Raw genomic sequence first — 72089 nt, forward strand, 5'->3', positions numbered from 1 at the left:
ATTAGCAGTTTCTCATCTGCACAAACAGAAACCTGTGTCCTCAGAAAAGTCTGGACAGCACACCAGGCCCAATAAGGTTGTTCCTCTGGGCTGGAGATAAAACACATATGGAGTAAGGCTGTGTCTGGGCTTAGCCATTTGTAGTGGCTTTTGAGAATTCTACTGAGACTAAGCAACTACAAGTTTCTGCTTGGTTTTATTTTGATTTAACAGTTCACCATATGCTATTGCCTCAAATCAGCCAGGCCCCATAGGTGATAACATAGTTTTTATCCATTCCACAAGGGTAGTATTGGCCCATGATGGAGGCAGCAGCTGGTTCTCTATGAGTGGCAGTGCCTTTGGGGAGATGTGGGTGACTTCTTTCAAAAATGATCACTTCTATATTGGAGAAAACCCCTTCCATCAGTCTTGCTACAGGTTTATGAAGCTACGCCTTTCCAGTCATGTGATTTTGATAGTTACCAAAGATGAAACAATTCTTTAAGCAAAGCCCAGTATCTAAGACACTAATACTCCTTGGAAATATAAGTGTGGGGCAAGGTAAAGCGATTGTCTTTCAGGCTAAGTTGATGGCCTAGAAATCTTTTATTGTGTATGATTTTTTGTGTAATTTTGTGATTTTATTGTATAAGATCCATTTCTTAAATTTACCTGACAAAATTCACTGGAGACTTTTAAAAAACAGATTTCTAGTCCCCTATCTTGGTGATTGGTCTATAAGTCTGCAGAGAAGTGGGGTATTGCCCCCTTTTCGATTTCCCCAGAAGACCGATCTGATTATATGGGAGTGAATCCTTTGTGCTGCCAGGGCTATGCTCTAACAAGCAAGGGAGCCTCAGATTTTGTTATTGGAAAACATATCTGGGATTCCTTGATTTCCACCTGGGGATTCAAGTGCATTGAAAGTTTTCTTTCTGACACTCAAAGACAGCAATTTCTTGATACTTGAATTTCCTTGATTTCCTAGATCAAGGGAAAGTCTTCCTATTGAGGAAAGGGGTCATTCAAGCCCTTGCTGGATCCAATGTGTATAAGTAAATGAAACAAACCCAAACCTCTTGTTAATCAGATACATCACCAGCATGGCATTTTAAATTTGAATATGTGAACTGCAGACACACACAAATCAACCCATGTTTTTCAGCTTTCCAGCTCTAACAGGACTTGATCTATCTCTTGTTAACTCTGCCCAATTAGGAAATGAAGAATGGGGTGAAGAGATTACCCCAACACTTGGGAAAGAAAATCCTCCAGCAGGAATCTACAAGTGTTGCCTTTTCCCAATTTCCATTTCTCAAACAGAAACTCCTAAAAACTGGCTGCAAATTAAGGATTACAATAAGGGGTAATTTATTAAATAAATTTTAGTGTATTCATTCAATATTATGATGCAATCCTTATAATGATAATACTTATAAATAATTGGTAATGGCACAGGAAAAGACAATATAATATTCGGTAAGAGAGCAAAATGTAGGGCTACAGAACCACGTGTTGCATAATTTCAACAGTTACACATAAACACATAATCATATATGTAGACACATGATAAAGGTATAGGTATAAAAATATAATTTTACTTTTCTACAAAGAGATGGGTTACAAATGACTTCTATTTTATTCCTTAGATCTTTTCTTCTCTTGGGCTCTTTTTTTTCCCTATAAATTTTTATTTCTTTTTTAATTTTTTTTTTCAACGTTTATTTATTTTTGGGACAGAGAGAGACAGAGCATGAACAGGGGAGGGGCAGAGAGAGAGAGGGAGACACAGAATCGGAAACAGGCTCCAGGCTCTGAGCCATCAGCCCAGAGCCCAACGCGGGGCTCGAACCCACGGACCACGAGATCGTGACCTGGCTGAAGTCGGACACTCAACCGACTGCGCCACCCAGGCGCCCCTAAATTTTTATTTCTAAAGGAAAACATAGTACTTTTGCACAGCTATAATACTGAATAGAATGTCTGATTATACCTTATAATCCCAGTCATAAATGTAACTTTTAGGAGTCAGCATTTATGATATTCAGAATTACAGCCTATATTAGGTAATAAGAACTCCTAAGTTGATGATGCTATGTAAGTGACCAGTTTTCCTAATACATACATTATTTCATATATATATATATGAACACATACATGTATACATTTCTTACATATGTATGTATACATAAAGATGTATATATTTGCTTCAGCTCCTTTCACCTATGTTTTTAAACACATCTATGGCATTTTAAAAATTATTTTTAAATTTACATCCAAGTTAGCATATAGTGCAACGATGATTTCAACAGATTCCTTAATGCCCCTTACCCATTTAGCCTATCCCCCCTCCCACAACCCCTCCAGTAACCCTCTGTTTGTTCTCTACATTTAAGAGTCTCTTATGTTTTTGTTCCCTGTTTTTATATTATTTTTGCTCCCCTTCCTTTATGTTCATGTTTTGTATCTTAAATTCCTCATATGAGTGAAGTCATTAGTAACTATTAATAACACTGCTCCCAGGGAACTTCAAGAAAAGTTTTATAACCAATGACACAAGGACCCCTAAGAAAGTTCAGGAACACCCCGCACCATGCGGTCGATCCAGATCAGAACCCCAAAGGCAGGACAGGCAAAGAAGCTAAAAAGATGACTGAATAACCAGTTAAAAAAATTGTGGTGGCATTTTTTACAGTAGTTTTCAATATAGAGAATACCTTTGGGATAAAATGTATTGTTGAGTCCAGAGAAGAGACGGAGACAGAGACCAGCAGGTAAAAGTTACTGCAGGGTTCATATTTGGGCCCGGCCCAGTCTACGGAAGAACTTTCTATCAAAGCTTCTGAGGAGGGCAGCTCCCCAGTCAGAGCTCAGGCTGACGCTGCAGGATCATTTGCCCAGGATGCCAGTAAGCTGGTGGCTGCCTGCAGCAGACAAATGCGGCGTTGGGTAGCATGTAAGCTCTGGGACCCTGTGCTTTCAGATTCACAAAGTTGAGATTTTATTTGATCAAGCAAACAGGACAGACATGACTACTCACATCATCCAGATGAGCAATCTGAAGCTCAGAGACATTTACTGAAGGCCCAAAGTCACACAGCTGGAGTGGCAGAACCACGTACCGTCAGTGCTGGGAGCACCGGCTCATGCACTCAAATACCAAGGCCGATGTACACAGCCAGGATGCCAATAACTCAAAGATCCAGGGAGACAGACCCTTGAGGGGTAAACAGGAAGGAAAAATGGCGACTTCCCCTCAACCTTTGGCGTCTGTGACTGGATTACACTCCACAGGGAGCTTTCTCTTGTGTCATCTGACACACAGTTTGCCAGGAAAAAAGAGGCGCGGTTGAAGCCACAGTCCAATCCGAAGTTCTGTTTTCTGAGAGGCACTCTGAACTCCCCCAGAGGGCTCAGGGAGACTCCTCCAGGAGGCAGCCCAACTTGTCTTCACTTGGTCTGAGGCTGGGGGTGGGAGCTGCTGAAACAAGAAGGGGCAGACCATGTGTTTCCAGTTGGATGAAGAAAAGCTTGATGCCCCGAGTGAGAACATGAGCCTGCCATAAGGGAAGTAGGAACCTACTGCCTCTGTTTCCAGAAAAAAAGGCTGCTCACAGCTATGAGGCTCCTTAGAAAATTTATGAAGCATTCCTGACCAAAAACAACAACAACAACAACAACAAATAAAAAAAAACAAAAAACAAAAAAACAAGCCCAGGAGCAGAGGAGAAGACTAGAGAGGAGGGGTAGTCGTCTCCATTCTTGGGTTTCTGGCAGTTTGGCCCCAGACTGTAGTTGTTGTTATTGTTTTTTTTTTTGCTGCTGCTCTGCCAACAAGAGGAATCAGGGCACACAGGTGGTGGAGAGAGAGGAAAACAAAACCAGATAAAATAAATCCGGGAGCACTAGATAGATTTCTTTTTCTTCAGAGAACTTCCATGGCTTTAACACTGTATTAGCTGTGGACTCAGCCTGGGTGGCTCAGTCTGTTAAGAGTCTGACTCTTGGTTTCAGCTCAGGTCACGATGTCACAGTTGCGGAGATCGAGCCCCTTATCAGACTCTGCACTGAGCCTGCTTGGGATTCTCTCCCTCCTTGTCTTTCTGCCCCTGCCCTGCTCACTCTCTCTGTATCTCTCTCTCAAAAGAAATAAATAAACATTAAAAAAAATAGTGTACTGAGAATTCTGATTTTCCATGATTGGTGATTTCATTCAAGTGAAGTCTAAGAAGAAATAAAAATCATTCGATTAACATTTATTGAGCATGTAGCATGTGACAGGTACTCTCTAGAACATTTTCCACATGTTGGTTCACATCAGCCTCTTGAAGATCATATGAGATGGCTTTTATTATCATTATGCTTATTTTACAGATGAGGAAACAGACACAAAGAAGGTTCCTCAGCCAGTCCCAGGTTTTAGACTAAATTTACTATTGATTAAATAGTAGAGCGGAGATTCAAACTCGAGCAGTCTCACTCAGAGCCCAAGTTTCACTGGACTGCAGTATTGTGCTAATAGCCCAGATGAGGGAATTAAATGCTCAAGAAAGGTTATGTAACTTGCCCAAAGTTACACATGAATGAAATTGAGCTTAAAATTCTTATATTCTAGGACGAGGTCGGACAATTGTCCCCTGGCCTAAAAAGAATATCCTGGACCAGTGCTCACAAATCACAACCATTAGCATTTCGTGAAGCTTCTTGAACAAAATGGCTTAGGAAAAATTGATGTAGATGATGAACCAAACATTTACTGGACATCTACAGTGAGTCAGGCCCTCACTGCATCAGCCATTGTCCTAAATTATGGATCGCTCTCAATCAACTTGGGAAACGGTATGTTTATGTCCTTACTCATGCAAAGGAAGCACCATATTTGAGGTCACAGAGCCAGTTAACAGTAGAGAAAGATGAATCAGCTCTCCTGAATCAGCCCAGGTCCCTCCACTTCACATTTCAATTTACCTCTTGCAATGGAAAAGAGAGTTCTTGAAACAACACAATTTCTAAAGCATTTAAACGTGAGTCTTAACACTTTGACCTTAACAGAGGCTGATAAAATTTTTTGAAATGTCCTAGCCTTTAAAAATTAATTAAATGGAGCTCATAAATGGGATAAGCCTGACTCTACAATAATGAGATGCTTTACTCTCCCTCATATAATTTTACTGATGCTTGGCCATCACTTTTCATGAAAACAATGTCCTTCTTCTCAAGGAAGCAAGTTGGTTTCTCTAAGGTATGGTTTCCATGTTACCTTCTCATAGACACTGAGGAACCCAAAATCCAGAGACTAAGTAAAATTGGTGGAGGCAAGCCTTTTCAAAAGGAATAGAAAGATTCATTTTTTTAATCAAAATGAGCCTCTGGAGATAGATAGATAGATTAGATAGATAATAGGAAGGAAGGAAGGAAGGAAGGAAGGAAGGAAGGAAGGAAGGAAGGAAGGAAGGAAGGAAGGAAGAAAAAAGAAAGAAAGATATGGATCACACAAGTAGCTGTTGCTATGGTAGGAATGAACTCAGCCAGTCCTTGGCACTTAAGGAATTACCAATGTCACAGGGATAATTTCAGTAAAGTTCTGAAGTCAGTCAGCAGCACAAGCGATTCTGTGATGTCAAGACAGTGTAAAACAGCAGTCTGTTTTCAGAAGAATTGGACTTGACCGGAAGCCACCTACTCATGCTAGAATGGCAAGAGATTCACTGGGACACCTGGATATTCAGAGATGCCGAGCCTTGGCGTGACCTCGCCATACAGCCTGAGATAGAAAATAAGACCTTGTGGGATTCTGTTAAAAGTTCATCAGTGAGAGAAAGTCCCTGCTTTACCTAAATAGCCCTGATACTTTTTGTTGACTATTACTATTAACAGAAGCTCCTCAATTCAATCAAAAGGCATGCTTTTACAAAGACAGTTTAGCTCATTTCTTAGGTTTTTCCACCAGTCACATTTATAACCTCCAGTGGGAATGGAGCATTAAAGGTCATTACGGTGAGGCACCAGCCAAATCACTGACGATCAGGCACACATTCTCTATGTTCCTTATACACCACTTTGCACCCTCTCAGTCTCCCACATCGAGACCCAATCCTCATCTTCAGTTCTCTCCTGAGATGCTTAAATAAAGGAGAACTTTGAGAAAGCAAGATGAGAGAAGAAAATCAGCAATGAAGGGGCAGCCTTCATTTCTCATTCACTTACTAATTCATTGCAGATTGAATAAATGAACCTCTCACTTGTAAGATTCCAGGACACTTGTTAATTTAAGGGACTAATAGTCTATGGGGGTGGGGCAAAATATTTTGAAGGGTTTCTTTATTAACTTTCTAACATAAAAAGTTCTCTTGGCTGTAGAATTAGCATGTGCATCTTACAGACTTTTATGAGAATTGAGACATTAGGATATTTCAAGAAAGGGTGGAAAAGCACAAATGATTCCATTAGTAGTAGGCTCAGTATATAACTGGCTGAGCAGTTGTAGCTAGAGCTCAGGTTATTCGCCAATTCTCTTGACAGAACTTATTTAAGGATTACCGCAGCCTGATTCACATATTTCCCTTGATCATTTGAACGAATCATGTATACCTCATTCAGGAAGCTTCAGAGAGATGGTCAGATGATACAAGGAATCAAGAGTGGCAGCTCATCTCTGTGCCACCATGAAGAGTTGATGAGTTTAAAATGAACCACTGTGGGGTCACTAAATTTGGGGATTGCTTTGCTCATGACAATACTGGTTGAGTCTCTGATCTACGCCTTAATTTTTTCCAGAAAGCACTTGTAGGAAAACACTTGTGATTTGTATTTGATGTCCAAGATGGACTTTATAGGTAAACCACATGTTTATTCAGCACACAAGACTCAATCAAGCAACAGAAAATCCCCCATATCAAAAGCCTCTGTATGGTCACCACTGATTCAAAATATTGCAGTGAGGACAGAAGCCAGAGGAGACTGCACTTTTGTAAACAAGTTAAACAAGCTGAAGTCATGAATGCACATGAACATATGTAAACACACACACACACACACACACACACACACACACACACACACACACACACAGTTGCCCTCAGTGGTATTGGGGCTTCACCTGCCTTGCAAGGTACAAATACAGGCAGAGTACAGCAGGCTAGAGCAGCCTTTCTACCGCCTTACAGGCAACCCCAAATCCAGCACCCCTAATTCGTCCCCTATCACAACACATATTGCCATTGGCCACACAATTGCCATACATGGAAATATGTGCATTACCTGCCTTGACTCTTCCTTTTCCCACCTTCCTTCCTAGATCCCCCGTGGTTACTGGTTATAAATCCTAAAATCTGTATCAAATTTTTCCACTTTATCCTACATCCATGCATCTTTATAAGTAACCTGCTACTTCTGGCCACCACAACTTCCTACCTAAATTAGCCTTCTGACTATTCGCCTTGCCTCTATTCTAAGAGATGTGTATGTCTAGTTTGCTCCACAAGACTTTTTCTGAATTCTGAGGATGCACAGGAACACAAAGAGACAAACCTGCAGTCTTGCTGTAGTTAGAAAACGATCCACCACAGGTGCCTGGATGGGTCAGTCGGTTAAGCTTCTGACTTAGACTCATGTCATGATCTCGTGGTCAGTGAGTTAGAGCCCCATGTCGGGCTCTGTGCTGATAGCTCAGAGCCTGGATTCTGTGGCTCCCTCTCTCTCTGTTCCTTTCCTGCTCATGCTCTTTCTCTCTCTCTCTCTCAAAAATAAAACAACACTAAAATAGAAAAAAAAAAAAAAAAAAAAGAAAAGGAAAGGAAAGAAAGGAAAAAAGCAACCCACCAGGAGGAGGAGGCAGAGGCCCAGAGCAGGGAACTCATGAAGGCCTTAGGAGGCATGGTGAATTGATACTGAGAATCTAAATCATATTTCACCTGGGAGCACATTCCAATATTGGTAAAAGCTAGAGTCTGAGGACCAGTCTGGACCGTTGGCAGAAAGCTACAATTCCATAGTTGGCAGATAGACTAGCAGCCATTTCTGCTTTTTTACGCTGCTGGAGTGACAAGGTTGGGGGTTTGGTGGACACCAAACCATAACCATTTTCTACCAAAAAAGGAAAGAAAAAAAGGAAGAAAAGGAGGGAAGGAAGGAGGAAAGGAGGGAAGGAAGGAGGGAAGGAAGGAAGGAAGGAAGGGAGGAAGGAAGGAAGGGAGGAAGGAAGGAAGGGAGGAAGGAAGGAAGGAAAGGAAAGAAGACAAGAGTATCGCTTAGAGTAGAAGATCAAAGTTATGGGGCGCCTGGATGGCTCAATGCGTTGGGCGTCTGACTTCGGCTCAGGTCATGATCTCACAGTTTGTGGGTTTGAGCCCTGCACTGGGCTCTGTGCTGACAGCTCAGAACCTGGAGCCTGCTTCAGATTCTGTGTCTCCCTCTCTCTCTGCCCCTCCCCCACTCACACTCTCTCAAAAATAAATGTAAAAAAAATTTTTTTAAAAGATCAAAGCTAAGATGAACATCTGTGAAAAAAAAATAAAATTTAATTTTTAACTGTTTTCTGGGGGTGAAGAAACCAGAGACACCAGGATTTCAGTAGAAAGCCATGGAGAATCACACCATGGCAGCAGGGGCTAGCCAAAAGAGACTGAATCTTACCAACGCTAAAACCCAGACAAAACCCAGATCAGTCCCTGACAAGACTAACGTGGTCTGCTCCCCATCCTATGATCCTAACAGAAGAAAAGGGAAACTTCTCTTTTGGAAACAATCATTTGTATTCTCTGAATTATGTTCTATGCTGTTTAGCATATAATAGAAGATTGCTAAACATGTGAAGATGGCCAATACAAAGACCTATGATGAAGCCATATAATTAAAATAATATGACATTAACATAAGGAAAAACCAACTAATGGATCAGAATGGAGACACCAGAAAGACACTGATAAATATAAGTCAACACATTTATGGCAAAGGTCACTCAATAAAGAAAAAGGGAAACTGATCTTACCAATGAGTAATCCTGTGTCAACTGCATGGCCACAGAGAAAAGTCATGGGTATATGTATCTTTACTTTTATGTTATATCACACACAAAAATCTATTCAAGATGCATTATACATCGAAATGTGGAAGATAAAGTATTAAACAGTTTATAAGAAAATATAGGAAAACATTTTTGGTGACTTTGATGTAGTCTGGTTTTCTTAAACCAGTCCCTCAAGAGTTCTGAGCAGCAGTAACTATACAGGAATAAATTACAGTCAAGAGGCTCTATACATTAAAAGGCATCCCTAGGATCATGAAAAGTCAAATCACATATAGGAAAATATATGTATATATGACAAATGACTCAGCCAGATTTGATATACAACAACAAATATAACAAAAAACAAAAACTTCCAAAAATCAGTAAGAAAAAGACAGGAAACAGAATAAAATACAAAAGATTTGAATAAATAATTTGCAAAAAAGAGATACGGACATCCAAATGAACAACAAACTTTAGTAGTAATCATGGAAACACTAAAATCAGTATGTAATCATATTCCATAATCAAAAGATAGATAAAATGAAAAAATGGAAAATATCAAGTGTTGGTATATGTGTAGTAACCAAAACTCTGCTGAAGAGAGTATAAATTGGTAGAATTACTTTGTAAAAATATTTAGTAGTATCTACTAAAGCTGGGCACAACTGCCCTCAGCATTGGAGATGGGTCCTCATGTTGACCAAATGACAAAGAAGAGAAGATTTATGGAAGGATAACTCATACTAATCTCAAATTATATAACTTCAAATAATTCACAAACAAATACAATATGAAAGAAACTCAAAAACATAATATTGAAAAAAGATGGGTATAAAAAAAGGACGTAGAATTAGATTCCATTTATACAAACTTTATATGAGGTTTAAAGCAAGTAAAATTAACTTATGCTATTTAAAGTCAAAACAGGTTATCCTAAGGGAAGGAAATGACTACGGTGGGGCGGCTACGAGTCAAGCCTATGGGGAGCTGCTAATGTTCTTTTCTTGACTAGAATGCTGGCTACACAGGTGTGTTCATTTATGAAAATCCTACAAGCAGCACAGTAACAATATGGACACTTTTCAGTGTATACTTAAAAAAATTCTTTGGTGGAAAGAAGAGATGGATAGGAGTCGTTGGAGAAAAAAGTAATTTTTACAAAGTCTGGTAAGAGTTAACTTTCTTCTTTGGGAGCAGCTCTGGGAAAGCTGGTAAGGTTAAAAATCAAGAGATAAGAGTACCTGACTTAGGTACTCTTACATTTATATGTATTTAACAGGTTGGCTGTAGATAATAATGATGTCATTCCGTTTCGAATACCATCATATTTCCCAGGGTAACAGTAGTGCACTAAGAGAAAATGGTAACGGACTTGTCATAATGGATCCCAACAGTGCATTGTTCAGGACACATGCCAAGAAAATGACAAATCATCCATTCCCATCTTGTATAAAAGGAGCAACATAACAAATATCACAACTCCCTCACAACATGCTAGTGAAATTCTACCGTGAATTGATGAGAGAGCAAATGTTTAAGATTTAAGGCAAGTCTGTTTGGGAAGTCAGATTCTTTGGTCTAGTCAGAGACGTGATGCTTAAAAGGAAAAAGGAAATCAAACATGGCGTTTAAAGACTGAGTCCCAAATGGCATGGACATAGAGGAGACTAAAAAGGAAGAATGACTCATCACATCCTGTTAAATGCACTAAGAACCACAAGGTGGACTTAGGTCTCATAAAAGGGAGGGAAAAATGGCTCTAGATATCCTTTCCTCTCCAACAGTCCCCAGCTTGGCAAATCCCTAATCTTGTTTAAAGGCTAACTCAAATATCAATTCCTTATACCATCACTCCTTCCCTCTCCCACAGACGATAGTTGATTTCTCACCCATTTTTGTTCTCCCAGGACTTTGCACAATCTTCATTATACTTATTATGCACTTATCACTCTACAAATTGCATTTTTGGTGTCTGCATAGCTGTCTACTTCCTCTACTATGTAATTATGTAACCTCGGGGGCAAAGGCTACATCTTAACAATAACACAATCATTTAAGATGTTTTAATAGTTTTATTACAAAAGGAATACATACACATGGGGAAAAAAATCAAAACAGCACAAATATAAAAGGAATGGATAAACAATTCCTCCCCATGATCTAGGCCTGTAGTCAGAAAACTTTTCTTGCAAAGGGCCAGATCGGAAGTATTTTAGGTGTTGCAGTGACATACAGTCACTGTCCTAGCTACTCAAATCTGCCGGTGCATCAAAAAACAGCTAAAGATGATATGCAAAAACAAATGAATGTGGTGGTGTTCCAATCAAACTTTACTTTGGAAAACAGGCAGCAAACCAAATTTGTTTATATATTTGTTTATAGGCTGCCCGCCCCTATAGTACGCAATGGTCTCATGTCCCAAATTAACAACTGTTAAAAGTTTCTTATAAAATGTATTGTTAGTTGAGTGTACCCTTTATGCAGCCCTGCTAAACAAAATGCACCTTTTAAAGACAGCAAAAATGCACAGTGATTGACCTGTGCTAGTTTCTTCAAAGAGGGAAAAAAAATCCTAAGTCACTTTGTTTTTCGCCATAAAGAAGAACAAGCATATGTGGTTAGGTAAGCTACCAACTACCTTTGTTGAGCATCTACAGAGTCAAAAAAGAAAACAAATACATCCAAGACTGTGGGGCCCCCACATCTCCTCAAATGTATAGTTTTCACCAGGAATGAAATTACTAATTCTAGTTGTATGCCCAGATGTGCCTATAAAATTAACCCTCTGGACATCTAAATTACAACATAAGCTCGAACACAGTCTAGGCTTTCGTGGGCTGCCAGAATCTAACCACTAGGGTGAATACTGTTTCAAAAGTAAAACCCATTCCAAGACAAAGGAAAAAAAAATCGAAATACCTTTCTCTTTGTAAAGTCAGAAGTCACATGCACACACCTTCAAAAGGGGACTGTGGTGGCTACTGGTTACCCTGAGCCCCACAATCTGGCATATGTGTCGGGACTTTTAGTAGTAAGACATGGTACCTATGAAAAGAAAACTAGAACTTATACCAACACTTAAAAAAAAAAAACAAACTCACGAGTAGGAAAAGTTCTAGTCAGTGTAAGATCAAGTTCTACTCTGGAACTTGTCAAAACACTGATGAATTACAAGTTCTACCTTGTCACTGGATTTGCTCAGTTTCTCACTCTGCCTCTGATTCTCTCTTTGGTTCTCTTGGTCTCCATGCTTCTGACATAGCCTCTTTGCCCCGCTCCCTCTCCCTCCCTCCTGCTTCTCCCTCTCTCACTTTGGTTCTATCATAGTCTTTTGGTCTTTCTCTTTCTCTACCTCAGCCCCTCTCTACCTTCTCTTTCTCTGGTTGCCTTTGATTTAAACAATTCAATCAGCCACGTTCTTTTCCACAGCCACGTGACACCTTCTAATGACTCACGTTCATGGGTAAGGAGTTTCAGGTAGAATACGAATGCCTGACTCACAATGTATACATATGGCTAACGGTATGCAGTGTGTGTGTATGTATATGAATATGTACATGTAGGTAAACACGTAGATGAATGTCAAGATCAAGCGAATGTCTGAGATTTAAATTGAGATACATTTTTTCTTTGTTGAGATTACAGGTCACCAGAATGTCTAGTGTATTGTATACAGTCTTGGTGCAAGTAACTCTGTCTCTTTTCTAATTAAAGAAACTGATGAGGAAAGGCCCAGAATGTCTGCTATCACACAATCAAGAAGAAAAAACACAAAGTGACCTTACCACCTCTTTCATCAAAACTATCTACGAACACTAGTTATTGGAGAGAGATTTTTCTGGGGTCAAATTTAGGTTCCTTGAATGAAGCATAATGAAGCTTATAAGGTTCATAATCTTTTTTGTTAAGTTTAAAATATTTTGGGGGGTGCCTGGATGACTCAGTTGGTTAAACGTCTGACTCCTGATTTTGGCCTAGGTCATGATCTCACAGTTTGTGAGTCTGAGTCCCCTGTTAGCTCCACACTGATAGCACAGAGCCTTCTAAGAATTCTCTCTCCCGCTCTCTCTGCCCCTACCCCACTCATGCTTTCTCTCTCTGTCTCAAAATAAATAAACTTAAAAAAATTAATTAAAAAATAAAATATTTTAAGTAACAGAAATAGCATATATTCATAGAAGAATCACCAAAAACCCCACAATTTAAATGATAGTTAAAAAGCCATAATCAATAACATTTTAGTCCTATTTTTCCAAATTTTTCTACATTTCTTTTACAAAAATAGAATTCTATTCAACAAAGTATACTGAGCCTCTATTACGTACCAGATGCCCTCTTATATATTTAAGATATATACACAACAGACAAAGATTTCTACCTTCATGGAACTTAAAATCCTACTATTTTAAAATTTTATGTTTTTAACTTTTGCTTTGCTGTGTAAATTTGCTAAGACATTAAATACAGGTCTACAATACATTTAATGGCTGTATAATATTTTATTACATTCATGCACAAGGTCATGGGTATTCTTGCTTTTGAGGACCAAGAAAAGTCCAAAAAAAAAAAAAAAAAAAACCAAAATCCAAAATCACCCAGCAAGAATTTAGCAAGTATTCGCTCTCAGTGAATAGGTATAAATGCTGTGAGGGCTATATAGAAAAAAAGAACAAAAACACTTTTTAAAGATAAGAAAGGGTCGGGGCGCCTGGGTGGCGCAGTCAGTTAAGCGTCCGACTTCAGCCAGGTCACGATCTCGCGGTCCGTGAGTTCGAGCCCTGCGTCGGGCTATGGGCTGATGGCTCAGAGCCTGGAGCCTGTTTCCGATTCTGTGTCTCCCTCTCTCTCTGCCCCTCCCCCGTTCATGCTCTGTCTCTCTTTGTCCCAAAAATAAATAAACGTTGAAAAAAAAATTTAAAAAAAAAAAAAAAAGATAAGAAAGGGGAGACACATGGGTGGCTCAGTCAACTAAGTGGATGACACTTGATTTGGGGTTAGGTTATGATCTCATGGTTGTGAGCTCGAGCCCCATGTCAAGCTCCACACTAGGTATGGAGCCTGCTTAAGATCCTCCCTCTCTTTCTCTCTCTCTTTCTTTCTCTCTCTCCCTCCCTCCCTCCCTCTGTCTCTCCCTTGCTGGCATGCATGTGGGCACTCTTTCTCTCTTAAAAAAAAAAAAAAGAGAGATGACCTCAGTGCTCTAAGACCTGAAAATGGACAAAGGAGACAGCATAATTACAGATGAGAGATAATATATATTACATATCTGCTAAGTGGACATTGTGGATGTTAGATATACTATGATGAGTGTTATTAACTGAATGACAGTAACAACAATAAATAATAATAATAATAATAATAATAGATCTAATGTTTATTACTATGTACCAGGTACTGTGTTAAGGGCTATATGTTCACCAACCCAATTACAACTGTAACAACCCTTTAAGAGGGGTTAAGAAGAACCCTTTAAGAAGAATATTTTCACATATGAGGAAATAGAGGCAGAGAGTAAGTTATTTTCATGAAGTCACAGAGCTAATAAATGATAAAGCAGTATTTCAAACCCAAGAAGCCTTTTCCAAAGTCTTTGCTACTGATCAATATGATATAATTAAAAGAGTACACCGTATTTTATCCTTAGAACACAAATCATGTTTATGTGGATAACCAAGAAAGATGGTACCAAGATGGTCCCACTACAAAATGGGAATGTAATTACAAAATTACAAAACTACAAAATGAACTATTTGTTTCAACAGTAGAAAAACTGCTTCCCAGGGAAAAATAGTCTTTCCTCTTTCTGACACCTTTTGTGTACATTATCATCTGTCCACCAGCCTGTTTCAGAGGGTCTTACCCCACTGTATTCAGATTCCTTTGAGAAGTTATTGAAAGCTGTGGACCTCAACTCTTTCCAGAAAAAAAAAAAGTACACACAATGTGTAGGCAAGCTCAGAAAGTTCATGGAAGCCTATAGAAGAATCCTCTAGGGAAATGTTTGTCAAACTTTAGTGTGAATAAGAATCATTTGGAGGTTATTAAAACATAAATATCCTTGCTCACTCCCCTACACCCATCAACAGAATGAACACTAATTCTACAGGCAAAATTTACTTAAAACACTTATTTAAATGTGGGGCCTGAGGACCATCCCTGAATGTAGTTTTGGTTGCCAGTTGGAGAACCCAAGCCTGCCCAGTTTAATATCCCTCCACCTACCCAGCAACATGAAGGGCAGGACGAGTACAGAGTAGAGCAGCGTTTCCAAACCAGAGTGACAAAAGTGACTTGATTCTAATCTAGAGAGTGTGGGAAGTGAAGAGTTAAACAGAAGACCTTTGACTTTTCAAACAGGCAAGCCCTGGGTCAGATGACCCATGAGTTTGGGTTCCCGTGTCCTCTCATCCTAATTAGGGAAGATGCCTAGAACCATCAAGCCTTCAGCTATTGGGAAGCCTTCAGGTATTGGGCACAGCATGACTAGCCAATTACCTGATAACACGTCTCAGTAGCCTCATGTTGAAGTGAGTGTCCATGTTGTCCATGATGTCTCTCTAGGGTCAGCAGCCAGCAGGAAGAATCAAACGTCATCTTCCACGTATTCATTCTTCCTGGAGAGCAAGCTGGAGATGGTATGTTGGTGACGCTACATGTGGCATGCATAGGAATGGGTGGACATCATGAAAAGAAGAAAAAGAGGTCAACAACCTGAGAACAGAGTAATGTGGAAAGGAACACAATTACATTTTTCTCTTCATGCCAAGGGTCCTCCCTACCATCACTTGAACTGACTCATGAATTCCCTTTCTAAGAAACTTCAAAATGAACCCATACAAAAGGGCAGTGTGACAGAGGAAAGAACTCTGGAGTCAAAGTCAGAACAAAACTCGAATCCCTGGTTTACCACCTTTCAGCTAGGTAATTTGTGGCAGCTTTCTCTTGAAGACCCAGCAGGGACTGGACTTGGGTCCTCTCAACTCTGACCTTGAAATTCAGCATTTGTTGGTAGCTGAAACCCTATGACTCCTGAGAAGTATACTTTGTAGAAATATGGAAGAAGGATGCTTACCAAAGAAGGAACTCAACCAGGAAGACTGGTGAAGACTGAACCAAACCAGTCTGTGCCAAGGTGGACCCCAGTGCTGACTTGACCTTTCACCAACTTTCTCCCTCATTGTAACACTAAAAAATCACACCCAAAGGTGGAGATTTAACAAGATTTAACAAGATTTAATAAGACATGCAGTGCATGATGAAGCATGTCCTGCCCACTGCACCTGTATGCCGACCTCCTGTATCTCTCCCCACTCTACATGCTTGGATGTCACTTCTTTCCCACCAGCCTCTAGCAACTTTCCTTAGCCTCTGCTCTGAGAGCCAGCCTGAAGGATCCTCTCCTTTGTTCTGTCACCCTTGTGCTTGAGCACAGTTCCCAATAAAAGCCTTGCCTGGAACTCCCATTTGTTCTGTACTACACTACAAGGAGTTCGGTAGTTCTGTAGTAACTCCCAAGGAACTCAGTTAGTAACACTCTGAGCCTCACTTTCCACAATGGTAGAATGGGGATAATGCCTATTTCACAGGGTTGTTGTAAGGATTAAATTAAATAACAGTGATGTTCTGCAATGTGCTCAAAAGACATGGTGACTTTTACTACCATTGTTAAAAGTCAGCTTCTGTTATGTCATGTAAACAGCGTATCTGGGTAGAACAGAGTTGCTCTCATGTTCAACAACCTCCCCTCGGCCTTGTCTCCAACAGCCAGCCTCAATCAGATACAAGAAGAGCAACAGAAGCCATTGATGTCTGATGTACAATTGTCAGCATAAAAAATAACACTTGTATCATTAGGCATTTGCACCTGACTTGAAGTAAATCTTATTGGCACCTTTTATGGTCAATTTCTAAAGGCTAATGATGACCCCTCAAACACCCTCAACCACCTAACTTGCTCTAAAGCCCAGCACATATCACTTTTATCGGTTCTCCTGGACTCCAGGAACCCTGTGCCCACTGGTGGTCCCCAATGGGCAGGAATGCAGGCTTCAGACAAAACATAACTCACTCCTTAACCTATGGCAAAAAAGCCTGAGCAAGCCCAGGTATCCACGGAATTCTGTGTCCTACATTCTAGCCCCCCTTCTTCCAACACCTGGCATGTAAATCTCTCTGCTCAACCAGCCATCCCTCAGCTTCATTTCCCACAACATGTAGGCAATAATACCTGTCCTTCTCATCTCTGAGGACTATGATGATAATAAACTGAAGTATATGACAAAATTCTTCCAAAGCGAAGCATTTTGAACAGTAAAAGGCACGTTACTGATATAAGGTAGTATAAACATATTCAGTAGATCTCAGCAGAAACAGAGACATGACAGCTTTGATGTACATGTAAAAGTACAGGTAGGATTTCCTACAAGAGTATTCAGGTCCTTTTATTCCTACCCGGATTTTAGAGTAAGCCCTATTCTTTCAGTATAACCTCACGTAGTAAGATTTCACCTTTGTTTCTTGCCAAGCTTCAACTATTGCATCTGTAGGGGCCAACAGCCAGCTGCTCCCAAATGTGCTACATTGACATATTGATTATTTTAAATAAAAGTTATCTGAGAGACAACCAGGGTTAAAAGAGCACTCTGACTGCCACCACCCCCGCCCCAACACCTGCATTAGTCTCCAGAAAGCAAGAAATCTCCAACGTGAATGGGAGGTAAAGAGAATCTCTATCACCAGAGATAGGAAATTTGAGCCAAGGAGGTTTGAAACACAACCCTTGTTACTTTTTTACTATTTTACCATCCCAGCCCAAATTCTGTTTAGAATTCTTTACTAACTGCAGCTCCCATAGTTACATTTTCTTTTCCTGTCACTTCCTCACAGATTTATTGTCACTTTGTCGAGAAAGTATAAAAACTGCCCCGGTCATTTCTTGAAGTCTCAATATCATTACTGTGCCTCTGTGTGCACTGTGTTATTTTTTTTATCCTGTTAATCTGCCTCATGTCAGTTTAATTCCTAAACCAATTGGAAGCACGTTGGAGGAAAGAAGGAAACTTCTTCCTCTCCTACACACGCACCTGATCTGAGTGGAGTGTGCACTCTGCAGTGGCCATCATCTTCCAAGGAATCTGGTCCCTCCTCACTGGCCACAGCTCTTCCAGGCCATCACCTCTGGCCATCGTAGGGATGACATGTGGCCAGTTTGCCTTTGGAGACACACGTGCATTCTTCATACTTTTGAGAGGTATGGGACAATAGTCAACATACACAGAGAGGAAAGTCATGGAATTTGCATATACATTTAAAGACATAAAGCAAAGTGGCAGTTGGGTAGCCTGGCTCAGGATGTCTCTGACAGAGTTTACTAAATATGACAGTCTCTGTTTTGAAAACTGTGTTTGAGGAAAAAGTCAGGATAAAAAAAAAAAGCAATGATAATTCAAGATGAGATGTAAATGTGCAAATAAGGGCAATCGTATCTCTAAGGGATGGCATGGGTTTGTTTCTGTTTTTATTTTTGTTTTGGGGGAGACCGATTTTCAATTTCTCATTAGGCATGCAATATACCCATATTCATTCAAAACTGGTATTGTAGATTAAGGAATTTTAATCTGTCCTCTCCACATTTGCTCTTCAGTTCTTTTGCCTATCCCGAGCTATGGCTCTCTCACAACTCCCGTTTTAAAGTTCTCACTACTACTCATGATCCAATTTAAGTATCACCCTTGTCACAAGCCATCATAACCACTCCAGCCAGAAGGCCCCCGTCTCACCTTTACTTCCCTAGCAGTCCTGCCATCAGATGACCTGCTTCTTCTACAGTCTCGTATAAAGGCTCATGACTTTCTACACCATCTGACACACACTTCTTTATCAGTATCCTGAACATACCAGGTGCTCAGCAAATACCTGTAGAATGAAAAGTTAGTAAGACTATTTGCATAATGTTGTTAGTGTTGTCCCTGGCCCATAGTATTCCTTACATATTAGCCATTACTGATACAAATAAGAAAACATTCTAAATACTTTTGTGCCTAATTCTATGGTTTTGTGTCCAATTCTATTCTATTCTATTCATATATTTTTTTTTAAGATAAAGATGTGAATCATCCCCAGGGTCAATTTTTAAAAAAGCTTTTATTTAAATTCCAGTTAGTTAACAGACAGTGTAATGTTAGTTTCAGGTATACAATACAGTATTCATCACTTCCATACAACACCTGGTGCTCATCCTTAATCCCCATCACCCATTTAACACATCCTCCAACCCACCTCCCCTATAGTCAATATTTAATGATATAGAAGGTACAAGCAAATTCCAAAAAGAAGCTTAATTCCTATTCTCAGATTACGCGTTTTGTAGCTAAAGATTGCATGCCTGCCAACACAAAAGTGATATAAAACAAACTAGTATGTCTTTATGTCTTACTAGGAAAAGCAGTACCTGATTTAAATAGTGGGTTTCAAATTTCAGGAATTTCTGTACACATATGTGTATGTGAATAAAAGGGAGATGGGTATTTCCTATCATGTGAAATAGAAGGTTTGCTCACTGTCAAGGACACAGATCAATGTATCATCCTTGTTTCCCCAAAACTTTACTCACAAGTACAAAGAGCTCAATACCCTCAAATGGAAGACACTAAAACATTGCCTCTTACCTGGGTGGAGCTCCAGAGAAAAAGCTGACTATGTGTCATCAGAAAGCAGAAAGCACAGTCTAGATTCCTAGAGAGGAGATTCAAACCGGTCCATCTGCCTCCACATCTTATACTTTCTTCCTCTACAGCGTCTTGCTTTCCATGTCACAATGCACTAGCCTTCATACTTAGAGCCAGAGCCCTGATCAGAAAAGAAAAACTACAACTTTGTTAAAGAAAGTCAATTCTACTAAAATTTAAAATGTCAACTGAAAAAAAAAATCTTATACAAATGATCACCAAACCTGGTTTTCACAGCCAATGTCCAGCTAAAATCAGATTTCTTGTTGATTCAGAAATGAATGAACTAAGACTAGAACTCAAAATTTTCCTATGAACTTGTGCTCAGTCAATCACTCAAGTGTTGACTTTTAAGGCTCTCTGAAGATGAAGAGAAGGGACACCTGGGTGGTTTAATCTGTTGCGTGTTCGCCTCTTGGTTTCGGCTCAGGTCACAATCTCAGGGTTTGTTGGTTTGAGCCCCATGTCAGCCTGTTTGGGATTCTCTTATTTCCCTTTATCTCTGCCTCACCCCTCCTTGCTTGGTTTGTCTCTCAAAATAAATCAAAAAATAAACTTTAAAGATGAAGAGGACAGTATGAGAACAATGTAATCACTATTGGAACTAAGGAATGAAATTTGCCAGGTATGTATTAAAAGCATTCCTTTTTCTCAAGATGGAGCATCCATAACCAGGATGTGCCTCTTCCTGAACTCCTCTGAAGTTAACTCATGACGCATAATTTTACAAACAGATCTTAACAGCCTCGGATTTCTATGGCCTACATTAAAATCCACAAGGCAGGCATTAATTTAGGAGTCAGATCAAAAAAGTTTCCAAATTGTGCTCTGTCCCTGACACTCACGTAAGAGCCTGAACATGTGACTTATTCTTTCTGAACCATGGTTTCCTAGTTGGTGTAACATAAGTGATCATTTAAGCCTCACAAAATTTGTGAATTTTTTTTAAATGATGAATATAATGCATTTTCAAAAAAAATACTGTCCTGGTTTAATTGCCAAGGCTGTGTTGATACATGTCAGGTCTAAAAACAGCTGAAGGAGAAGACATACATGTCAAAAAACCATATGGTCATGCAATTTGATAAATGCAACATTAATATCATCATAATGGCATAAGTTATGTATGCAGAGGACTGTCTGCGCAATGTTGCCAGTGAGAAAGAGATGGGGGTAAGAAACTGAAACATACAATTATATTCAGCATAAAAATGTGAGGAAAAGATATTAATGCTTACCACATACTTACCAAGAATTTCATCGGGATTAATGAACTAGTGCTAGTTAGCATTTTGAAACTCGGTGGAACAAAGAATAATACACACAACACACCCCACCAGGCAGTGAACAGAATCATATAAAGTTAGATCATGTATAAAATAAGTTGTGTAGAAGCAACACGTTCCTGCTCCTGACAAATGATCTGTTCGGCATCTTGCATGCTACAGTATTCCCTCATTTGGTCCAAAACTTGCCATGGTTCTCATCAAAAAAGTCTTGCCTGTATGCCAAGGCTGCAAATGTCAATACCTGAATTTAAATAATGGCTCAAAATCTTGAAAATTCCTCTGAACTCACTCTCTCAGTCCCCCTCTCTCTATCTCATACGTGCGTGTGCACACAGACACACACATATACATAATAAAGAAAGGACTGATCACGTGCAAGGCAAAAGGTACATCCTCAAATGGCTGTCCCAAGAGCATCAGCAAAATGCACAGAAAGTAGACAGGAAGAAGAGGAAAAGGAGGTAAGAAAACCATTCAGAATTTTTGGAAAGTTATGTGGGCAGTCTATAATCACCATACCTTTGATTCAGGTGTTAGTATAACCATTAGTCTTTCTACGGCTTTTAGCTAAAGATCGAAGAGACAGATCCAGAGGATGTGTGACACCTATGACCCACTTCTTTCTGGGGGGAGGAAATCAAAGTGGCAAATCATGACCTTCTGATTTTGTTTTCATATTTGGGGTTGATGAACTGTTGTTCCCTTTAATGATCTGAGAGAAACAAAAGTGTTGGAAGTAGCAGGGACACACATGTTTAGGACTTGACAACAACAATGCCCTTTCATGTGCGTCAAGATGTGTCATTCTGTCGATTAATCCTGATTGGCACTGACCTTGCTTTACAGATGAGAAATCGAAAGTCAGATTGTGTCAATTTGCCCAAGGTACGTGACAAATAAATAGGGTTAGAATTCAAATCTCCCGTTTTTCATTTCACCAAGTTGCCTCCATTTGAGAGGTTACTTCTGATTCTACGCACTCCAATTCACAAAAATAATAAGTTTATCTCCCCCAAGATGCTGAAACAGATATATCTGGCTAGATGAAACGGATTATTACCTCTGCTCCTGAGGACAGAGAGATAGAGAGTGAGAGAGGGAGCGCGAAGGTATGGGGTGTGTGGGGGGTTAAGATTAAGAAATGACAGACTTCAATCAAGAGAAAGCTCACGAGTTAGCAGACTTTGAGTGCTCAAACATTGACAGCCACCATACCTATTACTTACTACAATAAGTAACTTTAGTAGACTTCCTTCCTGCACATAACCCATCCAAGATTTGAAAAACATTGTCCCTATATGACTTGTAATCATCAGCATCTGGCCATGCTTGCAACACACACACACACACACACACACACACACACACACACACACACACACAGGCAATACATCTTAGTAAGTCCTTAAATACACAAGTATCTGGTTTGCCAAAGATGCTTTTTCCCCCTCTCTCATTCTGTTTGAAATCTTTCAGGACAAGGTAAGGGATAATTTGCAGCTTGGATAACAATATGTATTTTTAGACCAAAGTTCTTTACTTCGTACTGGATGTGTTTGAAACTTCCCTTTACAGCCAGAAATTCTAAGTTAACTACTTGAAGAAGGAAGAAAGTTTTAACAATTTCAAATTTAAGCAGAATGAATAATTTTAGTGGTAATGATACTAAGGATGTGCGATTGTTAAAGAAGGCAGGGAGAGCAAAGGTCTCCAGGAGCTCCATGGAAATTATCTCTGCTGCAACTGTTGAAGTAAACGTGTATATGAACAACATATGAACCGGAACCTGTGTCCTCAAGGCTACACACTAGGGTATTCTGGATGCTCTCAGGACAGAACTATGAAATACAAAATGTTGTTACTGTGATCTGCATCAATACATTTTTAAAAAATGTTTAACGTTTATTTTTTGAAAGAGAAGAGGGTGTGAGCCAGGGAGGGGCAGAGAGAGAGAGAATCCCAAGCAGGCTCCATGCTGCCAGCACAGAACCCAATGTGGGGCTTGAACTCACGAACCATGAGATGATATTCTGAGTGGAAATCAAGAGTGGGACGCTTAACCAACTGAGCCACCCAGAGGCCCCTGCATCAGTACATTCTAAACCCATGTCCCATAGAATTCCTAATGAACAGATTTTATCTTACAATACTCGAAACTTCCATTTCAGAAGCTCACAATGTGCCTAACTAAAGTACCACGTCTCTGGGAAGGTTTCTGGCAATTATTCTACAAATGAAAACACAGTAGTAGGTGCTAACCAGGATAATCTGTGCATATTCAAAGAGCAATCTCTCTGTTTCTTGATTAAATCCACCACTCACTTATGTTTATTTTTGGTGTGCCCTTGTTCCTAATGTTCTCAATGTCTGCTTGATGGCAGCCTAGAAAACTTTCACACACTTTGTTAATGGTCTTCAATCGTAAACACCAAAGCTGTTGTTTTCTCTGCCCACGAGTTTCCAGGTTCACTTTAAATTGACTCTCTGACAGTGAGGAGCGGCAGATTTCTTCCCCAAATTCTAAAACGTCCTCTGACATGGCCAAAAGTCACTGGCTTTCATCCCAAGCCCACCACACATACTGTCCCCAGTGTCAGCCTCCTGTGATCTATGGATCCCTTCACCTCATAAAGAAGGGTCAATCCTTTATGTATGCTCTTTGCCAAAGGAGGGCACACAGTGGGGGAGGACAGGGGGCTGCTGTCACTGGTGTACTGATGTTTCTAGGACTGGATCACACTGGAAAACAATCAACCATTCTCCAGCTGCAAAAGCCCCAGCTCTAAACATACACATACACACACACACGCTCTTAGAAGGTCGTGCAGACTCTCTCTGTAACTTACATCTATCTCCTGAATGCCCAGAGGGAGGGACTGCACCAAAGGACAATGCCTGTCACTGCAGTTCTCCACTTTCAATTCCCTTACTAATAATTCATCTTGGACTTACTGGAGCCATGAGTAAGTTTGCAGCAAGTACAAGGGAAATCCTTCCTGAGAATGTCAGATTGCCCTAAAAGTTAACCCTCTCACCCCCACATCCCAGGTACTTAATAACAAATCCACTCTTTGTCTGGGCTTCAGACCATGGTGACAGAGTGTAGGATTTACCTGCTAACTCAGAAGTTTCTTGCAGGGTTGGGGCTTGGAGAAGATGGAGGGCCCGGGGGAATGGAAGCATTTTGGAGGTGATACAGCTCCTGGCAGGAGTCCGGCAGTGGCTTCTTTCTGCACAGTTCCCAAGTCAGAAGCCTAATAGGCCCCTCCCCACCCGACGCACCAACACACTTTAGCGCTTACCCCCCTCACCCCTCACCTCTACGATCGCGCCTCGCCGCCACTTCGGGACTCAAGACGCGGTGGTGGTCACCCAGGTGGAGTGGCCTTTGTGTGCGGAGACCCGGTCACCGCCAACGTGCGGATCGTCAGCTCAGCTCCTCCAGCCCCGCAGCCCGTAGCTCTTGGTTACTCTAGCAGAAGAGTTCCAGGGTCCCGCTGAGCAAAGTCCCCCGGGGCTTTCTCGGCAGCTCGACTCCGGCTCCCCGCGCAAAGCCCGCCACTCTCCGGGAGGGGAGGGAGTGGCCGCAGCCCGGCCTCGCGGCTTCGGGCGAGGGCGTCTCCCGGGCGGGGCCCTGGGACCGCGGGACACCTCCGGCGCCGCCGCCGCAGGAGCCCTGGGCGCCGAGGACCCACAGCCCCGCGCCGGTGAGGAGCGCGCTCCCCGGGCGGGGGAGCCGCCGCCGGCGCCCACTTTTCCCGTCGCGGGAGCTGAGAGCAGCGGAGAGCGGGCCGGAGCGGAGGCAGCGGCGCGGGGCCCTCCGCCGGCCGGCCGCGGGGGGCGGGCACTCAGGACCCCAACTGCGTCCGAGTTGGGCCGCGGAGGGGGCGGGCGGAGGCGGCGCGGGGCGGGGCTCTCCGCTGGCCGGCCGGGGGGCGGGTCGGGCGCTCAGGACCCCGACTGCGTCCGAGTTGGGCCGAGGAGGGGGCGGGCGGGGCGGAGGCGGCGTCGCGCGTTGAATCCCGCGCGCCACGTGGGCGGGAGCCCGAATCTGGCGACCCCGGCAGGCGCGGTCTCTGAGTGGCGGAGACTCCAAGTCCGCGCCCTGCTCTCCCCACGGCTGGGAGCGCCTGGGACCCTCCCCTCCTGCTCTCCGCCCTTCCCTTTGTTCCCCTTGTGTCCTCTCCTCCTGGAGTCCAGACTTCCTCTGCAGCCAGGACTCTTGCCAGTCTCTTTGGCTGGAGAGGGATTGAGGGATTCCTTGTCTTTCCCTTTAGTCTCTGTCATTTGGAACCTTGATCTAACCCAGAGCACAGGCAATGTATCTTGGCCTGGGACGGTCGCCAGAGGGACAGTAGAGGGAATGGTGTGCGGTTGTATGTGTGACGATAGATAGATAGATATTCCATCATCTATCTCTCCAATGATGGTATGTGTATCTAGAGGTTTCTCCATCACTCGCCATGCTTTGCTCCCTTTTCGTGATCTTCTATAACATTCATTCTAAACCCAGTCTTTTTGCATAACTCATTTGAAAGAGCACTTTGCTACTAGCCATGTTCTAAATGTTTTGTGAACATACCCTTCCACCTTCTTTAGGACAAGACAAAGTCCTGGGTGAAACAAAAAAGGAGCTCAGACTGTGGGCGTGGGACCATTTTGGCTTTTGCAAACTATTACAATCCCGTGGCTTAGCACAAAATCCAAGATTTAATAGGAAATCAGGAATATACTAGAGACATGTATTGATTGCACCTGTTATAATAGTTGAGTAGGTTCACCGGTTCCTTGTATCAGTCTTTACCCTTCTAGTAAGAGACAAGCCTTCTGAAATCTTGGGATAAATTTTCATACAATTTGCAGCCTTATATTTGTTTATAAATCTGCCACTGATTTGCTGTGATATCTCAGGAATCATCAGCTTGGTTGCTTAAACTTGAAAATGAAAGGGTTGCAAATGGAGAACATTCCACAAAATAAAGGACCAATAGAATTAAAAATGTCATCATCCGGAAGGACAAAGAAATTGAAGAACTGCCCCCAGTTAAAGGAAATTTAGGAGACAAGAAAACAAATGGCAGGATCCTGGATTGGTTCCTAGACCAGGAAAAGGACATTAGTGAATCAACTGGCAAAATTTGAATCAGGTCTACAAATCACTTGACAGTATTAAATCACATTTAATTTCCCAGTTTTGAAATTGTACTACGGTTGTATGTTTTTTATTTGTGGAAGCTGAATAAAAAGTATACAATAATTTTACTTTTGCCACTTTTGTAGTCTGGTACTATTTTCAAATGAAAGTGAAAAAAATGGCCTTAAAAAATATGACGAAATGATTAGATTAAATGACCTTTAAAACCTTTTGGAGACCAGAATTCTTCGACTGTGGGAGTATAATATAATATCTTCCAAACCAGTTCTCATGCTGCTGCTGTTATAAAGTTCAAATGGAGATTTTAGGGAGGAAAAATGACTTCGGAAATTGCAAAGCATTTTTTAAATTCTAAAACTTTTCAAATTGACAGTTTATTTTTAGAAGGGTGAAATGCCTTCAGATTCCTGCACAGCCTTCACAAAAGTAATAACACTCCTGTATGCACATGTAAGCACCTAATATTCAAAAAATAAGTGTCAGAAAGGCAATAGCCACAAAAACAAAATAGTAAAAACATCTTTTAAATATGTACTTTGTTTCCTTTGCGGTAACTTCATTGAAAAATATGATGGGACCACTTTATTTTTTTTTTTTATTTTTTTTTTTTTAAATTTTTTTTTTTCAACGTTTATTTATTTTTTGGGACAGAGAGAGACAGAGCATGAACGGGGGAGGGGCAGAGAGAGAGGGAGACACAGAATCGGAAACAGGCTCCAGGCTCTGAGCCATCAGCCAAGAGCCTGACGCCGGGCTCGAACTCACAGACCGCGAGATCGTGACCTGGCTGAAGTCGGACGCTTAACCGACTGCGCCACCCAGGCGCCCCTGATGGGACCACTTTAAAGAAAACAGGGGAACCATTACTTAATAATCAAACCTTTTTTTGACTTCTGTAAGATGTGTTTTTGGAAGAATCTTTTTTTTTAATGTTTATTTATTTTTGAGAGAGAAAGAGCATACATGGGGGAGGGGCAGAGAGAGAGCAAGACCCTGAATCCAAAGCAAGCTCCAGGTTCTGGGCTGTCAGCACAGAGCCCCAGCTGGAGGTGGAACCCATAAACCAGGAGGACATCATGACCTGAACCGAAGTCAGATGCTTAATCCAGTAAGCCACCCAGGTGTCCCTGGAAGAATCTTCAGATTTACTCTTTAGATTAATATGAGCAAATGTAAGCAAAACAGCCATCTCAGCCATTAAATTTCAGTGTTTCTATGAACAAGAAAGTGTCATAAATGGTAGATTAGTTCAATCATTAAAGGAGCCTAGAATATTCTTCCCAAAAATACCCATACTACTCATGAATAAGAGCTTATCCTTGGAAAACAGACCTGTAGTCCTTCTCCCTCTCTGAGCCACAACTACTATTTGTGAAAACCCAGAAAACCTGTTTCTCTCTTTTCTCACAATGGTTTTAGAAGTTCACAGATGCATTTGTTTAGTGTCGTTTCTAAAAGCCTTCCTACCTCCTCTCTAGGCATGATAAATGTGTGAAAATTATTTCACAGCTGGGAAACAAGATTGCAAGTAGGTCCCTATACAAATATGGAATTTTGTTTTACCCATAAAGCAAATGAAAAAAGAAAGAGAATAAATACATTGGAAAGATAAGAACTAATGTTGATTCTGAAACAATGTTTTTAATATTCTAGTCAGAGATTATTGATTATCTGCCTAGCATAAAAGTAAAAATGCATATCCAGACTGAAATAGTTCCCAGAAAAAATTGGTAAAGATACACATGCTTTGTTTTGTTTTGGTTTGGGTTTTCCTCCATATAAATGTTACTTTCCCCAACCTCCCAAATACACTTTCTAGGACAATTCACTTATAGATGTGGTCCAAAAATTCATTTATGGAAATTTACTGAAGATGGGCATTTTTTGATGTATATTTAAAAATTTTAACTGTATTTTGCAGAGCTGTTGTGGATTTACCGAAGAATTACAAGGATATTCAAAGAGTGGGATCTTAAGGTGGGCATTCCTCGGTAAGAGTGGCAGGAAGAGGCAACCTGGGACCGTTGCCCACCTTGTATCAAGTGAACACGCAGTAACTCAATGTGGAGTTTCACTCATAAAGAAGCCGGTCATTGTCCCTACCTCCAAGACCAGACCAGTGGGTCAGATATTTTGCCCACAGGGCGAGGCAGCCCAGAGAACAGAGCTCTAATCTCATCTCTGATCCCCAAGAAATTGATTGCAATTTCAATGAAGTACAGAGAAGTTCAAGCCTAAGAGCACTCTGAAAAGCAGTAAAAGTCATGGTGAAAGGCAATTGGGAGGAGACCTATAGATTCATTGGTGACAAAGGCTACCGGGGAGTTGTCCTCATTTTGGTGGAGACAAATGACGACAGTGCCAGCTGGGAAGAACTCTCGAGTCAAATATCAGTCACAGACCTCAGGAACTATCCCTTGAAAGGAGTCTAAATTTGATTGGATTAGTCTGTAAAGGAATTTACCTCTCAAGGAACTATTGAAAACAACCGAGCAACTAGTTAGCAATTTAGTGGAGCTAACAACTGTGTGTGATTAGGAAAAGAGAGTGCTCCACCATAAGCACCATCATCCTAGGGTAACTGTGGACAAGTCGGTGTACCCTGAAGAGCAAATCCGAGGCTTCACATTGGGTGTGTGGTGGGGTCCTGGGGTTGCGGGGAAGATAGATTTAGGAAAATAATTCGGACAGTTAACAAAGAGACAAGCAAGCATGATAGTAATATTAAGGCCTGGGAAGAGAAAGAAAGTGCTAGAATTGTTCCAATGTATTATTTAAAATGTCACACACACACACACACACACACACACACACACACACACACACACACAAATACTGGAGCCCAGAAAAAATGTGGAAAAGAATAACCCATATACTAGGGAAAAAAAAAAAAACAACAGATTATGGAAAGCGCCCGTGAGAACATTCAAGTGTGCCATATTTCTTTTTAATTGAAGTCTAATTAACATACAATATGGTATTAGTTTCCCATGTATAACATAGTGATTCAATAATTCTATACAAAATAAATATAATCATCACAATAAATATAATCACTATCTATCACCAAATAATGCTATTATAGTATTATTGATTATATTCCCTATGCTGCACTTTTCATCTCCATGACTTATTTATAACTGGAAGTTTGTACCTCTTAATCCCCTTTATCTATATCAACTCTCTGCCCCCCCCCCCCCCATTTCTCCCCTCTGGCAAACATCAATTTGATCTCTGTATTTAAGAGTCTGTTTTTGTTTATTTGTTTTGTTTTTCAATTCCACATGTAAGTGAAATCATTTGTCTTTCTCTGTCTGATTTATCGAATGTCAAATTTAACAGATTTAAAAAGTACTCATTAGAGTACTCATTACTCACTAAAAGTACTCATTAGGGAGGCCTGGGTGGCTCAGTTGGTTAAGCATCTAACTCTTGATTTCAGCTCAGGACATGATCTCATGGTCATGTTGGATGCAGCCCCCTGTCAGGCTCTGCATTGGGCATGGAGTCTGCTTAAGAATCTCTCTCTCCCTCTCCCTCAGACCTTCCTCTGCTCATGTGCATGAGTGCTCTCTCTCTCTTTCTCTCTCTCTCTCAAAAAAAAAAAAAAATAGTCATTATAAATATGCTCAAAAACACTAAAAGAAACACTGATTAAAGTTAAAAAAGTATGATGATATATCAAATAAATAATATCAAAAACAGAGACAGAAATTATAAAAAAGAACCAGATGTAAATTCTGGAGTTGAAAATTACATACAATCAAAAATAAATTCATTGGAGTGCTCACCGGTAGATTTCTTCTGGCAGAAGAAAGCATTTGATGACATTAGATAGATGTACAGAGATTACACAATCCAAAGAACACAGAGAAAAAGAGGAATAAAGAAAAATAAACAAAGTTTCTGATAAATGTGGGACACTATTAAGCTCCCCAGCATGTTACAATGAGAGTACCAGAAGGAGAGGAGTCATAGAAAGGAGCAGATAAAATATTTAAAGAAATAATGATAGAAAGCTTTCCAAATTTGTTTGAAAATTTCAATCTACATATCCAAGAAACATAACCTTATTAGATTTTCCAAAATATTTATTATGGCATGGCTTAAAACACACTATTAAATCAAAATAATCTTGAAATTGCCTAGCATATTTTATTTTTGTTGTTCCATTTCATACATTAGTCTTGAAATGAACCATCCCCAAGCAAACCCTGTAGTTCTCTAACATACTAATCCAAATTAAACAAAACAAAACAAAACAAAACAAAAAAACATGATGTATCAAATTCACAAAGCCAACTCTGTAAAGCATAAACGGAAAGAACTAATTGGAGAGCCCAAATTGTTCATTATAATTTCTTTGGGATCATTAGCTAGAAGAAGGGCAGCAAGAGAGGTGGACATCTTTCCAAATGTTTCCCTAAGGAATAGTGACAGGCCATGTCAGGAGAAGACATTAGTTCTTTTCATCTAGTTTCAAAGAGCTTATCCAAAGATGAATGAGGTTAATTGAAGCCAATTCACTAGATTTAGGGGCCTACTGTTTCAACAGAATATATTTGTATAAATTGAGTAGTGGCCTTTGCAGTGGCAGAGAAGTAAAGTCCCTTTCTCACAGTAGTTTTTGAGTTGACATAGTCTTCAACTGGAGGAGAGGAGAGATTTCAATGGTAAATTAAGTTCAAACTTTTGACTCAACTTGGATTGGATATTCTAATTTTTGATTGAAATTTGCTTTGTGACTTAAAGTGAGATTTTCTCTTCCCAAAAAATGAACATAAAAGTCATGAACCTGGAGGATTTTTACTCAGGGCCAGAAAAAGATCTGCTCCTCAATATTGTAAAGGAATAATGAGAGATAAAATAAAGTTGCATTTTGATTATGCCATAAGTCATGCTTAATCAATATACTGGTTTCACACATGTTGCATCTTAAACAATTTGCCTCAAATTCAGGATGCTTAATGAGCCAGAGCTCAGCTAATAGCAAGTCTGTTCATGGACAAATGCCAGATTTTCAAGGCGGCATCAGCTGTGAGTGTAATTTTTAAAACCTTTTGTAATGATTTGGAGTAATTTTGCAACGGCAATTCAGCATAATGAATGAAGATTTTCTGCCTTTCAGTGTAATCCTTTTTTTGAAGTCTTAACTCTGCCATACTTTAGTTGTGTTGTATAGAATGCATTACACATTTCATAGGACCATGTAATGAACTACTGGTGTGGGTGATTTTTAATATAGACGGGATGCAGTACTACAAAATTATCTAAGGGTATTAATGTCTGAGTGAAATATGAATTCCTGCTTCTATCCATGTACTTGTAATATGACCTTTGGCAAGTTGTTACTTTCTCTGAACCTCATTGCCTTCTACTTAAAGTGACTGCCCTACATTCCTACAGAATGTGTGTAGACTGAAAAATATTAATATTTGAATAACACTGAAGAGTTTAAAATGTTTTAGAAATTCGGGACACAATGGTAATTTTAAAAGATTCTAAAACAATATAGTATGAACCCTGACTGGAAACATTCCATAGCGCTTTCAATGGCAGGAGGCAATTCTAAAGGTTATCAGCCATATCTACTCCCTCCTCCTCATCCCATTTTTATCCTTACCCAGATGCTATTCATCCCCTAAATGTCTCAGGCACAGGTATTTATCAAAACAACAGAGATGCCAAACACAGATTCTCAAAAATCTATTTCATTTTTAGAAAGAAGAGTTCAAAAAAGCAAACAATAATATTTGTATTTATTTTATTTATTATTGTATCTGTCATTTATTTACTAATTTACTTATTCTATTATGTATTACCTGTTATTTATAAAAATGGATGGAGAGTGGGGGAATTTGGGAGATGTTGGCCAAAGGCTACAAACTTGCAATTATGAGATGAGTAAGTTCTGGGGATCTGATGCTCTGCATAGTGGTATTGTATACTTGAGATTTTCTCTGTGAGTAGACCTCAGGTATTCTCACCACACACACAAAAAATGGTGACTATGTGAGGTGATGGAGGTGTTAACCAACTTGATAGTGGTAATCAACCCAGGATGTATTGGTACATTATCATCATATTGTGCATCTTAAAAAAAGTCACAGTGTATGACTGAAATATATATAATTTTATTTGTCAATCATACCTCAGTAAAGCTGGAAAACATGTACAAATAAAATTTTGAAAAAAATAGAATAATGGGAAAGAGTAAGCCATGTGACAAGGGAGAGTGTCTTAGGAAATAGAAATAACTGCCATGATGCTAAGAAGAGATGAAGCTAAGAAGGATAAAAGCTAAGAGATGAAGCTACAGAAGGATAAAAGAGAACAGTGTGGAGAGCACAGGGTGAAAAACAAGGACAAGGGTATTAAATAATAGTAGGCCAATATTCAGAAGGCATATCACATGGGTCTTTGTAGGTTAAGGCAAGGAAAAGGATCCTACCTGTAAAGAACTTAAAATTTGGTGGTGTGTTAAGTACAGCCATAAAAAAAAAAATCATATTAGATAAACCAGCTAGGGATTGAATCATTATAGTTTATCACATTAAAAAATTAGTTTTTACAGTTCAATCTAACTTATTTATGGCCTATTTTGAGCCAGGTCACGTAAAAGAAACAAACCTATAAATGACAGTTTGGAACAAAGTTCCTACTTGGAAGAACTCAACCCAGGTAAGATATTACATTGTGAATATAATGGTGGAGACAAGCACAGGGATGTACGTAGATGGACCAAATCTGGTGTAAGAGGAAGGTTTCCTGGAGGAGGCAGCTGAAAAAGAAGCAAAGGGCTTTACAGATCAAGTGAATAGCTTGATTAATGATATGGAATTATAAGACCCCATGAGGCAAAATGCAAAAATCAGTACTGCTGAGAAAAAAAGTGAAAAGCATGAATTACACAATTCTGTTTTGAATGGTCTTCCACTCACCCATTTCCCAAACCACATATATGTGTGTCTTTATCTGTTCTTACAGGCTCAGGCTCAACTCAAATATCACCTCCTCCCTCTCTGAAATATTTTCAAATGCCCATGGAAAGAAATGTTAGCATGTCTTGTGAGCTAATAATGAATTTCCACCAAATGTTAAATTCTATGTAGGTAGGATTCATGTCTAATTTATCTCTGTTCCTACTATGATGCCCAGTAGGGGTTTGCCCAAGATAGGTGGTCGAAAACTTCTACCGAATAAATGAATTAAACTAATCTGCGTGAAGAATCATCTCCAAATTGATTATCATTACTAGCTTGTATCTCAAAATTATTTTCACTAGGTTTTACTCAGTCTTGAAACAATAGTTCCCCAAACTAATTAGGCTATTATAACTTCTATTTGAAAGACATCATTTTCATTATCCCCTTTCAATTCCAACAATACTGCCCCTACTCATTGTTTCTAGAATGTAATGACTATATGGTACCTAGAATTTTAGACACAAACTATACATTAAAAAGTATCTATTCAGTAATCTCAAGTCTGGTTGCACATTTAAATCACTTGCATACTGTTAAAATATCTATTTATGGGTTTTACTTTCTGGAAAATCAATTTAATTGATCTGAGGTGGGGGCCTGGACATTAAAACCATGGTTTCAAACCAATGAACTTCATTACATTGGGCATTATGAAGGTAATTACCTATTACAAATAAGAAAGGCTAATTCAGGAAGGTGAAGTGACTTGCCCAAGAGTCACAGATGAATCTAATTTTAGTAAAGCTCTACCTGGAGGCCAACTCCTTCCTTCCTTCCTTTCCTTATCTCTTTCTTTCTTCTCAAATTATCAAGTACAAGCCTCCTTATTCATGCTTTCTGAATACCCCGTGCCAACATACATACAACACTTGCCCTAAGAATAAATACATGCTGTTCTGAAGGTGACATTTTACTTTCATTAAGCCCACCCAAATGGCCTAAGTTGGAGGGGAATTTGTTTTTATGGCAGAATCAAACTCCATTTCAGAGTCCGGAGATCCTCACTTACCCTGAATCGATAATAAGCTGGAAGAAATTCCAGAGGTAAGCACAACAAAAAATTTTTGTAACAATAACTCTGTACTGGATCTCTTTATCTTTTTTGAGATTGTTGTGAGAATTAAATACATAAGACACATAGGCATTTAGCAAAATTCTTGGGTCACATTTTGTCATGACAATAACTATCATTGTCATTTTGGATTAGTGCTGAGTTAGCAACAGTGCAGGTATACAATGAATGAGTCAAGAAGGAAGTCACATCATATATCTTAGTGACCCTAATATCATTATATATGCATAGTTTTATTACATTCTATATACTAGGTGTTATTACCCCTATTGCGTAAATGAGAAAATTGAAACTCAGAAAGACTAAGTAACTTGCTCAGCATCATACAGCTACTAAGTGATGGAGCTTGGTGTAGAGCTCTGGTCTAACTGCCTTCCAAAGAACATGAGATTTTTAATCACATAAGACTTCCTCATTTTTGTGACAATATTTTGCAAAAGGGTAACTGACCGTTGATTAGAAATGAGGATTCATTGTTGCAAACCTAACAGTTTGAACTTAAAGAAAACAGGCAAACCTTTTGATCTCCCACAAAATTAGCATTTCTGATATTCCAGCCTAAATGTGTCATAGGTATATGCTGTGAACCCTCTGTGGAGGCCAGATTGGTTCATGGTATCCATACACAAAATGTCAATTACTATCTCTTTGCCTTTGGTCATACTATTCACACTACCTGTAATACCATTTATCCCTTTGGGCTTCTCAATTAACCCTTATTCTTTCAGGACTAACTTAAATCCCATGTTGACATTTCCAGTCTATCTAAACCTCTCCTTTCTCTGAGTTCCTATTGCAAGTGTCATTGGAAGATTGAGATTACTGCCTCTCTTTGTGAGATACCTTTAGTTAAAAGTAATAGATGTTAGTGAAACTAGCGTAAACAAGTAGAAGACTTAGAACAACACAAGTGTATCTTTTACAACCCAAGAGACATCATGAATGTGGATCTTATGAGGGACTGGAACCAACAGCAGAAAGCCTTCAAGAACCAAAGCTTTAAAGCTACCTCTTCTTTCCTCTCTCTCCCTCTTTCCCTCCCTCTCTTCCTTATCTTTTTTTTCATCTTTTATGTGTTTTGGGGGGTAAATATTATAAATAAGTGTCCAGTAAAAACTCCCATAATTCAAATATTGTGGGAAAGAGACTCTTACTGACCCAGCTGTATCCAGGTGTCCATCCCTTGTCTACTCAGACTGTGACCCAATCATAGTTGCAGTAGAGCTGTGGGTGTTTTAATTTATGTTTTCACTTGATAAACACTGCAATTTCTACTTTTTAATGTATCATAATTAACTTTGCATAAATGTAAACTTTGCATAAATGAAAAACTTTGCATAAATGTAAAAACTCTTAATGGAATACATAATGGCTTTGACTTATTTTGTGCCCTTTGCAATAGGTACTCAGCATCCTACAGTTGATTTGTTTATCAACTCATTGTGGGGAAGCTGAAGCACTCTGGTATCCTTGAGTCTTAGTAAGTTGGAGGCTATGAAAATAGATGTTGTAACACCCCACACTTTGCCAAAATGATACGGTCAAGCTTACATCCCAGGAGGAAAATCATTGCCCTTGGACAACCAGATCTGAGCAGAACAATAGGACATGGTAGGTAGGACCTGAATTAATCTGACCTTACTACATGAGGAAACAGTCACTCATCGTTACCCTGGAAATGTTAGACGATATTGCCACTATGGAGAAAATTAAAGGGATGATCTTGAAGGTTTCCAAGTGATTCTCAGGTCCAAGTGAACAAACCAGATGAAGAGCATGGCCTAGACTTGGCAGCTCCCGGAAATCACATCTTTGGAGGTCTGGGCTAGGTGGTATGATACTGTGGCAGAAGATGTTATTCCTTTTTTTTTTTTTTTTTTTTGTATTTTTCCAGAGGCCCTTACTTTCTGTAATAGAACAATAATTCCTTATTATGATCAAAATCTACTTAAAAAGGCCCTGAGAATGGCAATTACATCTTACTACTGATGAAGACCTGTGTATCTCTCCCTAGGAAAGGAGGTATTTTACACCTGTATCTGCAGAAAGGGCTATTTTCATCTAAGTGTGTGTTTTTCATGGTGGCTGGTACATGCCTGAGCACATAGTGACCTTTCTACAAAGTATAGTCATTATGTTTGATTTCCAAATGAACCTTGGCTCATCTTGGTTCTGGTTACCAGTCATTGTCCAGTGAATAGTGAAAAAGTTTTGTGGTCACACTGGATAACCATAGATGGAAAATCCAATTTTGTGCATGTGTGTGCAAGTATATAATGTGAACAATTTCTTTCTCTATCAAGGGATCACCAAAATTCAGTAGGTAATATTAGGAGAACCCTTTGAGTAAAGGGGCCTCCCTTCTGACCAAGAATGGGACTATTTGAGAAACCAAACTACTTGTGCAAATTTGGGTAAGTTTTCCTGCAACTCCTATGCCTTCAGGTGAAGTGATAATTTTTACTTTTCATACTAATAACAAAAATAGATTTTTAAAAATATGGGAATTAGACTAACCATGATGGTTGATGCAACAATATCTTAAACAAGACACATGGAATTCATGTATGAAGTTCCTCATTATGGAGATGATGAATACCCCCACTTGTGGTAGGTAGAATTCTTAGATGTCCCAAGTTTCCCAACATTTTGTATAGTCCTTTTCTCTCCTGAAACAGAGTCCATGAGTACGATGGACTCCCTTGATGAAATTATGTGCTACATGGCAAATGGTGATAGGATAGTCATTCCATTATGTTACATTATATTAGACCACTTCACAGCAGACTAAAGAAGAATTAAGAAGCCAGAGATATGTAATCCTATTGCCTGGAAGAAAGCAAATAGCCTTGTTGTAAACTGCCTTTGGAGCCATGAGACAAGGAATTGAGATCATTTTCTCGGAAATGAGGGTTATCCCTGGTTGACAGCTAGCAAGAAAATGGGATCTCAGTAATATAGCTACAAAACAGTGAATTTTGTCAATAATCTGTGAGCTTGGAAAAGGATCCTGAGTTTCAAATGAGAATTAAATCCCTGACCAACATCCTGATTTCAGCATGATGATACCCTTGAGCAGAGTAACCAGTAAACCTGTACCTGCTGAACTCCTAATCTGAAGAAATCATAAGATGATAAATGAGTGTTGTTTAATTCACTGTTTGTGGTAATTTGTTACCAGCAATATAACACTAACAAATGATTAAATAGTCAATAAATTAATTAAATAATTTAATCACCATTTATGGGGAAACCACTACATGCTAAGCATCATGGTAGGTAATGGAGAGTCAGAGTCAAACATGGCCACCACCATCCCCATGCAAATGAGAAGAGATTCTCATTAGGAACCAATTTTCCTGTTAAAAAAGAAGTGCCCAAACCTCTCAGAACAGCATCATACATTTATTAGGGATAAATAAGTAGATTCAGACTGCAAAAGAGCATAACTAGAATTTACACTCAGACTTTGGAGAAGGCAAGGTTATCACAGGATTGAAAATGTTTTCTTCATGTATTGCAACTTTTCTTCTTCCACTCCATTGTTGTCTCTTTTCCTGTCCAAGCCAGGACCAAAGGCACAAGTTCCATGTCATGAAAAAGGTGTCCATCGGGTAAAGAGTGTTCTGATTTTGTGAGATGTCCACATTTGCAAAAGCATTCCTTCTCATCCCCAAAGTCCCAGACTCAACAGCCACAGGTCCCGATTTGTGGCTGTAGAAATCAACTGTGGAGCCCTGGTTTCAGCCCCACCAAGCTTAGATGAGAGTGAATAAATGCAAACAACTCCAGAATATGAGACTGAAGCAGCTCTTTTTAACTTCCACCACTGTAGCTCAGGCGGAGTGGAACCTCTCTCTTGCACAGTCTTTTTTGCACATGCACGGTCTATTTCCACATTTTCACACCTCTGCCATTCCAGATGGCAAAACTGCAAGTATTTTCCTTATACTAGAAGTTTTCAAATCCAGTTTAACTGATACCACCTGAAATAGAATTCATCCTTTGGAAAGTTTTGATTGTTTTTGTTTTGTTGTGTTTTTCCTAACTGACTCAGCTTCTTTATTTGGAGTGATTAGGGAAAACTTATCTTCCTGTGAAGAGACTAATGGTCCAAAATGAGAGAATGAAAGAGAGGAAGAGAGGGAAAGGGAAAGGGAAGAGAGAGAGAGAGAGAGAGAGAGAGATAGGAGAGAGAGAGAGGAAGGGAGAGAGAGAGAGAAGAGAGAGAGGGAGAGAAAGGAGAGGGAGAAAGAGAGAAAAAGAGAAGTACACAGTGAGAGGGAAAGAGGGAAAGAGAGGATAGGGAGAGACACAGGGGAAAGAAAGAGAGAGAGGAAAAGAAAAAAGAGAGAGAAACTGAAAGAAAGCTTATTGCCTCATTGAATAGCTGTCATATATGTGGGAGGCTCAGTGCAGAGCATTATTTACAGACACACTAAAGTTATGTAAGTTCCAGGTTGCTGATGTGACACCTGAGACAGGAGGAGCTCCATCCTGAGCCTAGAAATTCATTTTAACGATACCAATGCCATAGTTAATGGTACAAACACATGTTACCTCTTGTATAAGTTTTTTTTTTTTAATTTCTCCTCATCCTCACGACTTACATACTATGATAGTTTAACTGCCATGTAAATATTAGAGTTAACATAGGTAAAAACCATAGCTCAGTCTCTAGTATAAAAACTCTCCTATACAACTAATATAAATTGTAGTTGTAATTATTATCATCATCATGGTGTTCAGTATACTTGGGCTGAAGGGCAGTTGTATATACTTTAAAGTAGATGTCCTAAAATAAACAAAGAAGAAATATTTTTTTTTATTTTTATGGATGATTCCATCTCTCCACCCCCGAATTATTTCATTCGCAAAATGGCATTCTTCTAATTATCCTCAAAATTATGAAATACAAGCTTAAAAGATCTGATTTTCTTCACATTGTCATTTTCCCCCACCATGTAGTTTCTAGTGTTCTGTGTGCACAGTGAGCCCTGCTCTCCATGTTGAGAAAATTTGGCCTAAAAAGTTAATCTGAGATTGCAATCCTTGTCTTGAAAAGAAAACTTAGATGTGGCATGAATCTTCTGCCTATTTCAATAACGTCAGGGCTCTTGCACCCAAAATGTTTGAGAGATTATAAATTGAGATGTTTATAAATGGAAGAGACAGGAGCCCTTTATAAATATCTGTCACTTGAAGCATCATCATTCTTAAGAATGGTGTAAGTGCTGATGTACAGAAGACACGAGGGGCACTTTGATAAATTTTGATAAGAGAAAGGGTCATTTTAGGGTTTTAGGCAGTAGTAAATAAGTCAACCCATTTCAGCCTGCTGTAAAGACTGGGACCAGATTAAGAGGCAAAATACAACTTGGAATGCTCACCCAGAAGAGTCCCTGCCAGCTTCTCCATGTAGAATTTTATAAAGATATGTTTTAATATTATATTTCTCTGCCATAGTCTATTATACTCAACCCAGGCAACCACCCACCCTGCCCCACACCAGTAAATGGAGCTGACATCCTTTTGCTTAAAGTATTTAGAGAAATTAAACTGTCAACCTTCATTTCTTTGGTACGAATATGTATGTCGCGACCGGCGCGACAAACACCGAGGTCAGGGTCCTGAGGGTAGGGGAATGCAAGAAAAAAGAGAGAAGAGAAAGTTTGGGAACAGGAGGGTCCCCTGGGCTGATGGCCCAAGTGACGGCTTTATTGTTGCTGTACACAATCTTTTATATCCAGACTCTTATGGGTCAGGCCATTCTAAGAATAAACAGGTTTCACATAATCGCTGCCAACCAAAACATTTAGTTCTGTGTTTCTTGTGCATTTTCTAGACGGGTCACAAGACCTTGTTGATAGATTGCTAGCAAAACACAATTCCCATGTTTGTTTCTATCTGACTTGGGGTAGAAAAAGGGAGGTAGCATTACTGCCAACACCTGCAGACCACGGGCTCCAGGAATGAACTTTCTCAGCCTTGACAAGGCTTTCGTATGTCCTTGAAAGTGGGGGAATGGGAGGGGGAACCACCAGGTTGGCTTGAGTCAACAGGGAACGTTGCTCGACCCGGTCTCAGCCTGGCCCTGGCCCGGCCTCCCACATTAATGGGAGGGGGAACCACCGGGTTGGCTTGAGTCAACGGAGAACATTGCTCGACCCGGTCTCAGCCTGGCACCGGGGCCCGGCCCCCCACACATGTATCATTTTTGTCTAAGAGGCTTATTTGAATTTAAAATCATCCTGATGACTCCAGAGTCACTAATATCAGATTTCTATCTTCTGGTGAGACCCAGGATACTGGAGTCCAAAGATCAATACAAACGAAGTCTGACCGCATCAGAGGTGGTGGGGATGGGCGTGGTGGGGGGGGGGAGCTTTTCTTCTTTCCTGACTTGAAATTCTCTAATAAGCTCCAGAGATGACCACTGTTGCTAAGATAGGAGGGGAGAGGCCTGCGAACTGTGCCCCAGGATTATAGCAAACAACTAGGAGCAGAGGAGAAATCGCTCCATCCGTTCAGTTGTCCAAGCAGGTGATCACCCCCAAATCTGCACCACTAAAGATTACTTTGAAAGCAGCAATTTGTGGGGCACCTGGGTGGCTCAGCTGGTGGAGCATCCGACTTCAGCTCAGGTCATGATCTCACGGTTTATGGATTTGAGCCCCGCATGAGGCTCTGTGCTGACAGCTCGCAGCCTGGAGCCTATTTCGGATTCTGTGTCTCCATCTCTCTGCCCCTCCCCTGCTCATGCTCTGTCTGTCTCTTTCTTAAAAATAAATAAACTTTTAAAAAATTAAAAAAAAAAAAAAAGAAAGCAGCATTTTGGTACCTTCTTATCCTTTCAGAAGTCCGAGCCCCATCAAATGGGGACTGATTAATTGGCTTTTACTCCCACCCCTCCTTCATCTACTCCTTTAGTCCTGCTCTGCTCCCTGAGATCACCTTCTAAGTAAATCATTTTATCCAAATCTTTTTGTCAGGGTTTGCTTTGGGAGAAACTGAATCCAGGCATTTCTCCTTTTATGAACTCAAACTCTTCCAGAGCCATATTACTACTCACTAGCTGTGTACTAAATCTTCAATTCAGAAAGCTGTTAATAGGTATTTTGAGGGAGAAGGATAACTTAAACAGTTTTCCTTACGGAAGCATTTATCAGAAACTTAAGTGAATTGTGACAACCCCAGAGGAGATAAAAATTATTAAAAAGCACTTTCCAAATTTCCTTGATCAGAGAATCCTTTTGTTGTGCATTTATCTACCAGGTTGCTGGTGACTTTTAGAGCACTGGTTAGTAATTGATTATGAGAGTTTCAGAATTTGAGAATTTAAAAGGTCCATGCTATGAATGTCAAGGATGAATGTCAGTGAGGTAGAGATTTCCTATTTACAAATAGGAAAGTTCAAGTGTCCTGAAGGCACTGGGATCCACCTTGCTGCTCTACATCCCATCCTACTGGCCAGTCTCATCCCTTGCCTGTCGTGAACGCTTTCTCAACCCATTATAGCTAGTCCTCTCAATTATAAAGTACGAGTACTGATTCAGAACTTCATAGTTCCTTTCGAGTTTTAAGCTTTAAAATTCTATAACTTATTATGGGTTAATATATTTTACTTCAAAGATTGAGTCTAGTAAGAGGGTCCTCGATCTGAATTTATCAGCTAGGGCACTGTCTGCTGCCCAAAACAGAAAAACAACCAAATGATTATAAGCTGTGAAGGAATGTACCAGCTGACAAGGCAAAGCTTAAATGCTTCAGGAATGACCTCAAGTGAGGCTTGAAAACTCTCACCAGGACCCACTTCATTCCATCTTCGCTGCTCAGCTCTGTTCTCTTCCATGTGTTGGCTTTGCTGCCAGGCAGGTATGATCTCTGTCCACTTGTACATCTCTTCTGAATTCCATATACTTTTAACTTCACCTCCAGCTTGAAAGAGAGACCTTATCTTTCCTTCAGAATCAGACAAATACCCAGCGTGAGCCTCTCATTGGTTGGATTAGATTGAATTCCTACATCTGAAGCAATCATTATAGGTAAGAAGGTAAGCTCTCCAATGGTTGAAAATTGGTGTGTGCACCTTAGAATCACCTGCAGAGATTTTAATTTTTTTTTCAACATTTATTTATTTTTGGGACAGAGAGAGAGCATGAACAGGGGAGGGGCAGAGAGAGAGGGAGACACAGAATCGGAAACAGGCTCCAGGCTCTGAGCCATCAGCCCAGAGCCTGACGCGGGGCTCGAACTCATGGACCGCGAGATCGTGACCTGGCTGAAGTCAGACGCTGAACCGACTGCGCCACCCAGGCGCCCCGAGATTTTAATAATACTTATGTTGAGGGGCACCTGCGTGGCTCAGTCGGTTCAGCGTCTGACTTCGGCTCAGGTCATGATCGCAGGATTGGTGAGTTCAAGCCCGTGTCGGGCACTCTGCTCTCGGTGCAGAGCCCTCTTTGGATCATCTGTCCTCCTCTCTCTCTCTCTCTCTCTCTCTCTCTCTCTCTCTCTCTCTCTGCCCCTGCCCCACTTGTGCTCTCTTTCTCAAAAATAAATAAAACACCAACCTTAGACTAATTAAGCCTGTATGTCTGTGACTGAGGCATTAGTATCCTTTGAAGCTCCCTAGTGATTTCAGTGTCTACCCAGACTTAAGAACCATTGTTTTAGACTTGGACTATGATGATTGATGTCCGTTAACCTGAGGAATGTTTCAAAAGACAGATTCTGATTTAGTAGGTCTGATGCAGGGCCCAGGACACTACATTTCTAATAGGTTGCCAAGGGATGCTCATGACATGGTTTATAGTCCACATTTGGAGAAATAACTTGTACTATTCAGTATCATTTCCTGCAAACGTGAATAAGGTCAATTCTACTCAGAACATGTGGGCTAAGAGTGGAGAAGTTGTGACCCACCAAAGGAAATCTTACCTACTTCTGATGGAATTTTCACTTCTACTGTTGAGACTGGAATTTACAGCATCAGCTTTTATAATTATATATAATAGCTCAGACACACCTTCATCTTGTAACTGTCTTTCTAAACGTCAGTACTCTAGTGAATAAGAAGTACCATTAGTGGCCAGTGGACTAGCAGTGGTCAGGAGCCAGGAAGGGTTAAACTTACTTTTATTTCTTGGTTCCTTCTTGTGAAATAATAAAATTGGGCACACTTCTTAAATAAAACATAAATTACAAAAAGTACTTTTAAACATATCTAAACAATAGTGTTTTACTTATAAAAGGTTAGTTTCAATGGCTAAAAAAATTGCTATGTAAAATGAGTTTTTAGAGGGTGTTCTGAGGGTAAAAATTACCTCTTAGTAAAAGGGTAATTATTTTTTCGCAAGGTTATTTACTTAGATTTGGGCAGCAAAACAAAAAGAGGATTCTAAGGTAACAGAGTAGGCCCACCCACCTTTGCATAACCATTATTAGGTGGCAGCTGGCCCTAAGGAGTAGTTTTACTCAAACATGCACTGGGTTTACACTGACCATTTGCAAATGCCTTTTAAAACACAACTGCCACCACAACAGAAACGGCTTTACTAGCATAGTTAATAATACCAAAATGGCCCCAATAATTGACCTTGCATGGAAATTGTCTAAAGTCATTGAACATTTTTTTCTTGGTAAAAACTACACAATGCGCCTAAACTGTGTGTGTGTGTGTTTATATGTGTGTATGTATGTGCATATGTGTGTGTGTGTGTGTGCATGTGTGTGTGTGTTTGATCAAGACCTGTTTATTTTAGAGGAATGAACAGCAGAACTAGGAAGGTGTGATGAGGGAGGACAAGATCCCAGTCACCCTCACAAGGCCAGATCTAGCATAGGCTCTGTCTGTGTGTGTGATCAAGGCTGACCAGCAACCTTGACCAGCCTTTCTGATGAAGGAAGAGTGTGAGGACAGCCTGGGTGGAGGTTTATATTCCTTGAGGGTGAGGCTGGGGTGTATTTGCTCCTGGGCCCTCTGGACCAGGTGAAAAAGACCAAAAGTCTTTTGGCACCCTTGACCAAAGAGCACCCCAAGCTGGTTCTGACTGTGCCTGGGGCAAAATCATGTCCTAGAGGGAAACTTTGGTGCCCTCTGGTTACCAGGAAGGCCCCATGAGTTTCAGAGCAACCTGCAGCAAGGCCCTCTGGTTAGCAAGCTCTCCCTTCCACTGGCCCCAGTCATTTCAGCAGAGCCTTTAAGGAGAGGGCATCCCAGGCAGCCAGACTTCAAAACAAGGGTTAAATCGGTAAAAAATAGATACTCACTAATTCAAGCTGAACAAATGTGGACTCTTTCTTTATCTCTATGTCTCCATTTCATCCTCTGTGTAGGCATGAGGAGTATGGGCTCCTGAGTCTGGATGGTGCAGCAGCCAAACAGCCAGAAGGTGGGGAGTCCAAACCCAGGAGGCAGCTGGGCAATCACATCTTATATACTGTCAGGAAGATACATCCCTGCCTTGTCATCAGATGATGAATATGCTCTTTCTTCTAGGGGATATTTTGAGAACTTTCCCTCTCTCCTAGTTTTCCCAGGTTGTGCATATCAGTCCCAGAATGAATCAGGAAGATATCCATATTCTTGAAATGCAGTGGCTTTTGCAGGCAACTGACCTGTTCCCTTCTCTCTCCCACCACTCTCAAATGCATCCCAAGTGCACAAAATTTTAAGTAAGGATATTAACTTCTGGTGTGTTGCCTTGACCTCATTTCCAGGGACTCCGTCATATCAAAACAATATGAAACATGAAGAGTAAACACCTGAGGCTAAAATAGCACCCAGAGCCCACACTGTAGTATCTAAAAGGCAATGACCATGCAGCTGAGATCCATGCTTAGCTAACTTTGTATCTCAAAAGTACTGAAGCTGACATGAGTTGTGAAGAGCGTACCAAGACTCCCACAGTGACATCTCAGGTTGTTTCCTTACTCCCACGTTGATGACTCAGCATATTTTTGATCATGCTAACTGAATCCTTGTTCAGCCCTGATGGCTAAATATCCAATATGTAGTTCATATGTGTGTATCTGATTTCCTGGAATCTCCTACCCCAGCTGTTTGAATCATATCATAACTCTGGAGCTCTCTTCTCACATTGCCTTACTCTCCTCTAAGGTCTTTAAAACCATTATCGACTATGCGTATAGTTAAGGAAAGTGAGGGTCAGAGAGTTAAGTAATTGCTCTTAAATCATACAGTTTAGAGGTCCTATTCTGAGCACAAGACTTTTCAACATATAACTCTTAATGTGTTAATCTTTCCAAGGTTCCTTCCTGCAAGAATAGGCATTGTCTCAGATTTTGGGTTTTTGGAGAGCGGTGGCTGTTTCTCATTTGTTCTGGAGTACTCTGCACCATGCTCAATGTCGGGCCAGAATGGCTGCTCATTAAATGTGTGTTAGATCAGAGAGATGGGCAGTGAGTGGTGAAGCTATTTTGGTTTAGGAATATTTAACTTCCTCTAATTCATACTTAGGTTGGCAACTTCTCCACTGTCCATATATGCCCTCAACAAGGAGATAGAAGTATCTTTATTTGTGTGCCCAGCACAGGCATACTTAAGCACTTCCTGGTTGTTGCTCTCAGGGTGAAGGTCTGATAAGAAGACACATAGCCAGAGCAATTAATTCTTTGTTCCCATTCTCTCCTGGTTGACGCAGCCTCAGTACCCATACATAGTCGTTGAGTAGGAGAATCTTACTTACTTACCTCCAGCCAGGGGCATTTACTTCCTTTAGAAACCCATGGAACCTGGTACAAAATAGCTACTCAAAAATACTTAAAGTCAGAAAATATAGAAGATGATGTAATGGCAAACGTGAATTAGTCCAATTCCTTTATATTATTGATGACAATAATGAAATCAAAAGTGGGGGAAGGTACTCTCCCATAGTTATCAAAGCAAAAGATTACTTTTGTTGGCTTGACTAAACAGACAGAAAATGATTTACCTTCCCTACAATCTATTATCCAGGTTGAGAACTATAGCTCTGGAAAGTGTCTAGAGCATTAAACATATGACTCAAGTTCAAAGTAAGTATGAACATGGTGATGGGATCCTTGAGGGAATACTTCTGCCAGACCTGACACTCTGACCTTAAAACAGTTAGTAATTAGCTGTTCAGGTCAAGAATATGGACGTCCAACAAGAAAGGCTATGCGGAATGCTTTCTTATCATGAGCCAAGGATAATGTAGATATTTTAGTAGAGTCAGGGGCTATAATGTCAGGAATAACAATCACACAGCCTGGATTTTTACCACTTTCAAGATCAAATAACACATAATAACTGAGAGACTTAACATCTGAGCTACTGATATGTATCTCAGTTTTCTATAAATGTATATGTGAATTAAAATAGAGGAAAATAGCAGTAAGTGTCCAAAAGCAATATGTAACAGGAGGATGACAGAATGGAGAATTCCTGGGTGATATTTAAGAAATGTACATCTTTCTAATAAACATAATATTTAAAATCAGTAAAGTATTGGGGCGTCTAGGTGGCTCAGTCGGTTAAGTGTCCAACTTTGGCTCAGGTCATGATCTCTCAGTCCATGCGTTTGAGCCCCATGTTGGTCTCTGTGCTTACAGCTCAGAGGCTGGAGCTTGCTTCAGATGCTGTGTCTCCCTCTCTCTCTGACCCTTCCCAGCTCATGCTCTGTCTCTCTCTTAAAAATTAAAAAAAAAAAACGTTAAAAATATTTTTAAATCAGTAAAGTATTGACTGTCAAGTGGTAGTATTTATAATGTTGCATCAAAAATTCTGGATTCTATCATTCTACGTATACTTCCCAAGGATAATTTTTTATATACCATTATGGCAAACATTAAGTCATTTATTTTACTGTCTGTGAATGTTGGGAGACAGATAACTTTAGTGATTTCCAATGATTTTATACCTTGAATTCTTAGGCAGAGTAATCAGGAGGGAGAGATACTCATTCAGCCTAAGTTTTGACAAGAAATTTATTTGAGAAATGGATAATTATAGATCTTATAGATTTGTCCAGGTTTAATGTTAAGGAAGGATGCAAAGAAAATTAAGCTGTCATGGGTACTCAATATGGGTCAGCAAAAATGCTCCATTTTTCACATATATCACCTCATGTAATCCCCACGGCAACCTTGGGAGTTAGGTATAACTACCTTAATTTTATGGATGTGGAAATTGAGGTAGAGAGAGGTGAAATGACATAAGTTCCTGATCTGTGACACAGCCTAGATTTGATCCCTTGATTTTCTGCCACATAATACCATATTCTTCCACTAATCCCAGGTGCCTGACATCTGCTGACTTTATGCACACAAATAAATCAATGACATGTGAATAGGGATGTTAAGTAGCTGTCATGTCATAGTAGCAGTGACAATGAAATAGAGCACATCCTCGCAAATGACCCCACAATATTTAGCTTCCCAAATTTCCTTTAGTAAAAGTGAGAAAATTACATTTATTGATATCTATGCAATCACAGACTTAGAGATTTTTTTACCTTGAAGATATCTTTCTGATCTTTTAATGAAATCCCTTCCTTTTACAAAGGAGAAAAATGATACTCAGGAGGTAAACTGCCTTTTCAAAGTCACAAAGCAAGTAGGAGGATTGGACTTCAGAGTGGCCGAAAGCAATCCTGGTTCTTGTGAAGCTATTCCACATTTCCTATATTCACCAGCCAGTTACAGAATATAGAGGCAATGGGAGGACAACACGCTGTTCTGAGTAGTGTTTTCTGACATCCAGTACTTTGAGAAAGAATAACAAGCATATAAAGGCATGCAGCTGGCATTTGAAATATGTGGGGGAACCAAAAGGCATGTATTCCTGGCATTGGACATTGGATGGAGTTTTCCCTTATTCATGAAACATACCAGTGAATAGTAGAATATGTCGAGAGTTCCAGGCCAGGGTCTGACAGCGCTGGGAGCAAGCAAAAACCATGACAGGCTTGCTGACTGTTGTGGTTAACACTTCACATTTGTAGAGGCTTTCCAGACTAAGAAAATTGTACCTATTCCGGTATTCCACTAAGTACCGCAAAGAAGAATTGCCTACCTACAGTACTCTCTAATATTAATAGTAGGATGAAAGAAATGAGAAAGCTCTGCTATCTCGTCTCTGGGAATGAATGGAACAGGCAATACTACCTGCATTTGGCAGAGGTGGGGAACTGTGGTCAGATAGTGGAGGAGTCCATCAAGCCTCAATTGCTTGTCATGCCTACAGACTCAGTCTCAGTGCATTCTGAGGGGAACTGAGCCCTTTTATGTGGCCACAAATGATGGCATCAGGACTAAGGCAAATCACCTATGAGCAGAGCAGAGCAGGAACAATGGTCTCTCAGAGACGTGGTCTCAATCTCTGCTGAAAATGGTCATTCTATATCTAAGTAAAGATGCAATGAAATCAGTATTTCTTTGTGGAGAGTCTAAAAAAATATATATGTATGCTCAAATATGTGACCACATTGAATGTAAAGGGTGTATCCTGTTTCACAGCAAGAAAACACATAATAATGACTTTAAAAATTTTTTTAAATGTTTTTATTTATTTTTGAGACAGAGAGAGACCGAGCATGAGCAGGGGAGGGGCAGAAAGAGAGGGAGACACAGAATCCGAAGCAGGCTCCAGGTTCTGAGCTGTCAGCAGAGTCTGACGCGGGGATCAAACTCACGGACTGTGTGAGATCATGACCTGAGCTGAAGTCAGACACTTAACTGACTTAACCACTCAGGCACCCCTGTTATAAAGACTTTTAAGACAACCTGAACTACCGCAACAAAGCTTATGAGTAGCGAATGTAGGTGGACATTTAAATCTGTCACTGCTGTTTTCGATCTTAGGAACTTCATTTCTAGATCCACATTTTAAGTTATATAACACAAAAAATGGGGAGTATGTCATGTTTTATAAAGTGCAGTTGCTTGAGACAGCACTTTTTGAATTAGTATCCGATGTGAATACTAAAGATTTTATACTAAGCCACAAGTACCCTTTTATGTAATATTACAGCAAATTTTAAACAGCCTTTAAACATGCATTTATGATCTCTAGAATTTAATTTCACAGTAATAGCTTACCATGTTGTTTTCTAGTACAATCATTAAAAGGCTTACTTATAAATAATATGATTTGCAATTGTAGACACATAGTCCTCTGACCAAGTACTAGAGTTTTTTAATATTTCTAGTTCACCTTTTTTAAAAAAATTATTTATTGTTTAGTTTACATCCAAGTTAGTTAGCATATGGTGCAACAATGATTTCAGGAGTAGATTCTTTAATGTCCCTTACCCATTTAGCCCATCCCCCCTCCCACAACCCCTCCAGCAACCCTCCGTTTGTTCTCTGTATTTAACAGCCTCTTATGTTTTGTCCCCCTCCCTGTTTTAATATTATTTTCCTTCCCTTCCCTTATGTTCATCTGTTTTGTATCTTAAATTGCTTATGTAAGTGAAGTCATATGATATTTGTCTTTCTCTGACTAATTTTTCTTAGCATAGTACTCTCCAATTCCATCCATGTAGTTGCAAATGGCAAGATTTCATTCTTTCTCATTGCCGAGTATTACTCCATTGTGTGTGTGTGTGTGTATACACACACACACATATATATATGTATGTATATATTCATATGTATGTATGTATGTATGTATATATATGTGTATATATATATGTATGTATGTATATATACCACATCTTCTTTACCCACTAGTCCCTTGATGGACTTTTGGGCTCTTTCCATACTTTACCTATTGTTGATAGTACTGCTATAAACATTGAGATGCATGTGCCCCTTTGAAACAGCACACCTGTATGCCTTGTATAAATACTTGTAGTACAATTGTTGGGTCGTAGGGTAGTTCTATTTTTAATTTTTTGAGAAACCTCCATACTGTTTTCCAGAGTGGCTGCACCAGCTTGCATGCCCACCAACAATGCAAAAGAGATCCTCTTTCTCTGCATCCTCGCCAACATCTGTTGTTGCCTGAGTTGTTAATGTTAGCCATTCTGACAGGTGTGACAGGTATGAGGTTTTCTCATTGTGGTTTTGATATGTTATTTCCCTGATGATGAATGATGAGCATTTTTTCATGTCTCGGTTGGCCATCTGGCTGTCTTCTTTGGAGAAGTGTCTATTCATGTCTTCTGCCCATTTCTTCACTGGATTATTTGTTTTCTGGGTGTTGAGTTTGATAAGTTCTTTATAGATTTTGGATACTAACCCTTTATTTGATATGTCATTTGTAAATATCTCCTCCCATTCCATTGGTTGTCTTTTAGTTTTGCTGATTGTTTCCTGCACTGTGCAGAAGGTTTTTATTTTGATGGGGTCCCAATAGTACATTTTTCCATTTGTTTCCCTTGCTCCAAAGATGTTGAGTAAGAAGTTGCTGTGGCCGAGGTCAAAGAGGTTTTTGCTTGATTTCTCCTCTAGGATTTGATGGCTTCCTGTCTTACATTTAGATCTTTCATCCATTTTGAGTTTATTTGTTGTATGGTGTAAGAAAGTGGTCCAGGTTCATTCTGTATGTTGTTGTCCAGTTTTTCCAACACCATTTGCTGAAGAGACTGTCTTTGTTCCATTGGATATTCTTTCCTGCTTTGTCAAAGATTAGTTGGCCATATGTTTGTGGGTACTTTTCTAGGCTCTGTATTCCATTCCATTGATCTATGTGTCTGTTTTTGTGCCAGTACCATACTGTCTTGATGATTACAGCTTTGTAATACAGCTTGGAAGTCTGGCATTGTGATGCCACCAGCGTCAGTTTTCTTTTTCAAGATTGCTTTGGCTATTCTGGGTCTTTTCTGGTTCCCTACCAATTTTAGGATTGCTTGTTCTAGCTCTGTGAAGAATGCTGGTGTTATTTTGATAGTATTGCATTGAGTATGTAGATTGCTTTGGGTAGTATCAACATTTTATGAATGTTTGTTCTTCCAATCCAGGAGCATGGAATATTTTTCCACTTTTTTGTGTCTTCTTCAATTTCTTTTATAAACTTTCTATAGTTTCAGTGTATAGGTTTTTAACCTCTTTGTTTATGTTTATTCCTAGGTATTTTAATGGCTTTTGGTGCAACTGTAAATGGGATTGACTCCTTGATTTCTCTTTCTGTTACTTCATTGTTGATGTATAGGAATGCAATCAATTTCTGTGCATTGATTTTATGTCCTGCAACTTTGCTGAATTCATCCGTCAGTTGTAGCAGTTTTTTGGTGGAATATTTCAGGTTTTCCATATAGAGTGTCATGTCATCTGCAAAGAGTAAAAGTTTGACTTCCTTGCTAATTTGGATGCCTTTTATTCCTTTGTGTTGTCTGACTGCTGAGGCTAAGACTTCCAATAGTATGTTGAATAACAGTGGTGAGAGTGGATACTGTCGTGTTCCCGTCCTTGGCGGGGGGGGGGGGGGGAGGGAAGCTCTCAGTTTTTCCCATTGTAGATGATATTAGCAGTGGGTCTTTCATATATGGCTTTTATGATCTTGAGGTATGATCCTTCTATCCCTACTTTCTTGAGGGTTTTTTTTTTCAAGAAAGGATGCTGTATTTTGTCAAATGCTTTCTCTGAATCTATTGAGAGGATCATGTGGTTCTTGTCCTTTCTTTTATTGATGTGATGTATCACATTGATTGATTTGTGGATATTGAACGAGCCCTGTATCCCAGGTATACATTCCACTTGGTCGTGGAGAATAATTCTTTTAATGCATTGTTGGATCCAGTTGGCTGGTATCTTGTTGAGGAGTTTGCATCCATGTTCATCAGGGAAATTGGTCTACAGTTCTCCTTTTTAGTGGGGTCTTTGTCTGGTTTTGGAATCAAGGTAATGCTGGCTTCATTGAAAGAGTTTGGAAGTTTTCCTTCCATTTCTATTTTCGGAACAGCTTCAAGCGAACAGGTGTTAACTCTTCTTTAAATGTTTGGTAGAATTCCCCTGTTAAGCCATCTGGCACTGGACTCTTGTTTTGGGGGAGATTTTTGATTGCTAATTCGATTTCCTTACTGATTATGGGTCTGTTTACATTTTCTATTTCTTCCTGTTTCAGTTTTTGTAGTGTATATGTTTCTAGGAATTTGTCCATTTCTTCCATGTTGCCCATTTTATTGGCATATAATTGCTCATACTGTTCACTTATTATTGTTTTGCTTTCTGCTGTGTTGGTTGTGATCTCTCCTCTTTCATTCTTGATTTTATTTGGGTCCTTTCCTTTTTCTTTTTGATCAAACTGGCTAGGGGTTTATGAATTTTGTTAATTCTTTCAAAGAACCAGCTCCTGGTTTCATTGATCTGCTCTACCTTTTTTGTTTGTTTGTTTTGTCTTGTTTTCTGTTTGTTTTTTGTTTTGTTTTTTTGTTTTTTTGGTTTTGGTATCATTGATTTATGTTCTAATCTTTGTTATTTCCAATCTTCTGCTGGTTTGGGGTTTTATTTGCTGTTCTTTTTCCAGCTCTTTGAAGTATAAGATTAGGTTATATACCTGAGACCTTTCTTCCTTCTTTAGGAAAGCCTGGATTGCTATTTACTTCCATCTTATGACTATCTTTGTTGCGTCCCAGAGGTTTTGGGCTGTGGTGTTATAATTTTTATTGGCTTCCATGTACTTTTTAATTTCCTCTTTAACTTTTTGGTTAGCCCATTTATTCTTTAGTAGGATGTTCATTAGTCTCCAAGTATTTGTTATCTTTCCAAATTTTTTCTTGTGGTTGGTTTCAAATTTCATAACGTTGTGATCTGAAAATATGTACACTATGATCTCAATCTTTTTGCACTTGTTGAGAGCTGATTTGTGTGCTAGTATGATTTATTCTGGAGAACATTCCATGTGCACTGGAGAAGAATGTGTATTCTGCTGTTTTAGGATGAAATGTTGTGAATATCTGTTAAGTCCATCCCGACCAGTGTGTCATTCAAAACCATTATTTCCTTGTTGATTTTCTATTTAGATGATCTGTCCATTGCTATAAGTGGGGTGTTGGAGTCCCCTACTATTATGGTATTATTATCAATGAGTTTATTTATATTTGTGATTAATTGATTTATATATTTGGGTGGGAATGTTTGGAGCATAAATGTTTATAATTGTTAGGTCTTCTTGGTGAATAAGTCCATTAATTGTGATATACTGCCCTTCATCTCTTGTTACGGTTTTTATTTTAAAATATAGATTGTCTGGGGCGCCTGGGTGGCTTGGTTGGTTAAGCTTCTGACTTCGGCTCAGGTCATGAACTCTCAGTTTGTGAGTTTGAGCCCTGTGTCGGGCTCTGTGCTAACAGCTCAGAGCCTGGAGCCTGCTTCAATTTCTGTGTCTCCTCTTCTCTCTGCCCCTCCCATGCTCATGCTCTGTCTCTCTCTGTCTCTCAATAATAAATGAACATTAAAAAAAAATAAATAAAATAACATCTAGATTGTCTGATGTGAGTATGGCTACTCCAGCCTTCTTTTGGTGACCATTAGCATAATAGATGGTTCTCCATCCCCTTTCTTACAATCTGAAGGTGACTTTAGGTCTAAAATGGGTCTCTTGTAAACAGCGTATAGATAAATCTTGTTTTCTTAATCATTCTGTTACCCTAAGTCTTTTGATTGGAGCGTTTAGACCATTGATGTTTAGAGTGAGTACTGAAAGATATGAATTTACTGCCATTATGTTGCCTGGAGACTTGAAGTTTCTGGTAGTGTTCTCTGGTCCTTTCTAGTCTTTGTTGCTTTGGGCCTTTTTTTTTTTTTCTTTTTTGTCTTTTCTCCCCTCAGAGAGTCCCCTTAAAATTTCTTGCGGGGCTGGTTTAGTGGTCACAAACTCCTTTAATTATTGTTTGTCTGGGAAGCTTTTTATCTCTCCTTCTATTTTGAATGACAGCCTCACTGGATAAAGAATTCTTGGCTGCATATTATATTCTGCCATTCTTTTCTGGCCTGCCAAATTTTCTGTGGATAGGTCTGCTGCAAACCTGATCTGTCTTCCCTTGTAGTTTAAGGACTTTTTTTTTCCCTTGCTGCTTTCATGATTCTTTCTTTGCCTGATATTTTGTGAATTTGACTATGGTATGCCTTGTTGATGGTCAATTTTTGTTGAATCTAATGGGAGTCCTCTGTGTTTCCTGGATTTGGATGTCTGTGTCTTTCCCCAGGTTAGGTAAGTTTTCCACTATGATTTGCTCACATAACTGTTTTACCCCTTTTTCTCTCTCTTCATCTTCTGGGACCCCTATGATTCTGATGCTATTCCTTTTTAAAGAGTCACTGAGTTCTATAATTTTTATTTTATGCTCTTTTGCCTTAGTCTCCCTCTTTTCGTCTGCTTCAATATTCTCCATAAGTTTGTCCTCTATATCTCTGATTCACTGCTCTACCTCAATAGATGCTGTGGCATCAATTTGAAATTGCAGTTCAGTTATATCATTTTTTATTTCATCCTGACTAGCTTTTAGTTCTTTTATCTCTGCAGAAAGGGATTCTAACCTATTTTCACCCTACGTAGTATTCTTATTATTGTTATTCTAAATTCTGGTTTTGACATCTTACTTGTTTTTTTAAATTTTTTTTTTTTTCCAACGTTTTTTATTTATTTTTGGGACAGAGAGAGACAGAGCATGAACGAGGGAGGGGCAGAGAGAGAGGGAGACACAGAGTCAGAAACAGGCTCCAGGCTCCGAGCCATCAGCCCAGAGCCTGATGCGGGGCTCGAACTCACGGACCGCGAGATCGTGACCTGGCTGAAGTCGGACACTTAACCGACTGCGCCACCCAGGCGCCCCATGACATCTTACTTGTATCTCTGTTGATCAAGTCCTTGGCTGTCATTTCTTCCTGTTCTGTCTTTTGGGGTGAATTCCTTCATTTTGTCATTCTGGAGGATGAGAAAGAATTAATAAAGTAAAAAAAAATTAAAATATGAAAACCACACACAGACATTAAATAAAGGATGCTGGATCCTAGGTGTGTTTTGGTCTGGTTGTTGAAAGCTTGATAGGTTAGAGAAAAAAGGGAAAGATAAGAAAAGAAAAAAAAGAAAAAAGAAAAAAAGGAAAACATTTGAATATTTGAAAAAATGAATACAATAAAATAGACTAAAATGAAACAATGAAAGTAAAATAGAATTTTAAAAAATTACAAAAATTAAAATATAAGTAGAAAAAATTAAAAATCTGTTTAATAAAAAAGGAAAATAAGAATAGATTTTTTTCTCTTTCTATATTTAAGAATAAGAAAAGCAAAACAAAAATTGAGTAAAAGGACCAGCGAACAGAATGAAATATGATAGAAATTACACCTGCTTTCCCTGCTACCCAGTCTCTAGTATTGGAACTCTGTCTCTCCATGACTGGGAACCAAGCACCACTGCTTTGTCTCCAGCTTCCATCCACTCTCTGCTTCTACACTGTCTGTAACCAAGCCATCAGGCTGCCAGGTGGCACCTCTCTCCTGAGTTTTATCCCAAATGGCATTGTTTCCCAACCCGTCACTTCTGAGGGACTGTGTTTTTGACCTCCTTGGACCTTCTGGGGGAGGGTCTCACTGAGCAATGGCCAGGTGCCAGCCCACGCCCAGGAACACTTGTGAGACTGCACTGCTGCTGATGCCCAGAGACTGCAGCTGGATGCCATCCTGCCCCAGAAAACCTTCACAGGATCTTGTAACAGCAGCATTTCAGGGATTATGGAAAATCACAGCACACATCTGACACCAGGTTTCCCCCTTAATGTCCTTGTTCTAACACCAGTGAATGTGGTTTTCCTCTGGGGTGCACTGGGACCTTTGCCTGTGGGAAGGCACACAGCCTCTACCAAATGTCCTCCCAGCAGGGTAACTGCCTCTCCCCGTGTGGCCTGAGGACCCCTTGGATGAACCTCACTATTTGTCCTGGGGATTCACCCTTCCCACCAGAGCACCACCACATATCGAGCTGTGGAGTTTCATCCTGTATGCCTGACCCCCCCTCCTGTTTATAGAGTTAATGGAATTTAAACTCTCTCCTTTCTCTTTTCTCCCTTTTTTGTTCAGTCCCTGTGGCTGGTTCCACTTTTCCACTTTCTCTCCAGCTGCTTGGGGGGGTGTGTGCTTTTCTCATACTCTCCTCCATCTCCATCCTCTCTCCACAAGCAAAAACAGCTCCTTGCCCTCCTTGGCTTCTCTCTCCCCCAGTTCACCTCTCTGTGCTGTGTACCTGCCAAACTCTATGGTTTAGGTTGTGCAGATTGTTGTGTTAATCCTCAAATTAGTTTTCTAGGTGTGCAGGATCATTTAGTGTTGGTATGGCTGCATTTCAGGGATGAGAGACACACAAAAAACTTCTATGCTGTTCCACCATCTTGCCCCCTCCCCGTTAGTCCACCTTTTTAACTTATTTTTTAAATCTGATTTGATGTGATAAACCTTATTTATAAGCAAAAGCCCATAGTGTTTTGCATTGTGCATTCCAGAGCAAAATGGCCCATGCTGAAATATTGGCTTTTCTCCATTATAACTGTTCAAACTTGGATTGCTTTCTTCCCTGTTTGCTCATGTGTGAAATGGGGTAATAACAACAACTTCCTTGCAGAATTAATATAAAGATCAAAAGAAAATTTAAATAAAGATCAGGGCCTTGAGCATTATTAGTGCTTGATGCATTCTGTTTTTATTAGCATTCCAAGCTAACAATGACTGAGGTAATTTCATAATAATGTGTCTTGCCCAAAATTGTTTGTTAGTTTTGCTTTGTGTAGAAAAAAGTAACTGAGTTAGTGTGATGATTGGAGATAATTTGTTAGCTCTTAAAGGTTAATTTTCTTTTTTATGAAAGATAACTACCAGGGAAGTGCCTCACTTTAAATGTTTGTATCTTTGTTATTAAAGAATAAATAAAAGAAAGTCACCAGTGCTTTGGCCCTGTCATAGAAGAAGAAGAATTATTTCCTTGGGCTTTCTCCAAGTTTTGCTGTAAGCCTCAGGGTTAAGGGTCAGTGACCATAGCAACCCCAAGTTTATTTCTGCAAGCATGGAGCCTGCTTGGGGTTCTCTCTCTCTCTCTCTCTCTCTCTCTCTCTCTCTCCCCCTCCCCTGCTCACACTGTCTTTCTCTAGATAAATAAATACACATTAAACAAAAAGCTGATAAGGAACAAAAAGTTGTAATACCTCTTCCATTCTAAATGGAACCTTTCTATTCTATTCTAAACCTTCCCTGCTTGCTGTATACACTAGACTTCCTCCTTCATCTCCCTTTTTGAGAAGGCACCTCTTCTGTCTCTGTGTGCAGTCTATCTATGTCTACAATGTCCATAAGGTCTTTCTTCCAATGTCAAAGGCATCGAAACCTGCACTTCTGTCACTAAGGTTGTTAATCCCATGCTCTTTCATTTTCTCTTGTTAATTTTTTCTCTTTCAGCTATACTTTGGCTTCCAGTACAGTGCCAGAAGTCTCTCTACTATTTAAATGACATTAATTAAAAACCTATGCATCTAGTTCTTACCTCTTTTTTTTTTTACCTTCTAAATTTATGTGAACAGTCATTTTCACATATTCTATGTCTCACCTGTAAATCTTTCCATGGTGCATAGCTGTCGGTTTTCCCATCACCACCCAAACTACCAATTTCCCTTCACTTACAAGCATAACTTATAACCACAAGTAAAATCTCAAGTTACTTGAGCTTTGTAGATTATTTTCTTTTAAGGTTTATTAGTTTATTTTGAGAAAGAGAGCAGGGAAAGGGGGTGCAGAGAGAGAGAGAGAGAGAATCCCAAGCAGGTCTGCATTGTCACAATGGAGCTAGACTCAGGGCTCAAACTCACAGACTGGAAGATCATGACCTGAGATGAAGTCAAGAGTCAGATGCTCAACTGAATGAGCCACCCAGGCACATCTGTAGATTTTTTGTAGATTTGATCCCACCGACCATTTAATCTTTGAAACACTCTTTTTCCCTTGTCTTCTGCGACCATCTGGATCTTATTCTGCTTCCCTAGATGTTCCTCTTTTCTTTTCTTCACTTTTTTCTTCTTTGCTAATCCTTTATTCATTCATTTATTTATTTTTAAAAATTTCCTGCCCTAAACAGTATCCCTGGATAATATTTAATGTGATAATCACTTAGAATGTGATCGTGCTAATGACTCACAGGCTTACCTCACCAGACAAACACCTCCCTGGTGAATCACACTCATACTCATTTCTCTATTTTCACAGAAAACACAGGAGGAAAACAATGAGCTCCTTCTTAAATTTGATGAATTATTTGATTATCTAGTTTGAATCATCTTAGTTAAGATTATCATTATTGAAAATAACCCTTATCTTTTTTTGTTTACCATTATTTTTCACAGCTAGGTATCCATTAAGCATTATTAATAGTCATTGCCATTTTTCTTTCTGTCTCTGCTGTCATCACTTCTTACTTGGTCTATTTAAATAGCCTGTAGAGTAGGTTTGTGACTCCAGCTCCTCTACTCTTTCACTCAATCCTCCAGAGATCCAACAAACAGGCATTTATTTATTTATTTATTTATTTATAAACTTTATTTATTTTTAGAGAGAGAGAGAAAGAGTGAGAGACAGATAGTGTAAGTAGGGGAAGGGCAGAGAGAAAGGGAGAGAGACAGAATCCCAGGTAGGCTCAGCACTGTCAGTGCAGAGCCCAATGCGGGGTTCAAACTCACGAATCATGAGATCATGATCTGAACTTCAGTCAGATGCTTAATGGACTGAGCCACCCAGGCGCCCAATAAGTATTCTTTTAAAATGCAAATTTGATCGCTTTGTTGCTATATATATATATATTATATGACATACTAAATAAACAAATTTAATTGAATATATTAAATAATATAATATAAATAATAAATATAATATATATGTTTCCCCAGAGGTATCCTCTACTCTGATTTTAATCACTTTAAATTACATTTTTCTTGGGGCGCCTGGGTGGCGCAGTCGGTTAAGCGTCCGACTTCAGCCAGGTCACGATCTCGCGGTCCGTGAGTTCGAGCCCCGCGTCGGGCTCTGGGCTGATGGCTCAGAGCCTGGAGCCTGTTTCCGATTCTGTGTCTCCCTCTCTCTCTGCCCCTCCCCCGTTCATGCTCTGTCTCTCTCTGTCCCAAAAATAAATAAATGTTGAAAAAAAAAATTACATTTTTCTTGGAAATTATCTATAGAGTCTCACAGCATTTACTCTTGTGTCTGTATTCCCTCACTGAAAATAATATTTGTGACATCCATTTACATTATTGTTTATGTAGAACTAGTTCATCCTGCCAATGGATAAAACACTGTCCTATGTACGATCTTGGTTGAAATAACTGTTTCTTTTCTGCTTTTTCCACATTAACCAAAGCATTCATTATTTCATTGTTTGCCAGTTTATATCTTTTATTCTTTTTCATTTTTAAGATCAAGATATAGTTTTTGATGGTTACCTGACAATAAGCAATGAATTGATGGAAACATCTGTTGCTCATATCTCAGTGAAGATAGACATTACCACCTCTACCTGTTGAAACTAACCAAAATTTAGTCGTTTTTTTCAATCATAGACTCTTTTCTCAAATCACAGAGAAACATGCTACGTTCTTTGACCTGGTGGGTAAATAGAACCATTTAAGAAGACTAAGGGTCAGAGGAAGTTACAGAGTGAGCAGAAAGAATATATCCAGTTATTGGGTGATGAAGTGAAGTGAAGGATTAATTACTTCATCCAAAAGGCATACAATTCATAGGAACTGTGAATTCCTATGTGAATGTGAATTCTCTGTGAATGAAAAATAAAATACTTTCAAATAAATAAGGCTCTATCTTTTTTTCTGAGCCCTTCATTGAAATACTACCTATATTTATGTGTGTAGTTTTGAAACAGAACATGTAGAGGAGGACTTTGAAGAAGGAAAGTGTAACTGGCACATACCATTTGTCACCTGAATGGTTTTTAAAGAATGAAGCCCCCCAAATGCTTGAGAAGGGCAAGTATCTAGAAGGGGAAGAGTAAAAGGCCATCGAGTCCAAGCTGGATTTAGGTTGGACTTACCCTCCCTCTGAGCAAACCTCTCCTCTTCCTGAACCTTAGTTTTTTCATAGGTTAATAAAGTTAATAATAAGACATGCCACACAGGATTGTCCTGAAGTTTAAATGATAGAGTGTTTGGGAAAGTGCTCCAGAAACTAAAAGTTACATTTAATTAGTCTGCTGATTCATGAAACCATAGTGGGATTTTTATTAAAAGTTCAGGGCATTTTAAAAATGTATTTTCTTGCTGATATCACAGTGAAAAACCATGACACTATAGTACTAGAGGCATAATTGTATTCTAAACTGAAATGCATATAGTTTATGTAATTTGGGTTAGGAAAATTTTCTGGGATGTTCTTCTAGGTGGGTGTGTGCCATAATCAAAATCATAGTCATAGTAATAGAAGCAGGTAGTAGTAGGAGTAGTGACACTATAAGTATTAAATGGATAAGAGAGAAATCATCTCAGTCTCTAATAGCAAAACAGATACTAATTTAAGTTAATTACACATTTGGCTGACAAAATTGATACATAGACATTGTAGGAAGTGACTTATAATCAGACATATTTATCATAAGATGTTGTCAGGACTTATTGCCCGTTCCCATGCAATTTTTCTTTTTTTGATCTGTGATTCTCTTCCTGAATCAGAAAGAGAAGGAGAATTAGGGCCCACATTCCGAAACACAGAGTTCAGATTTTCATTCATGAGATTGGACTACTTCTTCATAGTTGATGATTTTCCTTAGTGGCTCAATCCTTCTTTTGTTCCAATTCTTGATAAATTTGGCATCAGAAAAGTGAAGAATCTTGTTTTTATTATTGCTGATTTATATCAGCTGATTTCAGTAGAAAGTACAGAATTCAGCTTAGGAGAAAAAACAAACAGCAGAAAAAAAATCCTTTTATTATCTTTTTGTCTTTGTAATTCTATTGTAGTTGAAAGGAGGGAATTCCTGACAGCACATTCACCCTGGCTTTATCTGGTTGAGTTTTAAATAAGTCTTGTGATTGGTCTCATACTATAGCTCCTGGGAACTTGTTCTGTCACATAATAGAACTGAAGAGTAGGAAGGTCTTCTTCATATAATATTCCTGGATTCAATTCTTGAGGAAATCTTCTCTGTACAATTTCACCTCCATAAAGAAATCAATGGGAGTCAAAACCAGAAAGAAAAAAAAAAAGCACTCAGCAGATGGATGAAGAAAGAGGGTTTGTGAGATACAATGGGGGAAGCAATACTGAGACAGTACATTCTAGGCAAGGAGGTGGGTACAAGTCTACATCAAAAGAAAGGAATATATATATATATATATATATTTTTTTTTTTTTTTTTCTACAAATGAATCTTAGAAAGCAGCACTATCAGTGCAATCAATAAAAATTTTTCTCCCTTATGCTGGTACTCTCTTAGCTAAAAGGATTCTCCAGACGCTGACTTTAGTAACATCCAGGGGTGTGTTTAGTTTTCAGATTGTAAACTTCAAATTAATATTGAATCCATTTAAAACCCACGTCTTTCCAGGTTGACAGGTATAACATGACAAACAGTGACTGAGGAGGAGTCTGTTAGGAGTGGGTAGAACTCTTCTTCACGTTAAAAAAAAAAATTGGTGTTTATTTATTTATTTTTTGAGAGACAGAGCATGAGTGGGAAAGGGGCAGAGATAGAGGAAGACACAGAATCCAAAGCAGGCTCCCGGCTCCGAGCTGTCAGCACAGATCCTGACGTGGGGCTCGAACTCACGAGCCATGAGATCATGACCTGGGCCGAAGTTGGGCGCTTAACCGACTGAGACACCCAGGAGCTCCTCTCTTCTTCAGGTTTTAAGAGAACTATTACATTCTCACTGACACCCACTCACCCCCATCTCTCTTGTCACATTTCCATGACGATCTTCTTTGAACCTTAAGTCCTCAAAACAATGGATTTTAGTGGTGCCTGGGTGGCTCAGTTAAGCATCCAATTTCAGCTTAGGTCATGATCTCAAGCCCTGAAATGGGCTGTCTGCTGTCAGCACAGAGCCCTCTTCAAATCCTCTGTCTCTCTCTCTTTCTCTGCCCCTCCCCTGCTCAGGCTCCCTCTCTCTCAAAACTAAATAAACTTAAAACACACACACACACACACACACACACACACACACACACAATGGACTTTAAAATGTAATAACACAAGAGCAGACATTCAAGCCATAGCTCTATGGAACCAGCTTCTTTTCTACCCTGCCTGTTCAATAATCAAGGACAGTTTCTCTTGATGAGTGTTATAAAAGCATCAGGTAAAATTCTTAGGGTACTTTTGGGAAAGACATCTAAAAGAAGAGAGATTCACAGTATTATTTCATTCACATGCTTCAATTAGGCATGTTTAATTCAAAGGTAAGCCATGCTGTATTTTATATACATGTAATGCTAAAATTGCCAGAGCCCAGATCTACTGGGTCACATTGCTTTTGGGATAAAACTCAAAATTGTCAATATGATGAACAAGACACTGCATGACCTGGCCCTTGTCTGTCTCTCCACATTCACTTCTAACCAGTCTTCTCTGCTTTCTGGCCACACTGGATATTCTGAAGTTCCTTAAATGCGCCATGCCACCTCCTGCTTCAGAGATCTCCATATGCTACCATTCTTTACTGGATTTTTCTGACTCCTCTTCTGCTCTACTTCATCCTCTTTCTTTCCTGCTTACTTTTGGGAGCATTGTGTAGATTTCACATTCTCAGGAAAACCTTCCTCGAATAACAGTCACTCTCACACTATGTCATTTATTTTAAGTTTCCATTATGACCCAGCACTTTTCTTCTAAAATAGGTATAAGCACATACTCACACTAGTAAATGTATAAATAGATTCATCCCTAAAATGGAAGGACAGAGACCTTTTGTTCATTATCCTACCCTTTGTTCCTGTTCTGTGCCTACTGCATTTTGGACTCCTGCACGCTTTGGTTGAATAAGTAACTGTGCCTGTTACAGATTATAATAAAAGGAGTGCCTATTTATAGCAAGGGGTGATGTATCTGGGAATAGCTAAATAGAACAATTAACAAATACTTTCATTAAAATAAGTAAACAGGCGTGCCTGTGTGGCTCAGTCAGTTAAGCAACTGGCTCTTCATTGTGGCTCAGGTCATGATCTCAGGGTTCATGGATTTGACCCCTCACCAGGCTCTGAGCTGAGAGTGAGGAGCCTGCTCTGCCTGGGATTCTGTCTCCCTCTTTCTCTGCTCCTCCTTGGCTTGTGTTCTCTCTCTCTCTCTCTCTCTCTCTCTCTCTCTCAAAATAAATTAATATTTTTTAAATAAAATAAGTCAACAAAGCCTTTCACAAATATAAACTAATTTGCTGCTCACTAGAGTCATCAAAGCAATGCTCCTAAAGACAAATGCACATGTTTCCTTCCACACTGCTGAAACAACTCTACATAATGATTTCACTTCTCGTCAACATTCTTCCCATTTACACTCCAAGGTTTTCTCAAGTGCCTTTTTCCCACAGCGGTTAGTGGACTATTTAATAATGCTAACAGTACCACTTAGGGATAACAACTACAGCATATGTCTTGGAAAATTTAAAAGGCTCCCAGAGTACTTTTATCTCATGTTGTGGATAGATAACTGTGATATTTAAATCCAACTTGACAAGTGCACTATAAGAGTGAAGAGATTCTCTGGTATTTCACAGAAAAGCAAAAATCATGTATCATTCAGGAACTGTTTCATTCAAAGGGGTGAGCAAAAGGAAAAGTAGAAATTCCAGTGGTTTATGCACAAATAAGCAATACCTGTTTTGGGGGAAAACATGACTGTTCCAGAGGCATTATTAGGGTAAAAACACATTAAAATATGGAGTAGGGGGAGTGAATAGATGGAGATAAGGTGTCCCAGAGGAAGACCAAAGGGCTTAGAATGTATGTAAGTGGAAGCATAGCTATTGTTATGTTGAGTTGAAGAAGAGCTTCTTGGGCAGATATTTGAACATTCAGAAAGGTAGAGCTAAGAATAGAAACTTATAGCTGCAATTTTTTTAAATGCCCTAAATCGGAATCTGAAGTTTACCAGTGGCTAAAGGACATATACTTCAAACTGAAATGCCAAGACCAAATGGGCGAAGAGAAGGATTCAAGAAGTGGGTACTCGTGGGAATGTGTTAACTGAGCCTAGTCCATGAAGTCTTTCTTCATTGCCCGCCAACTACACAGTCTCTTCACTTGGATTCCTCCTGTACTCGCTGTTTCATTTGGATGGTAACGAGGTTTTGGTACTTCAGGTGATCCTTATCTTGAGAGGGTAGTCTGCCTCATCTATCCAGTAAGGTCAAGGAGACCAGTGTCAATGAAACCATGGCCCACCTTCCATTATTTTCTTGGCCAACACAGTACATGCCACAAAACAGTGCCTATAAAGTCATAAGTTTTGAAAGTCTCACTGTACCCCAAAGACACAGTCATTATTTTCAAATGCAGCTTAAGAAATCTGCGGGGCGCCTGGGTGGCGCAGTCGGTTAAGCGTCCGACTTCAGCCAGGTCACGATCTCGCGGTCCGTGAGTTCGAGCCCCGCGTCAGGCTCTGGGCTGATGGCTCAGAGCCTGGAGCCTGTTTCCGATTCTGTGTCTCCCTCTCTCTCTGCCCCTCCCCCGTTCATGCTCTGTCTCTCTCTGTCCCAAAAATAAATAAATGTTGAAAAAAAAAATTAAAAAAAAAAAAAAAAAGAAATCTGCTCCTGATAAAGCCTTGGTTCTAGTGTTGGACACCCAACAGAACAGTGATTTTCAGATCTAGCTGTCTGATGCAGATGCTGTCTGGTGGAATATCCTAGCAATCACAACATGTTTCTCTTGGAATTACAACGGATAAGTTCTCTTTCTTTTTTTCTTCTCTCTGCTTTGAGAGACCCAGAGTCTGGGTCTTAACAGTGCAAGTGATCCCAATTTATCCACTAGTATGCATTACTAGTATCCACTAGTAAGCTTGTTTCTAGGTTACTCCCTTGGTTGCCTGATAGGTATTCCTGGATGCTAGCCTATATGAGTTCTGAGATGGCCTGTAGTGGACTCTTCAAAATAATTGTTTTTTAGAAGCTGTGGGACCAATGGATTTGTTCACTTTGTCTAAAATAAACTCATGATCACCCTTGTTCTAGCCTCCTACTTATGAGACTTGAAATTTAATGTTTAGGTACATAATCTGGAGCTAAAATGAAATGAGCAAACTAGATCCTTAATTCATTTATGTTAATTCAATAATTTTAGGAACTCAACCCAGAAAAACTCATAACATTTTCTTTATTCCTTTTTTTTGAGTATATTTGACACACAATGTTACATTAGTTTGGGGTTTATAACGTAGTGATTCAGCTTCTCCATACTTTATGTTATGCTCACCACAAGTATAGCTGCTATCTGCCATCATACAACATTATTACAGTACCATTGACTATATTTTCTGTGTTGTATCTTTCATCCCTGTGACTGATTCATTCCTGTATTTGGAGGCCTGTATTTCCCACGTCTCTTTACCCATTTTGCCCATCTTCCCACAACCCTTACTCTGGCAACCATAATTTGTTCTCTGTATTTATAGGTCTGATACTGATTTTTTTTTGTTTATTCATTTGTTTTGTTTTTAAAATTCGACATATAAGTGAATTCATTTGGTATTTTTCTATGTCTGACTTATTTCATTTAGCATGATACTCTCTAGATCCATCCCTGTCATTGCAAATGGCAAGATCTCATCATTTTTATGACTGAATAATATTCCAAATATATACCACGGCATTTTTATCCATTCATCTATCTTGATGTAAAAAACAAAATAACATTTTAAGTTTTATCCCTTAGGTTAGATGCCAGAACAAAAGGTAAATTGGAATTAATTCTGTATCTATTAAATTTTGCTTTGTAACCAAATTTCCTAGAACAGAGTATGTTTAAACAACAGCTCTTTATGTTGGTGTGGATTACACATTTGGGCTCCACTCAGTTGGCTATCCTACTTATTGGGTCCTGGCTTAGCTATTTTTGGATGAGAACTTGGCTAGGATGTACAGGATATTTGTAATACCTGGGCTGAGTATTATTTCTCTCTCCATCTCTGTTATCTACTAGTAGATGAACGTCTTATATCTTAGTGGCAAGATTCCAAGACATATCAAGGAATGATAGGTAAGAAAAATGAAATGTTGCCTCAGTTTTTGTAGTAGGGATCATTCCATGGTACTTTAGCTTCCAGTGCACAATCTCTTTTAAAGTCTCTGCATGAATCAGATTTCTGTGGTCTCAGTGGCCACAGCAAACCATATCCCTGAGTTGAGAGCCACTATGACAAGGGACTACCCAAGGACATGGGCAGAGGGAGGAATCAACAAATTGAGTGTCTTTACTGAAACAGTTTATTAGAGATTCTACTTTTAGTTGTCACTGCCTCACTTACTTTCCTGAACTATGTCACTCTACCTTTTGAGGGCTTTAATGAACCAGTTCTAATACCTTTCCTAATTTAAAATTCTATAAACACATGACTCAAAAACCTCAAAGCCTGAAGGGAAATATATTTGCTATAGTATAGTGAATATTTGTATATGAATGAAATATAGATAAATGGAACAAGGAATACCATTATGCAATGTGCTTAATTTTTTTACCAATAACAATTAATCTTCACCAATGGGGCATTCATATGCAATGTTACTTTATAAATCAAAGATAATAAAACAGTAATCACAAAAAGAGGTGTTTAACACTATGGAGGAGTCAAACACTATGCTATTTTTTTTTCCCATGGTGACTTTTTAGGATCCTTACAACATTTCTAAGAAGTAGGCTTTATTACCTCATCTTTGGGAGGTAAATAAATGAAGGCATAGAGACAGTAAGGTGACAGGACTTGTAAGTTGTGTTTTTATATTCAAACTCATATCTTTCTAAGTTTAAAGCCACTATTCCTTTACTCCATCTGGAATGAACTAAACAAAGCAGTTGTATTTTCAGTGGACATTAATTGAGGAGATTTTTGCAAATACCAGAAAGAATGATGTATGAAAACAGTGCAGTATTGATTTTCTTTTCCTGTGGTACTTCTATTTTATTATTTTTATAACATTATTGATTTCATTTAATCTGTCATTGTGATAAGAAAAACTAATCATCACATGATCAGCAGGGTCTATGATATTATATGAAACTTCATTCCTCCTCCGCTTGGGCAAATATAATAGGATTGACCTTCTGACATTCAGACCAAGAAAAAGGAATTTCCTGTGAACAGTGAAGTGTCTCTTATAGGAATAAAAGCCTATAAAATGGATATCAAAATAAAAGATTCTGGGATTCTACAGACAGTACACTCTCCACTGTCCCCCACTGCACACACATAGACACACATAGGTTCATTAGTCAATACCCTTGAGCTGGCACTGACTTCATGATTTTTGTACAGGAGTTAGAATGTTCCGAAAGTACACAATGTGCTCTGCCTGACTAAGACTAAATAGAACCACCATCATTTAAGTGAAGGCAATTTTGGGGGCCATTTTATATATGGCATTAAATTATTTGGTTTAGTGTGATGGCCAGTGACTGATTCCCTAGCCCACTTAACTAGGAAGTTTTCATGTAAGGATGTATATCATGAAGTGATTCAGTCAGCTACAACAACAGGCTGCAGTGTTTTTATAGACATGGTCATTGCTACTTATAAAACCCGTTGAAATCTATATAGTAAATTGCCTTTGCTTTCTGTTCATTCTATGACTTAGTCTTATTTTTTTCACATATATAAGCAAGAAAAATCCATTAATCCTGAAACAAATATGGTGGAACTGGACTCAGAAAGACTATACTTAGTGAATGCTTAACTAATTGTTCATGCTGCCTATAGAGTGTGCAGTTTGAGGTGTTTTCTTTTTCTAGTAACAGAGTGGTGTTATCTTTAATAATTTACTCACTCTTCACTTGCTATTGTGTGGAAGACACCAATTCCCCCTGACAGTAGCATCACTGAGAGGCTCTCTCCATAGTTTTAGAAGTAGCAGAGACCAACAAAATCATGTAGTCTGTTTTCTAAATACCTGGGGCCAGAAAGCTAGTCTCCATGAGATAACATTGATGTCTTTGGCCTCAGTAACATCCAGGCCTTTACATCAGGTGGGCACATTTGGTTTCAAGTTATAATAAATTACTTGAGTGAATTTAAGATTAAAAAATTGTAATATATGACAAAGATATAGATGTTTCTCTCAGAGATAAAGGTGCTTTGGTCTTCTCTCTTAAAATTGCCTCTCTTTACCAAAACCTTATTATGGAATGAGTTCTGGTATAGATGTATAGATGGTATTGACATGGGCAGATTATTAGTCTCCATTCCCAAGGAAAGGACTGTGATTGACCCAGTTGGGGCCTAACACAATGGTGAGTTAATTATTTAGTCTCAATTTTACCACTACCATGTAATATTTTCACAGTCTCCCCATTGCCATGGCCATAGGGTTGGCACAATATACATTTCTCTTGAAACGGAGTTTGAGCTTTGCCAGGTGACTTGGCTTCACTAGTGGAATACTAGAAGTTTTGACACAGGTAGTGCATTGAAAAGTGTATGCATGTGTCGGCTCTTTCTCTTTGATCTAATGATCCACCATGAGAAGAGTATGTACCATGCAGCTATTGTACTTTTAGTTGAGGTCTCTGAACAAACATATCTGGAGTAGGCATGAACTGAAACAGCAGCCTGAAACTAAGGCCAGTAGAGATCAGTTAAATGCCAGTTAACTTACAGTCCCATGAACATAATAATGCTGTTTTAAATTTGGGGAGCTTCTTATGCCACAGTATTGTCATAACAATTGACCAATAGAGAAATCAATACTGACAGTTGTATGCTGCCATAAGGAACTTAAAATGCATTGCACTGACACAGAGAAAGAACAATAGGTGGCAATAAAACTATTACAGGAGACTAGAAAGATATCAACATATTTGCAACAAAGCAAAGACAGAAATGTACCTGATAGACATAAAGCATCGTATGACAAAATTCCAAGGCAAAATATTGAAAAGGTAAGATGTTAGAAACTACATTTGATAAGGTTCACTGAGGAAGAAATAAGCTCAGAAGAGTACCTCTGGCTTACAAAAACTATTGAAAAGAGATATAGAGAGCCCTGAAATATGAGGACTGCAATGTGGTAAAATGAAACTGTTTCCAGGCAGTTAAAAGCTATGGACATTTAAAAGCTATGGACTTTAGAATCAAAAACAAATCCATGCAATTTCTTACTTGGATTTCTGAAGATAGATGCTGCTTACTCTGATTTCTATTTTAATGCCATTATATATTATTTTTAAAGTGTATTTACTTATTTTGAGAAAGAGAAGAGAGAGAGAGAGAGAGAGAGACAGGGAGAGAGAGAGAGAGAGAGAGAGAGAGAGAAGAAGAGAATCCCAAGAAGGCTCCACACTGTCAGTGCAGAGTTCATTGTGGGGCTCCATCCCATGAACCAAACTGTGAGATCATGACCTGAGCCAAAACTAAGAGTTGGATACTTAACTGACCGAGCCACCCAGATGCCCTAAAGCCATATATTTTTAAGCAAATATAACATGTATTAATTTTAGACTCATTTCTTATATTTTGTAATGTTGCCCTTTAATTCAGTTTTATTGACAATGAATGGCCTTTAATTATTCTGTAAATTCCTGAGGAACATGTATCTCAGTAGGTAATGTCTCCTAATTAGCACATAGTATGTAGATTCCATATATTTTTTTCCAGTATCCACACCAAAAGTTAATTTGTTAAAACATTTGGGGCTGCCATATTTTTAATGCAGTTACAAGACCTTTTTGAGTATGGCTAATAGAATTTCTGCATTATTTTTGTTATCTAAATCACATTTGCAGTGACACATCCATAATTTTCATTCCTATTTATTTAAAGTATAATAAGAAATTGAACATGTGAAAAAATTTGAAGGTTTAATCATAGGTTTTTATTGTCATTGTCAGTTCCCTAGCTCATACACTTTACAAAACTTTTATCTTTTTCTTTCTTTCTTTTTTTTTTTTTTTTTTTTTTTAGAAATCTATGCTTTTGATGTTTATTTATTTTGGAGAGACAGAGACAGAACACAAATGGGGAAGAGGCAGAGAGAGATAGAGACACACACACACACACACACACACACACACAGAATCTGAAGCAGACTCTGAGCTCTGAGCTGTCAGTACAGAGCCCAAAGTGGGGCTCAATCCCACCAACTGTGTGTGAGACCATGACCTGAGCTGAAGTTGGACGCTCAACCAACTGAGCCACCCAGGTTCCCCCTTTTTTTATTCAAAAAAATTTTTTCATGTTTATTTATTTTTGAGACCAAGAGATCATGAGCAGGGGAGGGACAGAGAGAGAGGGAAACAGAATCTGAAGCAGGCTCCAGGCTCCCAGCTATCAACACAGAGCCTGACACGGGGCTTGAACCCACAAACTGTGAGATCATGACCTGAGCCAAAGATGGATGCTTAACCAGCTGAGTCACCTTGGTGACCCTCAAAACTTTTATCTTTAGCAACTTGTCTTTATCAGGTCTTTAAAAATATATATAATGTCTTTTTATGCCAACAACCTAATTTTACACTTTTAAATCAATATTTTACAATACTAATTTAACCACAAAATTAAATAAGTACACAATAAGTGCATAATTATTGTGACAGGCAGACTCTAGGATGCTCCATCTCAGTTACCTCACTTACTGGTATTCACATTCTTGTATAATCTCCACTGTAACATGTTCTAGTGACTTGCTTATAACTATAGAATAAGGCAAAGTGATGGGATGCCACTTCTATGATTGGCCTACCCAAGATTTTAATTTGTATTGTGCTATCAGAATCTCTTTATTGCCTATCACTTTTACACTTTGATAGCAAGCTTCCATGCTGTAGAATTTCACATGGCCAGGTATTTAAGAAAGCCTCCATCCAATAGCCAGCAGGAACTGAGGCTTAGTCCAACAATCCTCAACGTACTGAATTCTGCCAACAGCCCATGAGTTTTGAAGCAGATCTGTCTCCACTCAGTCTTTTAGATGATACACCAGACTTGGCTAACATCTCTACTCATTGCCTGGTGAGAGACTCTGAAACAGAGGATCCAGCTAAGCCATGCCCAAACTCCTGTCATCCAGAAAGGGTAGGATAATTAAAGTGTGATTTTTAAGCTGCTAAGCAACAACAAGAAAAACAAAAATCCAGAGCACTGCTGTTAAGACTAAGAATCATGGCAAAGACATAATCAAGGAGGTGGTTGTTATACTTTTGCTGGTAGTTCTGAAAGCATTAAGGTGGCTTCTTGTAGATCCCTTTAGCTGGACAGATGTATCCAGCTAAATCTTGGAGATGTTGGAGATATGGTCTTGCAGAATCCTAATATACATATAGTCTAGAGAGGCTTATTTGAACATAACTGTGGCTGTGGCTTTCGACACATAGAATAGACATAAATTATTGTACAAATATAAAACTATTCAAGTCTTTAAACCATTTATACAAATAAAACCGAATAACTCCAAAATGCAATTGGAAAATGTGTTACAATTAACAGATTACTTAAAAAGTTTCTCCCAGACATACCCACTTCTTTTTTTAAATATAATTTACTGACAAATTGGTTTCCATAAACACCCAGTGCTCATCCCAACAAGTGCCCTCTTCAATGTCCATCACCCATTTTCCCCTCTCCCCCACCCCCTATTAACCCTCAGTTTGTTCTCATTATCTAAGAGTCTCTTCTGGTTTGCCTTCCTCCCTCTCTGTAACTTTTTTCCCCCTTCTTCTCCCCCATGGTCTTCTGGTAAATTTCTCAAGATGCGCATATG

At 39.3% G+C, this 72089-nt stretch overlaps 1 protein-coding gene across 1 annotated transcript; it reads right to left on the minus strand.

The window, feature by feature from the left end:
* Positions 1-2959: 2959 nt before the first annotated feature.
* LOC147576151 (uncharacterized) lies at positions 2960-28148 on the minus strand. The gene is made up of 6 exons (XM_086679465.1): positions 28102-28148; positions 24327-25246; positions 18772-18907; positions 18076-18232; positions 15488-15703; positions 2960-4206 (listed from the first exon to the last, which is right to left on the minus strand). Exons 1-2 carry the CDS (start codon positions 28146-28148, stop codon positions 24481-24483), a joined length of 813 nt encoding a protein of 270 aa, XP_086535591.1. The 3' UTR covers positions 2960-4206; positions 15488-15703; positions 18076-18232; positions 18772-18907; positions 24327-24480.
* Positions 28149-72089: the final 43941 nt, after the last annotated feature.

This window comes from Puma concolor, chromosome D2 (genome assembly GCF_028749965.1).
Source record: "Puma concolor isolate L17-30 chromosome D2, mPumCon1.1.hap2, whole genome shotgun sequence".
In the NCBI taxonomy this organism is placed as follows: Eukaryota; Metazoa; Chordata; class Mammalia; order Carnivora; family Felidae; genus Puma; species Puma concolor.

Coding starts and splice junctions, on each gene's coding strand:
- LOC147576151 (XM_086679465.1), bottom strand. CDS start 28,148: ATGCCCACCTTAAGATCCCACTCTTTGAATATCCTTGTAATTCTTCG. Junction 25,247..28,101: donor AATATCCTTGTAATTCTTCG/GTAAATCCACAA, acceptor ATCCCTCTCCAG/CCAAAGAGACTGGCAAGAGT.